Raw genomic sequence first — 72,089 nt, 5'->3', positions numbered from 1 at the left:
GTTCAAGTTCTCCTTCATCGCTGCTTTATGTCTGAACCCCATGGAAATGAGGATGGGCTGCTGGCTGACAGCCCACTCATTCTCTAGTTTACACTCATTCCTTACAGGACAGAAATAGCAAAATAACTTAGAGCTTTCTGACACCACCTCATGGTGGCTGCTGAGATCGAGGGTGTGTTGAGGGAAGGAAACTGTCTTCAAACCTCAAAGGTTAGACCCTAGAGATCTTGCCTTCTTTAATAGAGACAAATTAAAAACTAATTCAAACAGCAATTCAGATGTCATTTCTTTCCTATAATGAGCAATGGTTCACTATTTTAGTCAAAAAATTTTCAATAATAAACCTAATTATTTCTTAAGACGAAATACTAAAAAGAATGTGGAGTAGTTGTCCCTCAGATTGCTGTATTTCCAAAGGTTTGTGCTATATCACTTCCTGGGAAAACAGTCATTCTCTCTAAATGGTACTTCCTCTTTGTTTCTCTGTCCTAGAGGAGAGATAAGTTTGAGTGCAATTAATCACAAGAATTTAGCAGGTCTCCAATTTTGTTATAAATATTCCCTTATACCTGCCTTGTCAAAGTCACCAGCCGGGTGTCAGACCTGTGCCATTTGTTTCTCCTACGTTTCAGTTACCACCTCTTGCCTGCATTTGATTCTAGTTTTGTTTCACACCTATTAGCAAATCTACTGGTCTAGATATGGCATCTCTCTTTTCCCAATGCCACATCCCACAGCCGCCTCTGAATGTTTCCTCTTCGATGCTAGCAATGACTACCATCTTGGAGCTTTTATCTATCAGCAATTAGCATCTTTAAGCCCTAAAACTACTCTGGAGTAATGACTACTCACCCCTTTAACTGAGGCTCAGAGAAGTTAATGACTTAATTAAAAGTCACATCACTTGCAAAAGAATCAAACTGAAAAAAGAAAACAAATATTTCAGATGCTAAAACCTATGCTCTTTACAACACATTAGACTATCTCAAGGGCATGAAAAAGTTACCACATTAGAAGCTGAACTCACCCTGCCTGCCCCCAACTTCTCTGCTGCCATTAGTAGGATCCCCATTTTCCTTTAGTAATGCTGCTTGCTGACTTGCACAGCATATTTCACTGTATAGTAAATACTGAACAACTGTGATCTGCAGTGCCTCCCAGATCCAGGGGTCCCCAGCCACCATCACCCTGGTACAAGCCTTCTGCACTTGCTATACATATTCTGAGAACAATATCTTAATAATCTTTTTACCTCCAGTCTTTATGCAATGTGCCTAAGGAATGTATAGTACCTAACTTGATATTTCATCGGTCAATTAGTGAGTAGTATTACCACTCTAGTATCTTTCCATGCCTTATATTTCCAAGTTATTGGAAATCCCCCTACAGTGGAGATGATCGGTCATCAATAAAAGCTTGGGAAGATGCAGACAACAAAGGGATGTAGGTGAGTGACAGTCGGGAAGGATCTTAGAATCCAAGGGCCTCCACCTAGTGGACATTTAGGTCTCCAATGGCTATCCACATGAAAACCTCTTTCTCTTTACAGAAAAGAAGAAGCCAAACAGGTTCTAAAACCTTTCCCTGAAGAGATATTTGACACTTTAGGAAAAGAAAAGGGCCACAGCTCTTTCTCTAAATAGAAAGATGGATTGCTAGGTGTCTTCATCTGGGTTCCTCTGGAAGCAAAGCCTGAGACAAGAACTTGACTGTAAGTCTTGAATTGGGGGGTGGTGTGAGGGAGTAGGGAGTAGAGAGGGAGTAGAGAGAGTGACACGGAGGAAGAGGAAAAGCCAATAGAAGGGTATGTGACCAAGGTGCTGCTGTGGGCAAAGGGGCTTGCTTCCACAGGACTGCAGGGAAGCATACAGAGTGCCCCCCGCGTTCTCCATCTGAGGACAGGAGGCTGAGCATTTGTCCTTTGGCTTCCATTCCCCACTGGTCAAGGGTTGCCCAGAGGGCATTAAGTCCTGGGCACTACCAAGCCAAACCTGCTAGGAGCCAGGCTGTCTCCCTTAGGTTGGAGAAAGGTCTGAGGCAGAAACAGGGCATCTGGACTAACTTGTTTATATCAAACATGTTATAAAACAGCTCACATAAAACATAACAGTGTGCCTTAAAATGTAAAAATAAATAAAATTATAATTTTCTTTTTGAAATTACTATCAATTTTGATATTGCCATTTTTGTTTCATATTTTTAATTGATTTTCTTTTTAAAATCCTAATTTTTTTTTTTAAATATATCTTTATTGATTTTGGAGAGAGGAAAGGAGAGGGAGAGAGAGACATAGAAACATCAATGATGAGACAGTCATTGATCAAACCCGCAACCCGGGCATGTGCCCTGACTGGGAATCGAACCCCTATCGCCTGGATCCTAGGTCGACGCTCAACCGTTGAGCCACGCCCGGCTGGGCAAAACCCTAAATATTTTTAAGGTTTTAAATATTTTAGCCAAATGGATAAAAGTGCCTTGAAATTCCCTCAAAAACTGTTCAATAGAAACAAGTAGCTACAATTCTACTCCAAACCCAACCCTTTAAACAGTTGTAAATGGGCAGTGAGAATTCATATTCTCTGAAATTGGTATTATAAGCCCTAACACCAGGCAGCAACCATTCCCAGCGCAGACACGAGTGAAAGAAGAACAGAGCAGATCTAGAAGAAAATGGTCGGACAAATAGAATAATAAAAGCAGAACAGAATAGAGAGCAGACCAGGGGAGAGAGTTCTGTCCATTTCACCTGGGAAAGACTCAATAGTTTCCCAGGATAATGAAATTATAAATGAATATTGGAATCACAGAAGATTGGCATGATCACCATAACCCATTTAGCTGTTTCTTTAACTGCTCACAATTCTGATTAAAATGTGGGTTTATACTTTCAAATTAATGTTTTCGGATTATGAAATCCAAGTCAGGAGCCATTTCGGGCATTGATAAAGAAAACTGACAACTGTAAAGGGGGGTTCATCTACAAAATACTGAGCAAGGCTTTTTGGTCTTAATTTCTAAATATACTCAGACTGAGGACCTTGTACTAACTGTCTTTCTTCCATTCTCCAGTTCACAGGTCTCCCCAGTAGTTCTCACGCTCCACCACTCCCAGAACTTGAGAGAATCATTAACCATCTTTAAATAAATAAATCATCAGTAGTACACAACCATGACTCTGCTACACAGAGAAGTCGAGGTGAAAAAAAGCACAGTTGCAAAAACATGTCTGATTCAGAGATTTTCCCTGGAGATTCTGAGTAAAGTCTATATTTGAAACCGCTCTTTATTTCACCTGTCTTGGGCCCTTAACCATTACAGAGATAGCCTCTCATCCAAAACAATATAAGTCTGTTAAAGCAGAAAATCATTTTTAAAAAACACTGCCCTAAATCTTTAGAAAACCCTGATGTGTAAAAGGGTCAGATTTTTAGCCAAGAACCAGAGGTATTAGCCAACATGCTATGTGATTAGCATCATGTCAGGCTACACAATGAAATTCAGTTAGACAAACTACACTTTCCATCAGGTTTTAATTTTATTTTTTTGACAAATGAAAATTGGATATATTTAAGGTGTATACTTGATGTTTTGATATATTTAAACATTGTAAAATAATTACCACCATCAAACTAATTAACATATCTATTACCTAGTTTAATTACTATTTTCTTCTTTGTATGTGTTGGGGGGGAGGATAAGAGCAGTAAGATTTACCTTCTTGGAGAATTAAAAGCATGCAATAGTGTTGTTAACTACAGTCATATTTCTGTACCTTAGATCTCCAGAGCTTAGTTATCTTGCATAATTGAAACTTTGTACCCTTTGACCAACTTCTACCCTTTTCGCCCTTCCCCCAGATCCTGCCAACCACCATTCTACTCTCTGCTTCTATGAATTTGACTATTTTAGATTCCACATATGTGAAACCAAGCAGTATTCTCTTCCTGTGTCTGGCTTATTTTGCTTAGCATAATGTTCTCCAGGTTCATCCAAGTTGTTGCAAGTGTCAGGATTTCATTGCTTTTAAGGCTGAATAATATTCCATTATATTATTTTCTTTACCCACTTATCCATCTACAGACAGGTTGTTTCCATGTCTTGACTATTGTTTATAATGCTGCAGTGAACATGGGGTGCAGATATCTCTCCAAGATCCTGATTTCATTTCCTTTGCATATATACCTAGAAGGGGATAGCTGGATTCTCTGGTAGTTTTATCTTGTAGCCTCTTATCTTTTTTATAATAGCCATTCTAACAGGTATGAGGTGATATTTCATTGTGGTTTTAATTTCCCTGTTGATGAGTAACACTGAGCACCTTTTCATGCACTTGTTGACCATTTCTATGTGTTTTTTGGAAAAGTGTTTATTCAGGTCCTTTGCCCATATTTCAATTTTTTTGTTGTTATTGAGTTATATTAGTTCCTTATATTGTTTTTGGATATTAACCTCTTACCATATATATGGTTTGAAAATATTTTTTCCCATTCCATAGGTTACTTTTTCACTTTGTTGATTGTTTCCTTTGCTGTGTAGAAGCTTATAAATTCGATGCAATTCCATTTGTTTATTTTTGCTTTTGTTGCCTGTGCCTTTGTTGTCATATCCAAAAATATTGCCCAGACCATTGTCAAGAAGCTTATATTTCAAGGAGGAGAGAATCAAGAAGTGATAAATATAACAAATTTTAAAAATTATACCACATATTAGAAGATAATAACTTGAAAATGAAAAGAAAAGCTAAGTAAGAGTGATTAGGAGGGCCAGGGAGGAGAGCATGTACAATTTTAAATAGTATGGCCAGAGTAATAATTATTGAAACAGAGACATTTGAGAAGAGACTTGGAAAAAAGAGAAAACATTTTTTAACTTTTTCATTTTTCATTTTTCAAAACATTCAATTGTCTCAAATAAAAAGATAGAGATGGTATATTCTTTTTGATATGATGGCCAGATGACTAAAGAATAAATAATTTAGAACAAGTATAAATTTTCCTTTTGAAATTTGAGTCCATCCTAAGGGAAATATATCTAAGAAGAGAGAAAATAAATACAACAGAGGTACATATTACTCAGATCATTTTGATTGCAAAATACTTTCTATGGATTTCTTTTTATCTTTAAATGCTTGATCGAATGGAAAAGAATATCAAGTTTAAGAATCTCAGCTAATAAGAGCCCCTGAAAATATACAAAATATACAAAAGTGGTTTCAGGTTGTGCGTTTGAAATATGAATTGTTATGATTTTTCTTATACAAATTAAAATGTTATTGGCCCCGATGGCTCAATTCAAGCCTCAGTGTCCCAGGAGATATGTTGCTTATAATAGCATTTAACTCATTGAATCCTTGGTTAGATGCTATGTGCCTACTGAAATGCTGTTTTACTAATATTTTCAGGATGTCTTGGGTTAATAAATTTTTGAGAGCATGGACCATAACTTTTAATGCTTAATATTATATACTCTATAGTTCTTTGACCATAGTATGCCCTCAGTAAATATTTGTTGACTGATATTTACAAAATATAGAGAGGTAAATGTGCATGTCATTTACTTTTTTTATTTCATTTGGGAAGTTGCAGATGTATCAGAAAGACCTATTTAAACAGAGTTAATCATTATAAGTTTTTACATTGAAGCAAAATCTCCCTGTAAATTCTATCCATTGACTTAATTCTGCCCTCCATTGTGAATAAAAGCAATAAATGCAACTATTTTATCTTTTATTGAGAGTTCTCCATGTTCTAAGAGAAGACTTTACATGTGTTATTTTATTCAAACACCACATCTCATATTAATCCTCATTTAAGAATTAAGTTGAGCATCAAAAAGGATGTAATTCTTTTGAAATTTTACGGTAAGAATATAACAGTAGCAGTGGGCCTTTTGAAATCCCTTTGCTTTCCTTATCTTACTACCTGATGCAACAGCAGCAGCATCTCTGTGCTTCCTGTGCCAGCTGAGGGCACCCTTCCCTCCTGAGCGGAGCCTGGCACTGTGGCTGCAGCGCCAGCGCGGCCCGCGGTTTGCTCAGGACACCGTGTACCAGTTAGTCATCACCTGCCTGGAAAACAACGGCACGGCGGCCACAAAGCGTCCTTTCTGCAGTTCTCATCTTGATTCAAGATGTCAAATGTACAAAAACCAAAGAGCAATTTCAAATGAAGTTAATATACAGGGAAGTGGGGAACATGACAAGAAAAAAATCCCTTTCAAATAAATTATAACTTCCTCCTAACTGCTAGCCATTACCTTGGCTCTGGTACAATTAGTCCCTCTAATGATGTCTTAAAATTAAAATAAAGTTTTGTCCATAAAAAGTCCCAGACAGAACATTCTGCAATATATTCAAATCCTGAATAATTATGCTGTATCCAAAAATTACACTTGAAATCAATATAATGTTATGGCAATTTTTTTAAAGCCCCATACATAACATTGTAATGGTTCAAATGCTGCAGAGCCTCATTTTATCTGGTAAGCCTTTACAGTTAAATAGTTCTTTACAAATTATAAAGCACTTTTTAGATATATGGTATATGGTATAGATTCTGAGAGCTGCAAAGGCATCTTAAAAATTACTTAAATCAATCTCATTATTCTTACAACAGTCCTATGTGCCCTGGCCAGCTTGCTCAGTGGTTAGAGCATCAGCCCTCGGACTGAAGGGTCCTGGGTTTGACTCCAGCCAAGGGCACGCACCTTGGCTGCAGGCTGGATCCCAGTTCCAGTCAGGAACTGGGGTGATAATGATGGAAATTAAACACATTCGAGAAACAACCCAGGATGAGAGGAGTTATAGCCAAAGTTTACAATGGACCAGGCATTATTCTGACTGCTTTATATGCATTAACTCTATCCCCAAAACAAACGCTATAAGATTTATCATCACTGATAACATCATTCCCATTTTATAGTTGTGGAAACTGAAGTACAAACGGCTTAAATAAATATCTCAGCATAAAGAACTAAAAGTGGAAGACCAGAATTTAAAATGACATTTGAGCGTAATAGCCAATATTTTTAACCACCAGCCTACTGGCCCTCTATGGAAGTCTTTAAAATATTAGTTCAGGCCTAATTTATTACATTTTCCTTCATTTTGCAAAACAATCTAACTGCATCCAGTTTAATTAAAATGATACTACCTGAAAATTTCAACATATTAGATATTTCTGAGATCAATGAATCATCCATTTACCTTAAAATTCATTGAAGCTTCCTCAAATTTATTATATTTGAATTGCACAAGATGAAATACCTAATCACCCAAAACCAAAGGATCACCAACCACAAAAAGAACTGAAATTCAGTGTTATAGCCAAGAAATGGAAGCAATACAAGTGCCCATCAATAGACAAGTGGATAAAAAGGCTGTGGTACATATACACAATGGAATATTATTTGCCCATAAAAAAAAAATGAAATCTTACCTTTTGTGATAGCATAGATGGACCTAGAGGGTATTATGCTAAGTGAAATAAATCAGAGAGAGAAAGACAAATACCACATGATTTCACCTCTATGTGAAATCTAAATAACAAAACAAACAAACAAAATAGCAATAGGCTCATAGATAGGAAGAACAGACTGATGGTTGACAGAAGGGAGGGGGATTGGGAAGCTCAGTGAAAAAGGTGAAGGGATTAACTACAAGTTGGTGGTTACAAAATAGTTATGGGGATGTAAAGTACAGCTCAGAGAATATAGTCAATAATATTGTAATGACTATGTAGGGAGTCAGGTGGGTTCTTGAAATATTGGGAGGGACCTCTCCGTAAAGTACATAGTCTAACCACTATGCTGTACACCTGAAACTGATACAGAATAATATTAAATTTAAACTGTAATTTAAAAACAAAAAAATATTATAATAACTATGTATGGTGTCAGGTGGGTACTAGATTTATCAGAGGATCACTTTGAAAGTTATATAAATGTCTAACTACTATGATTATACCTGAAAATAATATAATATTAAATGTCAACTGTAATTAAAAAATTTTTAAGAATTTTAAATAACAAAAATTTTAAAAGATATTAAATATTATAAAACTAAACTTAATAACCCAAAGATAGTCTGCTTAAGCAGTATACCAATGAATTCTTGGTTGAATCCTGATAGCAGTCTCAATATAGGATTTTTAGAGAAAAGAACAGTTGATATTTAAAAATCCAATAAGTGAAATGGAAAGGAAATCTCATAAACAATATTTTCTGAGACAAACTAGAACAGATGTTTTTCCCCAAATAATTACAATTCCCCTGATTTTCTACAAGCTATTTTCTTAACTGCTTTTGTAACGTTAGCTACTTCAAACTTACGTGCACCATTTAAGAAGGAGGGGGAAAGTATTTAACTTGTTTTATGTCTGCCTTATCCAAATGGTGAAGTTTCCATTCTCCAGCTCCGAATCTAACTTTATAAGATAGGGATGAGAATACTTCTATCTCTTGCTCTTAAAATGAGTTCCTTCAATAAAACAGACATGACTCAATCTTCCAAGTACTTGCTGAGTATCAGAGGGGGCATGCTAGCTACTGAAGTTTACCAGGTGCAAGGATTCTGCTCATCTAGCCAACCTTTGTACAAGTGCTTGGTGAGTACAATCAAGAACACACTACTTACGAGAGCTGTCAGGATGCAGTGATAGTTCCTGCTTCCAAGATGTTATAATATGCTATGCTTATGTGCTCTCTCTTAGCAGCTGTATTTATGGTGCCAGAGACTTTGAAGATATTGGCAAAGAGTTTCAGTGGAGGTTTACAAGTATAAAAACATGAAAGCTAAATATAATAGGCCTCAAAGTAGACTTTGACTTGGGAAAATTCCTAATAGTTTTGCCATCTGACTACTGGGCCTAAAAAGAATCCTAACCTAATGACAAATTCCTAAATCTAGAAACTAAGCCACATTTAATGCCCAATGGCAAGTACACTCAAAACAGTCACTTCCTAGGTGCACTTTCAGTTTATTATCATAATTATGACCTTTTTGGTCCCATTTTAGGTATAGAGATTTTTTTAAAAGGAGGGAAAATAGAGTAGGCTACGCTAAGGAAAAATTAGAATAAAATCCTAAAAATCATCAGTAACATCATTTTCTAGAACAGCTGCCCATATTAGTTGACTTGATGAACAAAAGTTATGCTAACAGTGACTGAAAAGCCAGACAGGTCTCCTGCCTTCTGGCCTACTCTCGATCCTTTAAGTCAGAACAGAAGCTGAACAGTGAATTATACAAGGAAATGATAAGTCACATTAGGATCTGTAACACCAACCCCAGCACCGGAGTGAAGCTGGTGACAGTGGCATGCAATGATAGCTGAGAGAGTGCTGATAACTGCAATGGATGTGCCATTAGGGGTAAAAGGTATGTTGCCCCAAATCAAAGAGAGTGAGCTCTAAAAGGTAATTCTTGTTAATGGACACATTATTTCCTACTAAACAAAATACAGAGAATTAATGGGAAAGGCTAGCACTAATGGATGAGTCATTTGGCCATTTCTTGTGGCCTTAGATTTGAGGTGATGTTGTAACAGGTCATCTTTTATAAACAACAAAATACTTCCACTTCTAACAGAATTTAGCATATTACGAACTTTTATCACACTCTCAGAGAAGCAGTATTCATTTCAGAGTCTGCTTCTACAATCATCTGTATCAGAATGATGATAGTAAGTTTATTGAAATGATAGATTCTGCCCTGGTGGGTGTGGCTCAGTTGATTGGAGCATCACCCTGTACGCCAAAAGGTGGCAGGTTCAATTCCGGTCAGGGCACATACTCAGGTTTCGGGTTTGATCCCTAGTCGGGGTGCATGCAGGAGGCAACCAATTGATGTTTCTCTCTGACATTGATGCTTCTCTCTCTCCCCTCTTTTTCTCCCCCCATCTCTCTAAAACCAATTAAAAACAAAAGAGAATTAGAAGATCATTAAAAAAAAAAAAAAAAAAAAAGACAGATTCCTAGGTCTACTGAATTAAGATTTCTAAATCACTTGATTCAGTGCAGCAGCATAAAATCTGAGAGCCACTGAGGAACCTCTTAGCTCTTAACTTACCTTTAAATTCTGCCTCACCCACTGTGAATTTCTTTTGAGTCAGTAAACAAACGTTTAAAATGCTGCAAAAATCACTTAAATCCTCCTACGTTTTATCCTGAACAGTTTTTTTTTGTTGTGTGTTTTTTTAATCCTCACCAGAAGATATTTTTCCCATTGTTTTTCAGAGAGAATGGGAGGGAGAGAGAGAGAAACATCGATGTGAGAGAGACACATTGATTGGCTGCCTCCAGGGTACGTGCCCTTGGCTGGATCTAACCGGGGACCTTTCAGTCTGTGGGCTGACACTCTAACCACTAAGCTAAATTTGCTAGGGCTATCCTGAACAGTTTTTAAAGCTTGCTTTCTAGTTCTCAGACCCTAATATCTCCTGGAACTCTCCAGCACTTTCAGCCAACCATCTTCTTTCACATTCCTTCAAATTACTTTTGACTTTCATCTAAAAGGCATATTGACCTATCATTGATTTGAATTTTCAGGGACAATCTGTTACTCCAGAAATCTAGATATCTCACTTTAACTAAAAAACAGTTCACTCCTAACTATTATCCATTCTGTGGAAATGCACAGAAATAGCAAAATGACACTGGAAAGAAATCACCAGGCTCTAGTAGACTCAGCTACAGTAGGTAACTCAACTTCTTCCCTTTAAAGCTTGGAGTTAGCTGTGAAAAAGACAGAAGAAGAGGAAAGCAGCAGAAAATGAGATGGCAATAGCAAAATGAGAGCTGAAATGCAGCAACTGAGTCAATGTTTTCAGAGATAAAAATCTTATTAACAACAATAACGCTTGGGTTTTGCAGTACAGTGCTGAACCCAAGACTAGGAGGCTTTCTCTGAATGACTCTGGAAGTCATGGGTTGTTTCGCGTGTCCCTGAATTCTGTTCAGAGATTTAGCTGACATTTTTGGAGTACCCAATATATTTCTCATCTATCTATACTGTTTTCTTAATTCAATTAAATGCCTATTGAGTCTTCAATTGGGAGTTTGTTAAATTCTGATGCGTAGTGAGCCATCTGATCCTGGCTGAGATCCAGCAATGCCAGAAACGCATTTCACAAAGAAAACTACTTGATGTGAATGTCCCCAGGATAGTTCTCAAAATTATGGCTCTAAATGCACCTCTCAGCTTTGGATCATACTAGACAATGCCAAATTCTCAGAAAACAAAATAATTAGGATAGAATGGATATTGAGAGAGTTCATTTAAAATATGTATTTTACAAAGACAGAAGGTAGAAGGCTCACGTCACATTTCCAGGAAAACCTTCTACTCACATGTACTGTCAGAAAGATCAGAACTTCTGTACCTTACCCAGAAAACAAGGAACCAATATGGAGATCAATGACAGGGAAATTTAGCAAAATAAAAGTCTAAGAAAGAGTATGACCTTGGACAAGGACATGTATTCCCTGGGCCTCTGTTTTTCATTGTTAAAATAAGATAGACATGAGACTTTTTCTGCTCCAAGAGAAATTATCCACTGTCTCCCTTCTTCATTCCTTCCACAACAGTGATTTTTTTAAAACTCTTAGACACATCTTGGTTTATATTTAACAATTAATCCCATCCATGCAAAAAATTTAAGTCTTAAGTTCTTTGCTCACTTAGGATTTAAGTAGAGGAGATATTTTATAGCAATAAAAATATTAGAAGTTAAAATATATACAACACATGTTCAAAAAAATACATGCAATAATAGCATTTTTTTTTTTTAATTCAAGGCTTTTTTTCCCTGTAAAAAAGCCCAGAAGAAGATAAGCAAAATATTAAAGGTGTCTCACTATGTATAGTGAGATTGTGGGTACTTCATATGTTTTCTTTATTCTGTTTTCTAAATTACCTCCAGTGTCCTTGTATAGCTTCTATTATCAGAAAAAGAAAATAAATTTGTTTATTAAAAAAGAGGGAGTGGGAAAATAACCTATTTTGGATATCAGCTATGAAGTGTTCTTTTTCATATAGAATATGTTAACTGATATGCTACTTGCATAACTGTTCTGGTTGTTTCCCATTCTGAGACATTTTCTGTTTTTTAAAACAATTGTCTCTGTTCTAAGAAAAATTGAGGTTAATCATGCTTCAATTTAGACTGAAATTAAGGATTGAAGGATGTTTCCAACCTGAAAATAACTTGGTACCTTGAGTTGTAAGCATCACTAGCCAGGACAAGCCTTCTTTGACTTAGTTGGCCTGCACAAGCAGAGGATCCATCCAAACTAAAGGGGTCTCGGGATCCATACAGGGAGAGCCAAAGGGTCAAGGGCTTGGGGTTGGGGGCTTGGTAAAGACCACACCTCATAAACATGTCAGTCACAGCAAGAACAACTGCGACTTTCAGGCAAGTCCTGAACCATGACATCAATGGAATGAGCTTTGGACCACTCTTCCTCAGACAAAGGTGGGGATGTGACAGCAGAAGACACAGAGGCAAAAAAGAGGAATGGGGAAGTGAGGTCCTTTCCAAAGGCAGGGGCCTCTGGGTTCCTGAAGGGCTCTCCTTTCTCCCACCAGGCAGTTAATTCTCTAATGCCAAGTGTTCTCTCTAACCCATATCTGTGGCCCTCAGAATGCCTTGGATAGAATCAAACTAACTGCTAGCCATTAATAACTATTGACTGATATTTATGAGCAATTATGGTGTACCAGACACTATTCTACATGCTGTACATGCACCACTTATTGAATCCTCACAACAGCACTGTGAAGCAAATGTTTTCACAGATATGGAAACCAAAGCAGAGAACAATTTAGTGACTAGCTCTGAAGTCCAGAGCTAGTAGTGTGCGGAGCAGCATTCAACCTTGGCAGTTAGTCCCCAAAGGTGGCATTCTTAGTAACTTCACTCTCCTGCATGGAAGAAAGGAAGGAGGTAAAATATAACGAAGAGAAGTATCATTCCAAGTATAAGGCACAGTAAAGAAAATGAGCAAAATGTAATCCTAATAATCCAAGGAGGCAGAGAGAAGGCTCTGACTTCAAGGTGTGGGTTCCTGTTGTCTTTGATGGAAGCCACTTCATCAGTTTCCTAGATCCCTCCCTCACCCAGGATGACTCAACTCCAGGACAAATGAACAGTACCAACTCTCTTCCATGCCAATCATGGGTTGTCGTTGTCTCCGTGGGTCTCTGTTACAGACCCCTGGCATCTTTCTTATTCCAACCTTGCAATCCCTGGGAGCATGCAACCCTCCCTCCAGCAAAGCCAGGCACCTCTTAGGGCTGCAGTTCTCTAGCAGAGATCCACACTCCCTTCATCCTGCAGGCCTGCAGGCCCCCTCTCACCCAGGCGGGTAGACACATGCTACATGATGGGGTTTCTCTCCAGGATGCCTTAACCTGGCCTGTTGCTCCTGGGCACTCCCTGTAGACATCTCTACCCTCTTTCTGGGGTTCCAGGAGCTCTGGATGGGGCTGACCATCTCTTGGATCTCCAGGCAGAAAGCAGGACACATGTTGTTCTACACTGTTTCCCAAAATCAAGCTGATGAAGCCCCATCAAGCAGCTGTTACTAAGGTCTGATTCCTGTGCCCTGTGCATTTCTCCCTCTCGCCTTAGAGGGCTCTCCTCTAGTCTTGGCTGAAAGGAGGATCATGCTCAGTCAGTAAATACTTTTTTCTAAATATGTTTGATACCTAGGCTGCAACTTTTAACACCTGAAAACTAAGAACACAGTATCTTTGTATTCCACTGCCAACTCTTAGAACCCTTCCGATAGAAATGCAGGTTTACTTATCAGAACTAAATAAAGGAAGATAATGGACTTAGAAAGGTAAAATATATCATCAATGAATGTTTCAGCACATCTGACTGAGAGAAACTGATGTGTCATCTCCACAACAAGGATCAATCTGCCTCAGGCTGAGTGCTGATTTAGGGAAAAGGAAATATCCAAATATTAAACCCATCAGACAGGGCCCCTGAATGAAGGGAAGCCAGGCGTAGGAACTGGATGGCACCAGTCCTCACGTAGGGCACTCCCTTCCCACTGAACTCTGTGGGCGATTTTTAAAAACACATCTACAAAAATTGACAGAAATTTGACAACCTAATGGTTGACAACAAATAAAAATAGAAATGGAGAAAACACTTTGTTTTTATGTGATGTTCTAAAGCAACAGCTCTGAAAGCCATTTACAAAGAAAAACAGGTAGAAAATTATCTAAATGAAAGCAGAATTTTAATGAATCTAAATGAAAGTTTCATTTTACAGTGAAACTATCCATTTTCTATAATGTAACCATGACCTTCCTAAGCAAGAAATCAAACATTTGGACCATGGGGAAACTTGTGCTCCACCAACCTGGGTTCACTCCCCAAGTCTGGAATAGAGCTGGAATAGTGGAGAGATATTTTGAACCAACTCTGGCTTATATCCTTTGAGTCCAAATCAGTGAAGTGTTTTGTTCCCTATGCCATTAAGAACAAGGTTAGCTGATGGGCACTGTGGTTACTAGAACTAATGGGGCCCTGTATTTTAAAACATATTGAAAAATAAGAGGATGTGGATGTTGAATGGCCACTGGCTCTTAAGATTAGTTCTAATTTAGAAATTATAGTGTGGTGGATTTTCTTGTTTTTAAACAAAATTCTTTAAGATAATATCCATCAAGTAGTAAATACTGGAATAAACATTTTTATAATCTCCTACACATGATTTTCCATTTAAAAATATAAATTTATTATTTTCAGTCACACAGTATTTTTTTCACATGATTTAGAAACTCAATCAAGGCTACAATTTTAAAAATCTGACACAGAAAGTCCTTGAAGCACCCTCACTTGTGTCTGCCACCCGCGGGAGCCATGGACACATGGAGCAGATGCTCAAGTGCACAGTCATGGCAAACCACAGTAACAGAAAAACCACCCAATAAACCCAACTTCACATGAAAACAGTAATTTTATAGGGAATAAGTGCTATAGAGCATCTTCTTCAAAAAAAGATATTGTTTGTTCTTAGGCTTGGTGCCTCCCAAACAAGCTTTGTAGCCTGTCTTGGAGGAAAATAGAAGGCTGTAGAAATAGCAATGGAATCAGATCTTATCTCCCTGCTCATTTGCAGCAAGAGTGCCATTTTTTGACAGCCTCAGCTGCAATATCTACAGGATCCACCCTAAGCTAGGGAGCCTCAGGCCACAGTGAAGAGCTAGTTAAATCCAGAGAGCCTACCAGGGACCTTTGAAGCAAAAATTACTCATTAGAGGAGACTCATGTTGAGTAGAAGTGGCCAAGCCTCGTACCCCACAAAAGGTTCAATTAATGGTGGCAGCTCCTCAGCAGAGTCTGGTCTTGGCTGGTTTCATCCCAATACCTGCTTTCCAGAGGACCTACCCACTTGCCATGTGTTTCCTTTGGCTGTTGGCCCTAGTGACTGCCTCTCTCTGGGCAAGGGCTGTTGGCGCTTAGTGGTTCAAGATGGGAAACTCAACTGTGTTAAAGCATTTTCTACTTTCACTTTGGCTATCTATCAACTAGGAGCATTTTTCCATCCTGAACCTCTGGACCCCAATGATATCTGTCTAGAATCTCTATTCTCTCTTTTTCCAGAGTAAGACTTTTAAAAATAGCATCAACAATGACAATATTCACCTGCATATAGGATGTTATAACTTTCAACATACTTTCATAAGCAATGAAGTCACTGTACTTTTAATCTAAGCATTTTCAATTAGGCACATTAATCAGCAAAATGAGTGAGAACAATTCTGATTGCCTGGTAATTCTGTCTGCCATTCCACAAAATAAATTGGTATCTATGAGTATTTGATACAGTCAAGCCTGAAACAGTAACTACATGTTTCATAAAACTGCAGAAAGAATTATGAATAATTTTAGGAGTTTCCTGACCCCTGGCAAAGAAGTGGAAGGCCTTGTCTAGGTTTCCAGGAGAGTGGGTGGGGACAATTTCACTCAAGGAAAAAATTGAAGAATTAATGCAAAACTATGAGACATAATAAAAATCATAGGCAACGAAGAGAAACACAAAGGGCCAACAAGTTAGAAATTACATAAAGTAAAACTCTTGACTGATTTAATTCATGAGTATGATTCTGTTATGGAATTGTATGCTACATATCACATTATACTATTTACATTTCTAGATACATTTTATGGTACAGAGTGGTATACATAAAAACATAAATATTGTCCTTTATGGGTGAATTAATAGGTTTTCAAGATTAAAAGGGAGAAAGAAAGGAAACTTTACTAAGCATCTACTTAACCTAAAAAATCTCACACATGTTATCTTAGTTAATCCTCATCAAAACCCTTATGAGACAGACATTATTATCCCCATTATTTGGTCAAGAAACAGATTCAGAAAAGTTGCATAACTTTCTCAAAGTTGCACTACTAATGATTGATACAAACACAAACTTCACCATATCTTTTTCAGTGCATGTAATGATTATCTCCTTCATGGGCCTAAGAACTCTCAATCCCAAGTTTGGACAGGAGATCTATGATTTATGGACTCCCTGAGGGGTGCTTGAGGGTTAACTGAAGACAGATCAAGGGAGGGCTCTTTTCTTAAGTTTTATGGAGATAATAGTCTCATCTTTTCCTCAACCACAAAAAAACAACAACAAAAAAAACCTCAGGAAAATTAAAACTTTTTTCCACTGTAATCTCGGTATACTGTTGTTCATAAATTCACAGAATGCACTGACAAATTTACCAGATTTGATCTCAGGCAAAAAAAATATATATATATGTCATTCATGAAAACTTTAAAATACTATGGACACATATACTAATCTCGGTGCATTTTTTGAAATAAAGTTCTGCTGCTTTTTGTGTCAAAGAACTCATGGATGATTAAGTTGTTCACGTTTTCCAGTTAGCACACCAAGGGACCATTAGAAATTAGCAAGGGAAATGATGAGTCTTGACTCTCTCAAAAGAATCTAAAGTAACAGTTTCATTCTATCACACTTGAATGTTCTTTCACTTTATGAAGAATGCATCCCTAAACATTAATCCAAATCTGAATTTGGTATATAAAGTACTTCCAGGAAGGGAGATTAATGTACTGATATAAAGATGCAAATATTTGAAGCAAAAAATAGGAAGAGGCCATCGGATAACAAGAGCTTTCAACCCTGCTAACTTCTTGTAGCTGCCTGGAAAATTTACAATCAGAGCTGAAGCAGAACATATCAGAAGTAAAAGGAAAAGAGCTTTTGGAAAGTGGTATTACTAACAACAGCATTAAAATGGTGTCATAGGTGTCCTGAGCAGAGTCCGTGGAAAGATTAGCAATAGCTAATGTCTCAGAGGACTTGGAATCCTGGCCTCCAGAGGAATTCACACAGGTTATCAGCAACATAAATAAGCATTAAAGTATGTAAAATGCAACAAGAAAGGGCAATGGATTAATAGGCTGGTCATCCCCAGATCACTAAACTTGACAAGGGACTGAAACAGGATTTATATAACAGAAGAACCAGAGCAATCTGCTTTTATCACTTCTCTGAAATGCATTTAACATAATTAAGGAAAGACGGGTTCTGCAATTATTTCTTCACTCATTCATTTCTTTGATCAATATACATTTTTAGAGCATGTGCCATATTCAGAGTATGACAGACATATTCTAATGTTCACTTGACCTTTTTTGTCATTAGTTTTAGTACTCATACCTCCTTTCCAGAAAGCAGAGTCCAATTTGATGAATTACCACTGCAGTCCACAGTCTCAGTGGTACATTCCATCTCACCTCTAGGAATCTTTCCCTAGACAGAAAAGAACCAAAGATAAAGATACAAGTACAAGAAAAACGGACAGCAGCCTTGTTTATAGGGCAAAACCTGAACACAAAAGGAATAATGATCAGTAAGAAAATAAAAGGACAGATTGTGGTTTATCCACGACATGAAATAGTATGCAACCTTTTAAAAGGGCAAATTCAATACCAGTTAACTCACAACTTACTGTGGACTGACAAAAGCAATGTGGAGAGATGCACATATAATGAATTCTACTTTTGTAAAGCACTGACTTAAAAAGGGGCCCTGTAATGTGTATTCATATATCATTACATGCACTGAGATATGGTAAGATGTACACCTGGTGGTTAAAATGACAAGGGGGAAGGAGGACACAGAAACAAAGATTTAAGGTGTCATGTTAAAAAAAACCACCACCAGTAGCCCTGGCTGGTGCGCCTCAGTGGTTAGGGCATCGGCCCATGAACCAGGAGGTCACAGGTTCGATTTCTGGTCAAGGGCATATACCTGGGTTGCAAGTTCGATCCCACCCTGATAGGGACACCTGCAGAGCAAGGTGGTAGAAAGTTCCATTTATTTTGTTCTAACAGAAATAATAAAACATAATGATGGCAAAATCTTTTCATAAATGTTAAATGGGAATTTTAGCTTTTTCTAAACATGATATAGGGCAGAGTGAAGAGTTTAAAAGTTCACTCAAACTCTTTATATTGGGTATAAACCAAGTGATCCAAATAAATTCCCATTGGTGAGGCTCTGGAGGTAGGTTTCCAGGGGTTTGTAATGCCCATGAATATCCAGCAGTGCACCAGAAATAGGAAGAAGTCTAGCAATCAGACATGACTGTCCTTCTTCCCAGGGTAAATAGCATAAAAGTCATAGGCCAAATAGCCTCCAAAGTGGTCCAACCCATGAACATCTACAAATCGAGTTACCTATCTTGCTTTTTAGTTTTCATAGCATTTTTCATACATTATCCTCTGATTTCAACACGTGTTGAGTATTTAACTGTATTCTAAGTATTTTATTTTCACAGCAGCCCTATTTTATAGATGAGGAAACTAAGGCAGGCAGATTTAAAAATGTATCTAAGTCAAACAGCTGATAAGGTATATTAAAATTTGTTGTCAGCCGCGCCCGGCTAGCTTAGTCAGTAGAGCATGAGACTCTTAAAATTTGTTGTCTGTGTGACCTTGGCAGAATATACAGAATGTATTATCCATGAAGGCAGGGACATTTTTTATCAGGTTTATTGCTGTATCTCTAGTGCCTAAAACACTCACCAGCACCTGGAGGCTTTCAGTAATATCTGTTGGGTAGATGAATGATTCAACCACTGAAAGACTCAATCCACAGTACTGTCCTTTACGTTCTATTAAAAAATTGAAGAAAGACTATCAATAAGAGTTGTCCAGAGTCTGCAGGAAGAAATACAGAATAGAGTAAATCAAGTATTTTTCATTTCAAATGCTTAAAATGCAAACATTTCCCACTGATTAGAAGACAGAATTGTTTAAAAATGTAATTACACATTCATTTTGATGACACCTTTTATTTGACCTCCTTGTGCATGTATCTTTATAAGTCTTATAATGGAAAACTGCAGGGAATCCCATGGCAACAGGGCCTGAGCTTTGTCAAGAAGAGACACAGGTTCCATCATTTGGTGATTCAATTTACCGGTGAAACAGAGAAAAGGAGCTACAGGAAAAGGTTAAAAAAGAAAACAGACGAAGACAAGAAAACTCATTATCTCAGTGAATTACTGACTTTTTTCCAGGTGGATGCATCCATAGAGTTAATAAATCAGTAGGCAGGTCTGATGTATCACCATCTCTCTCACTGCCTCCCACAGTTTAATCACTGTCCTCCCTTTTTGCTCTGCAAACACACTGAGTCACTCCCCTCAGCCCTGGTAACTCCCATTGCTGCCCACAACATCAGTGCCTCACTGAGCAGTCACAGTGTCCTTTGGCTTCTCTCTCTAAGCTCCCCAGTTCCCTTCCTATCTTCTGATCACTGCTACCCTGCCCATCTGTCTCCCTGTCTTCTAAATGCCATCATCTTCCAAGATGCCACCACACCTCTCTGCATCTGCACCCCAGCACCCTGCCCAGGGATGTTACCCCTTGCCACGGCATCAACACTTCTTTTCCAAACCTGGATCCCTAGCCCTCTCTTCAGGGCCCAAGGCCTTCATTTCCACCTTTGTGAATGGCATCTTCCAAGAGGGAAGGTAAATCACAGGTCAAATGCTGCAGAAAGGTGGACAAAGGAAAAATTGAGATAATGTCACTGGTTTGGGGGATCTAGGAGGTCACTGATGTGTAGAAGAGCATTTTTGTAAAGTGTTAAGAGAAGCCATATTAGGAAGCTATGTATTGTCCACCCAATCAAAAAGAAACACTTTGTCTAACTTCTCTTTTCCCCCAATTTTATTAAACTTATTGGGATGACATTGGTTAATAAAATCATATAGGTTCCAAGTGTACAATTCTATATCATCAGTACATTGCATTGTGTGTTCACCACCCAAAGTCGTCTACTCCCATCACCATATATTTGACCCCCTTTACTCTTTTCTGTCTCCCCTGCCTCGCTCCCCTCTGGTAACCACCATACTGTTTTCTGTGTCAATGAGTTTTTGTCTCTTTGTTTTTCTTGTTTGTTCATTTGTTGCTTTTAGTTTTATATCCAACAGATGAGTAAAATCATATGGTTCTTCACTTTTTCCATCTGACTTATTTTGCTTAGCATGACATTCTCAAGATCCATCCATGTTGTCACAAATGGCAGTATTACATTTTCCCTTATATACCTAACTTCTAATCTCTCCATATTCCAACAATGCCCACTATCCAACCTTCTTATTCCCACTCCTCGTTAACTCAGACTCTCAGTCACTCTCACACTTGCCTTCCTATCTTTACTACTGCTGTTGCCTATGTTTCATCCATTCTCAGAGACTCGGGTCTCACCCTCTCTGCTCGTGTCTCCTTAGATCCTTCTGAATTACTGGATTCAGTGGTTCATGCTGAAGCACTGCTCCTTGATATACCCTAGTCTGTCCTCCTCTTGCTGTGAACCCAACCTAATTCAATTTGGCTATACACAATTCTCAGCATAGATGTTTTTTGTAGATAATCCTAGTCTCTAAAAATTTTATATGGGTGAGAGCTTCTCCCTCACAACCTGTCTACTGGGCTATAATAAAAGCAAGTCTCAGACCAAATTCTGTCACATAGATATATTTATTACACTAATATTCATTAGCAAGTAGGCACACAAATGTTCATACATTCTGTTTGCAAGCTCCATGAATTCCAGTTCTTTATGTTTTCAGTGTTTAAATTACCACCATATTTTAAGGGTTTAATCAAAACAAAATAACAATATTCCAGAGGCAGCCTTCTGTTTCCCTTACAGTTTGCATCAAGAGACCAGAATCCTCTGACTCAATTGCTGGACCCAGAATAATAAAGTTTCAAATCTTGGCTGTCAACCCTACTGGCCTTCTTCAACCCTTATATTCTGTTCATACAAGGGTCCAATGAGAGAATGCCTCTAGGTTATGTTAATCAATCTACACATTTGAATACCTTTTTAATTTCATCAGTGGGAACACATTTCTGACATTTAGCATATCATTCAGCAAAGCAACTTATTTCAATTGATTTTATTTCTTTAACACAATATAGCACTAACGATGTGGCAGATACTATTTTAAACATTATTACACACATTGACTCATTTAATCCTCTTAGCAGCCTATGAGGTAGTCACTACTCTTATCCCCATTTTACAGTTTCAAAAACTGAAGTGCAGATAGGTTAAATTCCTGAACTGTTATAACTAGCAAATAACAGAGACAGGATTCAAACCGAGGCAGTCTGGTTCCATAGTTCATGGTCTTCATAAGTCCTCTGCCTTTCTGGATAACAGAAATGTTTATAGAAGTTACCTCTGGAGTAGGGGCTTCCTGATTAGAATACTAGCGGAATCAATTAGAATACCAGGAATACTTGGGTTGTAGCTTAACCTGACTAATAATGACAGCCGTAATGTCCAACTCTGTACATGAAAGTATTTTAAAGTAAATAACAAGGCCCAGCCGGGCGTGGCTCAGCGGTTAAGAGTTGACCTAGGATCCAGGCGATCAGGGTTCAATTCCCGGTCAGGGCACATGCCCGGGTTGCCCGATCAATGACTCTCTCATCATCGATGTTTCTAGCTCTCTCTCTCCCTCTCCTTTCCTCTCTCTGAAATCAATAAAGATATATTTAAAAAACATAATAATAATAATAAAAATAAAGTAAATAACAAACACAACACTATAGTTATCTTTATGCTTTATTAGTAAGTCAGTGGAGAATACTGATTTTTACAAGAGTTAATCCACTGATTATTTAGACTTGTAGATCTTGTTTCTCCAACTCCAATTCCTTGTGCTGGTAACCATTTGGAGTACTTCTTTGGTATGTATAGAATTATAGAACCTATATATAAAGGGACTTGGAGTTCAACTAGTTTAACTCCAAACTTTTCAGTTCTCTATCTACATCATCAGTGTCAGATAACTGTGTAGCTTTTGCTTGAACAAAACCCATTTGGAGGATACTCACTCTCTTGGAGTAGCCATCCAGTTTGGTAGATATTTATGCCCATAAGGAGTTTATGTTAAGCAGGAATTTTTCTTCCCAAAACTTCCATTGACTTGTTCATTGTTCTATGTGGCCATTAAGAGGCAGAACTTATAGAAACAAGATATGCCCCCCACAATATAGTAACAAAAATATATTTCTCAGAGCTGCACACTGCCCTCATGAAGGATGTGGGTCACTGGAGCAGAGTTCATTGTGATGAGGGAACAGCTCAGCAAGCCCACAAATGCAAACTCACAGAAGAGAGATCAGCAAGGACCGGTGTAGTCAGAGCGGAGTTTGGCAGAGGTGGTACCAGAATGGCCACGTTCATAGTAAGCAAATGATAAATTTTGTTGATGGATGAATTGAGCTGGTATTAGGCAACCTGATATCTAAGCAGGGTTCCTTTATCATTATCCCTGACTTCTGCTTTTGATTGATCTTAACTCAAGGCCCAGCTGTGAACTGCCCCAAAGGTAGCTAATTACTAATTTCTTGCAATTTGAGGCAGAAACAGAAATCAGCAAGCCTTGGATGATTGTTTCATACTTCTGAGTCTGCTCCCAGCCAGCTGCTGATTTAGAATTCCAAGTTGCTGATTGTTAAGTGGTTCACATGAAGTAAGGCTGCTATGCATTCCTGGACAACATGTGAATAACAAATTACAGATTTGTCCAAGTTAGAAAATCCCGGTCTTTGTATTGGTAAGAATAATGAAAAAAATATTACTAACAAGAATGCTTGGGCAGTATTTTTGTAAACACTCCATGCTTTTAACTCAGATTCACACAGCGTCCTTTGTATAAATAAAGAGAATCACAGATGTTGTAAGGCTTCTAAAATCAAACATTTAGTAAATATCAGATCTGACACCAGAAGTCAGATATTCAGACATGCAATTCAAAAAGTAAATCTAGAACCAACAATGAAAAAATATTGATCTGTTCACTTAAGCCTTATCCATTTTACTGAAAACTGCAACTCAATAAAAATATAAAAATATCAGAGCCAGAAAGAGATGACTGAGCCTGGAATGAAAGTGAATAGTAAACGTAGAAAGAAAATTAATCTATGGAGCATTTCCTCTGAGCTCCACCCCTTGGCCATTGGGTTCTGAGAATCATGTAACTCTCACCCCTTGGAAGTCAGGGATCTGTCTTTTACAGATAAAGAATCAGTCTCAGAGAAGTAATTTGCCCTTCTGGAAAATCTAAGATATGAAACCAAGTGTAGGTAACTCCAAAATCCATGCTCTTCCTATGTTATCAGTTTTTCCCAAAGTGTGCCTGGGATGCCACTAGTATAGTAGTACATAAGATGATGTTTGGTGTAGGTGTATATAGATGGACTTTTTTTATGTGTTCATCTACTGTGAACTTGTAAGAATAAAACGGTTTTGTATTTAAGGGCATGATTCAAAATGTCTTTAAAAATAAATTTATGTTTTTAAAAGTTGCTTAAATGTGAAAAACCTAGAGGTACATCATGCTGCTTTCCCACAGGCAGCATGATGTACCTCTAGGTTTTTCACACTTTAGACATCCCATGGTAGCCTTATGATTTTTGCCATGTCACCATGTGGTAACACATCTGCAAACCAATTGTATGATTATTTGTAGTAGTTAATATTTTTCTTTAAATTAAGCAACTTTTAAAAACATTAAACTTATTTTTAAAAGAGCATATGTACCTTTTAGAAATATCTGCAACCAACTCTTGGTTACTTGCAAACCAATTATGCCAAAGATGACTAGTACCATTAAAAAGCAATCCAGGAGAGGAAACAAGAAGGCAGCGTAGGTAACAGCTGCACCTGCCGCCTCCCACAACCACATCAAAATCACAGCTAAAATACAGAACCACCACCACTCAGAGCCTCCTGAGATCTGGCTGCACAGAAGCCCCACAACCAGGGAGCTGAAGCAGCACGGAGACGGTAGGAGGGGCAGAGACGCGGGCGGATCGGGGCTGAATCACAGAGACCCGGCAGCGGGGCCACCCCCGGTGACGCAGTTTAAAAACTCGGGAGGAACATCTCGGCCACGAAGGTTTCCTGGAGGAGTGAGGGGTCCCAGCCCCACATCAGGCCCCCAGCCCAGGGCTCCAGGGCTGGGAAGAGACATCCCCACACCTTGGGGCTGTGAAACCAGCGAGGACTGTCGCTAAGCGTCCCCGAGGCTGCGGGAGCCCCAGCAGCTCCTCCTAAAGGGCCCCCGCACAGACTCACTGGGACGCGCTCCCTCTGAGCCCAGCGCCGGGCAGCAGCCTGAAAGGACCCGGGACACTCGGGGAGGAACTAACCTGCCTGAGATCCGGACGAGAACTGGAGGGGCGGCTTCCTCCCAGGCAGAAGGGCTGGCGGAGGCCATGGCTCCTTTGGCGAGTCCTCCCCGCACACAGCCGGCAGGCAGGCGCCATGTTTGAATCGCCAGCACCTGACTCACACTGTTGGCCCCGCCCCGTGATTCCCCGAGGCCCCGCCCCTCCCCACCTGCAGCTCATCCAGGCCATTTCCAGGGGCTTTTCTGTGCAAGCGGCCTCTCAAGTCTTGTGCTTAGGACTTTCCTAAAATCTCTCAAGCAAGCAGCATCATGCCCCAGATGGCTTGATAAGTGGCCCCAAGCCTGGCACTAGCGGCAGCCTGCATTGGCTCATAGCCTGGCCTCTCCTGGACAACGCCAAGCCCAGCACAAGTAGCAGCCAACTACGGTTTGCTGAGTAGCTCATGCTGGGTGGCCCTGGGCAAGGCACTGGCAGAGGGTGACCTTGCACCTCCAGGGAGGCCCCAGAGACAGTGCACCCGGTGGTCAAACTCTACCACGCTGGATTACAACCCTACCACATCCACGAGTGACACACTCAAGGGGAGCACTTGGTGAACACCAAATCCCCACAGCTCTTTGGCCGTAGTTGCAGTGGGTCCTCACACCTAATTTGTCTGGGAGTGAATTCCTCCCAGTGATGCCAACAGCAACCAAGGCTCAAATACACAGGACAGTGCACACTGCCCACACAGGGAAGCACCTAGAAGAGCCAGTTCAAGTGACTAGGGAGGCTGAGCCACTGAACCCTACAGGACACCTACTACACAAAGCCACTCTACAAATTCCAGGAGACATAGCAGCTCTACCTAATACATAGAAACAAACACCTGGAAGCAGCCAAAATGTGGAGGCAAAGAAACATGTCACAAAGGAAAGAACAGAAGAAATCTCTAGAAGAGGAACTAAATGAAATAGATCCAAGCAAGCTAACAGATACAGAGTTCAGAATTTTGTTTATAAGGATGCTCAACCATATGAGTAAGAGTATGATGAAAATAACAGAAAATTGATGACATAATAAAGTACCAATTTGAAATGAAGGCTGCACGAACTGAAATGAAGAATAATTTACAGGGAATCAACAGTAGAGTAGAGGATGCTGAGAATCAAATCAGCAATTTGGAACATGAGGAAACAAAAAACACCCAACCAGAAGAGCAAAAAGAAAAAAGAATGCAGAAATATGAAGATAGTATAAGGAGCCTCTGGGACAACTTCAAGAGGCCCAACATTTGTATTATTGGGGTGCCAGAGGAAAAGAAAGAGAGCAAGAAATTGAAAACCTACTTGAAAAAATAATTACAGAAAACTTCCCCTACCTGGGGAAAGAAATAGACTTACAAGTCCAGGAAGCACAGAGGGTCCCAAACAAGAGGAACCCAAAGAGGCCCACAGCAAGACACATCATAATTAAAATGCCAAAGGTTAAAGACAAAGAGAGAATCCTAAAAGCAGCAAGAGAAAAGGAGTTAGTTACCTACAAGGTAGCACTCATACGTCTGTCAGCTGATTTCTCAACAGAAACTTTGCAGGCCAGAGAAGAGTGGCAAGAAATATTCAAAGTGATAAAAAACATGGAACTACAACCAAGATTGCTTTAGCCAGCAAAGCTATCATTTAGAACTGAAGGTCAGATAAAGAGCTTCACAGATAAGAAAAAGCTAAAGGTGTTCATCACCACTAGACCAGCACTACAGGAAATGTTGAAGGGTCTTCTTTAAGAAGCTAAAGAATGAAAGAATCTGATGAACTAAATATATCCAGAGACATTGACGCATGCAACAGACGATCATATTTCAGAAGAAAGAGGGAAGGAGGGTGGAGGGTGAGAAGAGATTAACCAAAGAAGTTATATGCATATATGCATAACCGATGGACACAGTCAATAACATGGTGAAGGCCTGGGGAGGGGGTGGGAGTGAGGTGGAGGGGGTCAATTGGGGGGAAAATAGGACATCTGTAATACTTTCAACAATAAAGATTTAAAAAAATAAAAAAACAATCCACTCCAGGTGGAGAATTGAAAACACATGTCCACAAACACTTGTACATGATGTTTATAGCAACATTATTTTTAACAGCCAAAAAAGTAGAAAAAACTCAAATGTCTATCAACTGACAAATGAGTAAGCCAAATGTGATATATCCATACATGGAATATTATTTTGTTATAAAAACAAAAGTTCTTACACATGCTACATCAATAAACCTTGAAAACATATGCTAAGTGAAAGAAGCCAGACACAGATGTTCACATATACTATAATTCCCATTTATATAAAGTATTCAGAACAGGCAAAAATATAAAGACAGAAAGCAGGTTAGCAGTTGCCAGGGGCTGGAGGGAGGGAGGAATGGGGAATGACTGGTAATAGGTACAGGATTTCTTTTTGGTGTGATGAGAATGTGAGAATGTTCTAGAGTTAGATGGTGATGATGGATGTGCAACTTTGTGAATACACTAAAATCCCTGAATTGCACACTCAAAAAAGTGACTTTTATTTCAATAAACCTGTTATTTAAAAAATAATAGTCTATTGTGCTTACCCTTTTTAGAGATAGTATGCATTTAGAAACTTTTAAATAAAGAAAGAGTTTGGGTAGGAAAAAGGGATTCAGAACATAAATCTCCCACCTAAACTTCTATAAAGTATTTCTAAAGATATTAAGGTATCTAAGGTATGGTGTGGGGGAATTAAAATGTCTGTTTTGTTTAATGCTCTCATTCTTAAAGGAGAATTCTTAATAGAATTCAAAGATGTCACGGTCAGACTGACATGAATTCCATTTTTAAAATTTCAATCTTTGTTCATTGGAAGAAAAATAGTAGGTTTGTCACAGAAAACGTGGCACATGGTGGTAAAGAGCCCCACGGCTTCCGAACCACTTCTGGAAAGCAGAAGTGAATGGAAAACTTATCTACTACCCCAGGGGCCATGATTGTGCTACTTGGCAGGAGGAAACAGCACTGGACACTTTGTTAGAAAAGTTGTCCTTTCTAAGACTTCAGTACAATTTCTGAGGTGGAACTATTAACTGCTGAACAACTCTCCATTTGAACCAAAATGCCTAATTTTTGGAGAATTGCCCATTATCCTCAGTCTGGGTAGAACAATGAAGGAGACTGCAGAAACAGCACTCATCTCTGATCAAGAACATGTGGTACCAGTCCACCCACAGAAGCAAAAGGAATTATATCTTTTTAAGGTTCTTTTCACTGTTAGAACTTTGAAAAATCCCATTTTTCTATGAAATAACCAAATCTATAGGTTTTTCACTAAAAACATATACCCTTTATTTCTCTCTCTGATAGGGAGGGTTACGTGAAAGGCATACACTACTGCCCTCCTCTTCCACATTTGTACAACGGTCTTCATTTTAATGATGTAATTAATGCCTCAAAAATAAGAGTAAGCATATTGCATGTGATTTCTTGCTTTGTGGGAATATTTTTTTTTCCATTACGAAATAACAAAAAGCCCAATATAAAATGGACCACTGCTCTGGTGTATACCATTTATTCCTTTTGATTATCATTATTGCTATACATATTTTATCCTCAGGTCAAGATGAGGCTGATTTTTTTATGTTGTTTCTCTCCTCCTCTGTCCCACAACTTCCCCCTGGGAAAGTCCCTGCTGTAGAGGAACTCAGCATCGCAAAAGTATGTGAGATCAGAGCTGCTTAAGTTTCTTTAGTACACCACCTGAGTTCTAAATATGAAAACATTTAATAATGTACACTATTAAATCATGAAATGTAAGTAAAAACATCACTTCCTAAAATTGGAAAGAACTTTCTAAGTTTTTAAATTGCTGATAGATATCTAATCACTGAATCTTATTTTCTTTGATTGATGTTAAGTTGACCTAGTATTTGGTAAATGTAACATTGGTCTACAGAACCTGCAACACAACTTTGATCAAATAAATCAAGGTTTATTTGATGTTATTTATCTTCTTCTGTTCCCTTAGCTAGAATATTCTTAAAAATATGTTTCAATCCTGTGCTTCCAACACCATTAGGTTTGTGTGGGAGTTTTAACATGATGATTTATAGCCCTCTGAAGAAAAAGGAAAGGTCAATAACAGTGGATCCATAAATTACTACTTTGCTAGAAAAAAATCTATGATGTTTTTCATATTAATCAGCTAATTTATACATGAGTAATCCAGAGTGATTGCTTAAATATTTAATTATTTTAAAAAAATAAGAGATCGAAGATGGTGGTGGATTAGGTAGAAAATATATTCACCTCCTCCCAGGATCAAACTGGAATTACAATTAAAGTATAGAAAAATCATCCTGAATAACCAACTGAAGACTAGCTGGAGAGAGGCCTTATAACCCAAGGAGTTATAGGGGAGGCCACACTGAGACTGGTAGGAGATGTGGAGACCCAAGAGGGCTGGCCAGGCACTCAAAGGCACCAGCTGAAGTTCCAGAATGATATATCAGCTGCTGAGGATTTCCTCTGAAAAGTGCAAGGTCTAAACCCCAAACTAGGCTCCCCAGCCCAGAGCACCAGACCTGGGAAAGGTGCCCACATAAAATCTGGCTGTGAAAAGCAGCAGGTTTCTGTCCTCCAGGGAGAGGCTGCTAGAAATGCATGTAGGCACCCTCTTAAAAAGCAAACACACAAAATTTCCTTTGCAGTCACTCACCCTGGGCTCTGGCAGAAAGAGTGCAGAGCTAACTGGTGCAGCATAAAGAGAGTCTGGGGTTGGTGGCTCTGGGGAGAGAGCTGAGAGGTCAGTTGCCAGGATCCCTGTGCTGACTCATTCCCCCATACTGCAGAAGGCATCTTTCTCCTCCTCTCCTATCTCTCCTCATTGTCTCGTTTCTCCCTTCTCTCTGTTCCCTCATTCTGTTTAATGTGTTCCCTCCACTCTCTTCTCTCATAACCTTTGTTTTCTGTAATCTCTCCGTTTTCTGCATTCTCTCTGTTGTCTCCTGATTAGTTCCCTTTTTTACGTTCTCAGTCTTCTCTCCTGGTTCTCTACCTTTCTGCGATCTCTCCATTCTTTCCATTTTCTGCGATCACTCCATTTTCTCCCCATCCTCTCCTTCTTCTACAATCTCTCTGTTCTTTCCTTGTTCTCTCCATTTTGTACATTTTCTCTATTCTTTCCATTTTCTGTGATCACTCCATTCTCTCCCTATCCTCTCCATTTTGTGCATTCTCTCCATTTTCTGCCATCTCTTCTCTTCTGTATTCTCTCCATCTTCTGTATTCTCTCCATTCTCTCTTTCTACTTTCTGTGTTCTCTCCTCATTTTCAGCCAGAGCATTCCCTTTAGTGTAGCATCAGTTTGGGGGAAGCAATAGTCTCACCTATTTGTGCCCTAGCCGGTTTTGCCCAGTGGTTAGAGCTTCAGTCTTCAGATTGAAGGGTCTTGGGGCTCAGTTCCAGTCAAGGGCATGTACCTTTGTTGCAGGCTCATCCCCAGTCCCAGTGTGAGAATGTGCGGGAGGCAACCAATCACGAGGCACATGGATGTCTCTCTCTTTCTCTCTGTCCCTCTCTCTCTTTCCTTTCCACTCTCTCTGAAAGGCAATGGAAAAAATATCTTCAGGTGAGAATTAGAAGAAAAAAAAGTCTCACCCATTGGAATTCCCTCTCGCCCCACCCTGCAGAGCTCAAAAGCTGCTGAGGAGTACAGCTGTCGTCTCTTTTAGTGACTGCGCTTAACAGACAACCTGTAGGCAGAGGTGGATCTTTGGGTGCTTTGAGACTTTTGCTGACCTGCCCTGGGCCCAGTGCTAGTAAAAGTAGGCCTTGTTTCACAGCTTGGTCCTTTCCCCATGCACCCAGGCCCAGAAGAGGGAGTCACAAACTGTGGATCACTGATAGGTCCAAACAGGTTGCCGAGGTCTAGTCATAAACAGCATCTGACATTGGCCTACATCAGAGTCGAGTCCCTCTGAAGAGACTCAGAACCAATACACCCAGTGGGCAGCCTCATATTACAATAGAGCAATATCCAATAAGGTTCACGAGCAACATATCCACAGGGAGATCTTGGCATGCACCAAACCCTGCTGAGGTGAATTCTACTTCATGTGATCAGCACATGCCAAGCAGCTTGCACACTGTGTTGGGGGTTGAGCCTCGCTGTGGTTGTCCTTTCATTATGCTTCGTCCCTGCCCAGGTCACTGAACTCAGCCACAGTTCCTACTAACCCCTCCTGCATGAATGCTCACTGTATCTCTTTGCATCTCCCAGCTGAAAGGAGTGCCAGCAGAAACCTGATTCCTCCCCTTTCCATGCTGAGACCTACAGTGAGCTCTGGGCTGCACGTCTCTATGCACCATCTCAGCTCTTCTCCTGTCCCACCTCCCATTTGCTCCCACTTGCTCACCTTCAGATGTTTTAATACACAATCTCTCAGATGTGTTTGTGCATTGAGTAGGGAATCCTTTGTTGAATTATACCTGTTCAAACTGGTTAAATTTCAAGGGAAGAAACCAAGGGGATCTCTTCTGCCACCATTCCTCTGATGTCACTTCCACTGTTCTTAAAGTTACTATTTCCTCTGTACTTTTCCAATACCTGACACTCGGCCACCAACTAGTGTATCCATTTTCACTGGCATGCCATTCCATTTCACCACTAGTATAAGTTTTAACAACCAGAGCACCAACAAGAGCTATCTGCACTCCACCTACTGGAGATGAGGTCTTTGTTTTTGGCTCGACAGTGGGTGATCCATCTCCAAAACTCCACCTTGTCACTTGCTTATTCTGTAAAATCTTGGCACTAATTGTCAGAATTCTGTGGAAAACAGACTTTGAGGTAGTATTTCATGTTGAGGTAGTGTGCCCTTGGGATGGATACCTATGAAAGGGAGGAAAGGGGAGCAGAGAGAAGTTGATCTGTGATGCAGGCCTGCTATCCTCAGCCAACCCCATAGCAAGTTCTGATGCTAAAATGGCCCCTCAGTATTATCCTTCATTGGGTTGAAATGGCTGTGCCTTTATATTCCTGCTTGATCAGACACTGGATCTCAGTACTACCTAATTCAATTATCTTCTCAAATGTCCTCCCCCCTATATAAAGTGACCTTTCAGTAGCTTTCCCTTATCCCTTTCACTTTAGATAATACATAATCATTTAAAGTCCTCTTTATTTTTATTTATTTATTTAAATATGCTTTTATTGATTTTAGAGGGAGAGAGAGGGAGATAGAAACATCAATGATGAGAGAAAGTCATTGACTGGCTGCCTCCTGCACATCCCCCACCAGGGATTGAGCCTGCAACCCGGGCATGTGCCCTGACTGGGAATCAAACCGTGATCTCCTGGATCCTAGGTCGATGCTCAACCATTCAGACACACTGGCTGGGCAAAGTCCTTTTTATTTAAAAAAAAATAAAAATTGAGGATAGAATTATCTTTCATGTCTCAAAAAAAAAAAAAAAAAGGAATCAAGCAGACACATTTGCAACTTTTATTTTTAAAAATAACACAATCTTTCCTAAGCCAAATTGCTAATTATTGCAGGTTTTAATTTTTTTCTTCATAAACTAGAAGACATTTCCCCTGAAGAAAAACTCAGGTAAATCCAGAAACTGTTATAGAAAGATACAATTGGAACAGTCATTATTTTTGTTGGAGAGAGAACACTGACCCCACCTGAAAGGGGATTCTGAAAGAAGTGGCCACTGCATACATACCCCTACACAAATTTTGACAAATCTAGGTAAAGAGGACATGCTCATTGTTTTCTCCTTCCCAAATGCCTCAAACAAAAAGAAGCACAAAGCATAAAATTTTCTCCTGGTCTTATCTGTTCGAAGAAATAATGGCAGAAAACCTCCCTAGCCTGGTCAAGGAAAAGGTCACACAAGTTCAGGAGGCACAGAGTCCCAATCAAGAAGAACCCAAAGAGGCCCATGCCCACACACATCATAATTAAAATGCTAAAAATTCAAGACAAAGAGAGAATCTTAAAGGCAGCAAGAGAAAAGCAACCTGTTACCTACAAAGGAGTCCCCATTAAGCTGTCAGCTGACTTCTCAACAGAAACTCTACAGGCCAGAGGGGAAAAGCATGAAGTATTCAAGGTAATGCAAAACAAGGATCTGAAACCAAGAATACTCTATCCAGCAAGGCTGTCATTCAAAATAGATGGTGAAATAAAGAGCAAAAAAAGACCAAAAAAAAGCTAAAGGAGTTTATCACCACCAAACCAGCATTGCAGGAAATTTTAAAGGGACTGCTGTAATTAGAAGCAGAAATAGAAGCATAGCATTGCAAAAAATCTTAAAGGGACTGCTGTAATAAGTAAGGATAGAGAGAGAAACAGGCATAAAGAATTAAAATGGCAATAAATAAGGGCCTATCAGTAATAACCTTAACTTTAAGGACTTTAAGGGTGAGATCAACAGCAATACAGTCATAGTTGTGGACTTTAACACCCCACTGACTTCACTGGATAGATCTTCCAGACAAAAATTCAACACAGAAACAGTGACTAAATGGCACACTAAATCAGGTGGATTTGATATTTACAGAACATTTCACCCCAAAGCTGAAGAATATACATTCCTCTCAAGTGCACATGGGTCATTCTCAAAGATAGACCACATGTTAGAACACAAAACAAGTCTCTACAAGTTCAAGAAGATTGAAATCATATCAAGCATTTCAGATCACAAGGGCATGAAATTAGAAATCAACTACAGTAAAAACACTCAAAAATATTCAAACACATGGAGGCTAAGTAACATGTTATTAAATAAATGAATGGGTTACCAATGAGATCAAGAAAGAAATCAAAAACTTCCTGGAAACAAATGAAAATGAACACACAGCCACCCCAAATCTACGGGACACGGTAAAAGCAATCCTAAGAGGGAAGTTCATAGCACTGCAGGCCTACCTCAAAGAGCAAGAAAAATTTTTAGTAAACTAACCTTACAATTTAAAGAATTAGAAAGCTCCCCTGTGAAGCCATCTCGACCAGGGCTTGTGTGTGCTGGGAGGTTTTTTTTTTATTACTGCTTTGATTTCATCAGTTGTCATTAGCCTATTCGGGTTTTCTGATTCTTCCTGATTCAGTTTTACATGATCTCATTCACAGGTGGAATCTAATAAACAAAATAGACTGAGAAACAAAATAGATCCAGAGACACAGATGCATGGAACAGACTGATGAATCTCAATGGGAAGGCGGGGGTTGGGGGAGAAGGTGGGAAGAGATTAATCAAAGAACTTACATGCATAAATAAGTGAACACAGACAATAGTGTGGTGAAGGCCTGGCCGGGGGCAGATGCTGGGTGGAGGGGGTCAATGGAGGAAAAAAGGGGGAATATCTGTAATACTTTCAACAATAAAGATAAATTTAAAAATTAAAAAATAAGGTGTGATTTCAGCCACTTTCTTCATAATCACTGAGTTTTTTGTATATCCTTCCAGTTTTGTTTGCAAAGAACATACAAATGTTTTCTCCCTCTTCATCCAAAATACAGCATAGTATATTACACACATATTTCTGAACTTTGCTCTTTTTCACTTAACATTAGCTCTATTTTAGAAATAAAGGGTGCTCTTATTCTCTTTTGTACAACTTCATAGTATGCACCAATAAATGTATTTATTTAATTAGTCCCCAAATGATGGGTAGAGTTACAAACATGTTTTAATGAATGGCCTTTTACATGTATCATTTCATACACACACATACAAATATATCCCAGTAGAATTTTTGGGTCAAAAGATTTAAGTATTTGTAATTTTGGGTGAGGGGTGACAAATTGTTCTCTATATTATACCACCTTGTAATCCCACTGGCAATGTATGAGAATGTATTTCCTTAAAGGCTTTTTTTTTTCCTGTCAAACTTTTTAATTTCTGCATATCTAAACTTTTAATTTGCATTTCCATTGAGATAAATTTATTTAGTATTTATCTTTATTGTTCAAAGTATTACAGATGTCTCCCTTTTAAAATCATTTTTATATATTTAAGGGCCATCTGTCATATTCCTACTCATACATTTTATCCATTTTCCTCTTGAGTGAATGGCCTTTCTTATTGATATCTGGAAATATTAGAGATTAGCCCTTTGTAATATGATTTCCAATTATTTTTCACATTTATCACTTGCCTTTTGACATAACCTTTGGTACTTCTTAGCCATTCAGGCTATTTTATTTTAATTGAACCTACCAACCTTTTCTATTATGGCTTCTAAAATCTGCGTCATAGAGAAATCTTTTCTACTCTAACATTGTAAAAGAAAACAGGACAGAGATAAAATTAAGCTTTCTGTACAAAATTGCACAAAGAATTTTTATGATAAAGGGGTTTTCAGAAAAGACACCAGTAATTGCTTATGATCAACTGGCTAGGGAAGCCCTCATTTGAATCAAAGGCCTTTTATACATCCTAGGCTATAAGAATTAGAGCAGCAAGTAAGTAGTAGTTATATTCACAAGCCAAATGAAATTTCAAATGCAGTATGACAAAAATTGCTCAACCATAACATCATAGAAAGGGACAGTTTTTGACATGAATATAGTATTTTTTATATTTCTGGTTGAAAGGAACAGAAAAGATGAAAAAACTAGTATAATTAAAATACTACTACATTCTTTATACAGGGGGGAGGCAAAAGTAGGTTATAGTTGTGAGTACTCTATAGTTTATTCTTGTATTATTTAATTACTGTATTGCTTTCCATACACACAACTATAAACCTACCTTTGCCCCACCCTGTGTAACTGTACCAAAACAGTACCAGGTACCAGTTGAGTACCTTCTATCTGGCAGGTGTTTTACCTTTAACATTATAAAGTGTATATTACCATTTCACAGATATAAAATTATGGCTCAGAGAGATTAAAAACTGTGTTCAAGTTCAAAGAGCTGTTACTAGGCAGAAGTGGTAATCAAATCTGATATCCATTATAGTAATATAATGGATCTCCAAATACATAGTATGACTGGTAAGCTCTCTTAATTGTGTGTTATTTTTCAAGATGAAAATGTGGGAAGTTTTAATCATTGTGATTTGGGACATTCCAAACATTTCTACAAAAAATTAAATTGATGTGTCTTTTTCTTTCAATCTGGAATCTCAGTCACCTCTGTATCGTAAGGGTATTACCACAGTAACTGACAGTCATAGTATGTTTGCTAAAGGGGTGATATGAACCTGAATCGTGATAAATTGTAAAATTCATGCAATTCACACAGGAAAAAAATTAATGCTGATTAAGTATAGTATCTATGTTAAGTACTGCATATGGTTATATGAAATAGACCTTCTTTAGAGGATGAAAAAAATGAGACTAATTTACTCTCCATGTAATTTCTGCTAGAAACTTAATAGGAGAAATATTTGTAACTATTTAATATTCTATGTATGCAAATTCTATGTCACATAGCTACACAATGAGTTGATCGACAAAGTTAACATCAGTATCAAAGAGTGGATTTTTGTCTCTATTGATTATGCAAACCATCATTAGAAATTCATTAGAAATGTACACTAAAATATTAAACAATCCAAATGACCTGAATTTGTTAATTACTCGTAAGTAAAAGGGGGAAACTTCACTGGGCTCATCAACAAAATATTTATAATGGCTTTTGAAAAGGATTTTTATTACTATGATTCATGAAACTAATATTTACAGTATCTAATGCTTTGGTCCCATAAAGGCAGGGAGCCTATGACTGTATACTCAAAAAGGGAAACTGTTCTCGAGAAAAAGTCAAGCTGATTGTGAGAGCTAATTTTTGTGTGCATACTAATAAAAAAATAAAACACATACATATTTAAACATCACATATTTAATGTCAAAGAATTTGAATTCAAGTACAAAAATTAAACAACACATGATTTCAACATTAAAAAACCATAACACTTATTATTCTAACTATACAATGAATATCAAAAACACAAATGAAGCATAACTATAAAAACCTTAAATACATTAACAGCAAAATTACAATTTATTTCTATAACAGATAATTATTAACTAAAATATTTACAGTTATTTTCAAGGACCACAATGGTAGACTGCTTTTTCCTTTAGTAACGAGTAAAATTTGCATCTTAATCTTTTTGCCCTTCATTTCTTTCTACATAATAGTTAGATGCTTCTGGTTATACAACTATTCTCATTTCTAAGATAGTGATCCTTGGTAATCATATCCAGTGTAACCGTTGTCTGCAAGTGCTTTCATATTGTGAAATGCTATGTAGCAAAGTTATCATACAAAAATTTAACAAACTAATGGGTTCTACTGCTCGCTCAGGAATTAGATGTAAAGTCCAAGAGTTTAAAAAGAATAGTAGTTTGTTCTTTATGAAGAAAAACCACTGAGTAACTTTTTAAACTTATCATTTTTATAAGTTCTACAACTGTGGGTTATTCTGAATTATGGCTGTTTGTTGAAATAAATATATTTATCATTTTAAAACCAAATGTGCAAACCCAATTCTAAAATAAAAGTATTTTAATTAGCATGCTTTACAAAGAAACTTTCATACTCATGTTTACAGTATTTTCTTCAGAAGAATGAGGCCTGATTGGAGATATACAGTCGCTGTCCAACATGGCTGCCATTAGCAAGTGATACTGTTGGTGACAAGGGATAGCTTGGATAAGAATAAGGCCTTGAAGTATAAGGAAGCACGCTGGGAGTCCCAGAAGAGAGGGTAGCACTAACAGGGGAAAGACTACTTATTGAGCTGCGACGGAAATTGTAGTCTGTAAATAAATACATGAACAATTATGCTGCACATCTTTATGGATACAAATTTAATTCAAAGAGACAAAGCATTAAAACTATAATCACAATTTAACATAATGTTCTAACACTCAAAATCCTGGTAATACTATACTGCTGGTAAAGATTGTGTCAGTATTCACTGCATGGCAAATCCTGACTGTTTTATCAGTCAGTATTATGTTTCTTTCACTGACAAGGCTTCAGAGATCTTAACTAAAACGCATTCTTGGATATCTATTTATTGTTTTGTGTCTTTATCACAAAAAATGCTCTGATTTCTCTTGCTCCACAATGAAGCTGCTTTTAAATTTGGTTCTGATGCTAAGGGGTAGTTCATGAAGAAAAAATAAAGACAGCAAATTCATATTTGCTTCTTTTTTAGAAACTGGATTAGGTATCAAACCAGCAGAAACAGTCACCCCTGGACTACAAAAACCAACTGTCCAATATTTCATTATTTAAATACTAATGTAAACATTTATATAACTCAACACATCAATTTAATATTAGCATCCTACTAGTACCATAAAACAGTAAAATGAATCATCTTTATAAAATAAACTTCAAAAAACCATTATCAACTTACAGTATAGAAAAATCCAAAAATTTAACCAAATTAAAAAAAAAACCCAACAATTATATTTGAAGTATTACTACTTCACAATAAATATTCATCTTACGCAGAAATAATTTCCTGCTTCATTAATTGTAATGTTTATAGATGTGTGTGAATATTAGACCAAATTTGTAAATCCCATACTTTCCAAAAACTCAACTATGTTCTTTAGTATAGAATAAGCCATAGGTCTGACAATAACTATAAAATGATTACTTATAGAAGTTAAGGTGTTTTTAAGAATGAACGAAAAGGAATTAGATCATCTAATGTACAGGTAAGGCTTGTATCTCTATTTTCCTGGAACTATAAATGAGGCCTAAAACAAATGAGCATTAGCTTAATGCTGTCATGGGACTTAATATTTAGCCAACAGGAATGAGATCAACTGCAGAAGAATAAGCTCAAGCAACATCAGAAAGGACCTAGTTAAGAAAAAAAATGGAAAACATAAAAATCAATTAAACATAGGCTTAATTTCCAGCATTGTAGAACTCTAATTAGAATAATTTTTAAACTTTTGTATTTTAATGATAACACAAGAATAAAAGCAGTTTGTTCCAAGAAGACATAAATACATTAAAAGCATCCAGTTCAAAATATTTTCAGTATTTTAAAATTGGATAAGGAATTACTTTGATACCAAAGTAGGATAACTCCAGGTATCAGAGAATTCTTCTCTTAAAGGATACACTCTGCCTGAAGGGTCATGGTATTAAGTATAAACAGAAAGTTAGTGCTCCTATAATTCAAGTGATTGCTTTAGAAAAAGTTCTGGTTCTCTCCTCCTAAAGATGATTAGACCAATACAGCCAATTCCTTTTAAGCCATGTATCTATGATACAACTAGCTCATTCAAATTTCAATAGACAAGACTTAGAAGAGCAGATCTTTAGTTACACTTCTGTAGGAGGGGAAATGTTTTGCAGAGAAATCACTTTCACTTTGGGTTTATATCCATTCAAGAGCTAATGCAGCCTAGCCTATTCATGAAATGTGGACAGAAGAGCTATCTTCAGGGGAAGATTTCACAAAGATAGCCAGAAAACTGGCTAATGGTATAGTACTTAGGTCTGAAAATGTGAGTTTCTGATAGTACCATATAGTAAGCCTTTAATCAAAAATATATACTACTCAACTGTTGTATTCTCACATTTTCAAAAAGACTAAATCAAAACAAAATTAGAAACTGACTTTATTCATACAGGATAAATCAAGAAAATCTTCCCCAAATACTACGAAGATTAGAAAACAAAAAGCTTCAGATGTTTATAAGATTTGTAAGTATTTCATAAAGTTGTGCAACCAGCACCACTATCCAGAATACTTTCATCACTCTAAACAAAAACTTGGTACCTATTTGCAGTCACTCCCCATTCCCCAGCAACCACTAATTTTTCTGTTTCTATAGATTTGCCTACTCTAGATTTTCCATATAAAGTGAATCATACAATTTGTCATCTTTTTTTTTTTTTAATGTATCTTTATTGATTTTAGAGAGAGGAAAAGGAGAGAGAGAAACATCAATGATGAGAGTCATTGATAGGTTGCCTCCTGCATGGCCCCGACTGGGGATCAAGCCCGCAACCCGGGCATGTGCCCTGACCGGGAATTGAACCCTGATCGCCTGCATCCTAGGTCGAGGCTCAACCACTGAGCCATGCCTGGCCAGGCTATGTCATGTTTTTTAACTGGCTTCTTAGCATAATGATTTCAAGGTTCACCCATGTTGTTGTATGTACAAGAACTCCATTCCTTTTTATATTCATTGCATGCAGGATACATTTTATTTATCCATTAATCAGTCGATGGTCATTTAGGTTGTTTCTACCTTTTGGCTATTATAAATAACGCTGCTAAGAAATAATGTGTACAAGATTTTGCATGGACATATGTTTTCAATTCTCTTGAGTAAATACTTAGGAATGGAATTGCTGATACATACAGTAACACTACATTTAGCTTTTTTAAGGTACTACCCAAATTATTTCCCAAGGCAGTTTATACCATTTTTTCACTCCCAAAACCAATCTATGAGAGTGAAGCACCTGATATTTTCTTCTATGCAATACATTTCCCATACCTTTAATACATATTTTAAGCATTTTATATTTTTATGGGATATTAAATTTTTTTTTTAATGTCATTTCACCATTTTTTATTTCCATTGCTAACATTCAAATAGCCATGACTGAAATACTTCAATAGCTTTCCTTCACTGGGACACTGAATTTCATCTGCAAAACAGTTTTTTTTAAATAGCACTGTACATACCCAGAATATAAAATACAGCTGGGTTCAAGCATAGAGTTTAAAAAAATTCACCTACATTAAAATATAAATAACATTTATCATTTATTACTTTGTACTTGCCATCCTAGTACAGAAAACCAAAAACTAAGTGTAAAGTTGAAGGAAGATTTTTTCAGAATTGCTAGTTATTAAGCAACTTAAAGCCTATGAAATATTTAAAAATCATTAACTAACCATTTTAAGTGATATTTTTGGCTGAAATACATTAGCATTATCACATTCACTGGTTTTTATCTAATTTACTTTCCCTGTTACAATTGTACTTTGACATAATTTTAAAAGATATTTTTATCCTCTACTTAGTTTTTCCCATTAGGCAACTGACAGCAGAGCAAGAAGTAGATATAAAGTAGCCAATGTTTTTTTTCTAAGACTAGGCCCACAGAGTAGCTTAGGTCAGTCTGTTTTAAGATGATTTATAGGAGGCTGTATGTTAATCTTAGTAATGGATGGCTGGATAAGAAAGTTATTGTCTCTAACTGCTTCCTTATAAAGTTCTAGCTGGTTAATTCTCTATTTTTACTAGAGTAATGATATTTTTCAGATTCAAATTCAGGAAAAATGTCATCTCCTTTTGATTTTAACTAAATGGATTTTTTAAATAATATATCATCCCATATAATTTTGAAAGAGTGATTTGGGTTTTAAATTTTTACTATGAAATTTTGATTGTATAACAATGACCATAAACATAAAATCTGTGAGATATCTGGTTTTATTTTTAAGACACTGTTTCATTTTAAATTATCTGAAGATTCTAATTTAAATCTTCAAAAACAAGGGTTGGAAATTCTAGAAAATGCAAACCAATCTATAGTGACAGCAAACAGATCAGTGGTTGCCTGAGAAAGAGAGTAGGAGGAATGCATTACATTAGGGATGATGGAAATGTTTTTTTCTTGATTGTCGTGTCGTTTAACAGATGACTATATAAATCAAAATTGACCAAAGTGTAGACTTTATCTTTTTTTAAGATTTTTTTTATTGATTTTTAGAAAGAGAAGAAGAGAGGGAGAGAGAGAGAAATATCGATGTGAGAGCAAAATAGTGACTGGCTGCCTCCTGCATGCCCTCTACCGGGAACTGAATCCACACTGGGAATTGAACCAGCCACCTTTCGGTGCACAGGATAATGCCCAAACAGCTGAGCCACACCGGCTAGGGCAAGTGTGGACTTCAAATAGGTGCATTTTATTATACCTCAATAAAGTTATAAACAAACCCAAGTGTTTCTCTGAGTTAGTTTCAGTGATTCCCAAACTATATCCCATACAATTGAAGTACCTCAAAACAAGAATCCCTTAGCCAAAAAAAATAAATCTTGGGAAAAATTTAGGAACGATAAGTTTAACAGTTAAACAGAGTTGCTACTACAATTATTCAGTATGCTAATATGCGTTATGATTTCCGAAAGGGAATATACAATACAGCTTTTCCTAAACTTGTTTGACCTTCAGTTATTTCACTGAAGAACTTTATAAATAAATTTGGAAGGACTTTTAATAGGAATAATATGTAATATGAAAACTCTAAAAGCAAAACAGAAAAAGTTCTTGAAATATGTTAAACAGAACGATTACAAACTCAAATGCCTTCAGAGGCCAAGATGTAACAAAAAAATAAACAAAAAAACTCAAAAAGAACCAAATGGAAAACAATAGGTGTCTAGCTATTTGTACTGAAATTAAGCCCAGTTGCTTTCCTTTCAAAATGCTGAAGAGACCAAACAAACCATATCTAGAACTTCCAGTTTGCTACTCTGTATTAAGAGATTAATTATGTCAAATTTATTTTAATGCTAGTTTCTAAACCACTTGGAAATAAGAGTATTAGAACAGTAGGCTATAAGAGAAAAAATTATAACCTGAACTGCAACAATCTAGGCTTCAGTACAGCTCAAAAATTATAGCTCACTAGAAATACTATCTGGGCAAAAGTGAATAGAACATAAAAGCTTTAAAAATGATAATTCTAATTCTTTTCAAGTTTCATTTCTGTCAGTAAAATTAGTCCTCATAATTCAAAATTTCAAATATAAAAATTTATAGGAAAGGTAGTTCTAAGAATATCACATATTTGAATTTTTATGGTAAGATCTATAAAAATAGTTATGTCTCAAGAATAACAAATATATGCCTTTGTATCTGCAATATGAGTTATAGTAATAAAAGCTAATATTGATTGAACACTTACTATGTGCTAAAAATAACTATACACAATCAGCACTATTTAATCCTGACGAGATAAGTATTATTATTTTCCTCTTTAACAGCAAGTTAACTGAGGCACAGAAAGGTAAAGTAACCTACTTAAGAACACAGATCTAGTATATGGTTTGCTACCCCTTAAGACCACAACATCCTTTTTGCCTCTACATGTAAAAAGGAGTTTAGATAGTAATAATCTTTACTAAAACTACAAACTACCTTCAATTTCCTATTAAAACTTATCCTTCTCAGTACCATGTTGAAAACTATACAGTGAAATCTCATAAACATAACTTTTATTCCAAATTCTATCAACAATTTTAGATTGATAAATTTGAAAAAATTTAAAGTTCTATTTTCAGATAAATTTGAGAAATGCCAGATAGTCCATATACATATAAATACCCACTCCAACTACACTGACCTTAAAATACAGTTTACCATCTTGGTGGTTTACAATGTACACTAGCAGTTAAAAGTTTTGAAAAGACCTGAACTACAGAAACCAGTTTAACTTTTTAAAACTTTGCTTAATGAGTCTATAATTAATAAAACTATAATAATCAAAATACTTCACCAGATTTTATGGGAAATTTTAAATTATTTCCCCTTAAAACTGACTATAATAATAATTATAACTGGCTTTCTGAAAACTAAATATATCACTTAATATTCCTAAGAGACTTTCTCTTACCTGTTTATTTTCTCCAAATTCTTCTACATAGGTCCAGGCTGAAGAGATTGTGTTCCCTGTCTGTAAGCAGTGAAGACAGAAGAGAATTGAGTCTTTAGATTGATTTTATCCCTATCTTGGGAGTGCATGGAATCCTTGATAACTTTAGTTAAAAAACTTTTGATCAGTAAATAGGAAAACAAATTTAGAGAAAAGAGAACAAGTGACAAATAGTTATCATTTCTGAAGTTCTGCGAAGATGAACAAAGACAACAATATTTTACTATTTGAGTGAAAATTATAAGTTAATACATTATCAGGAAAAAAAAAAAGCATCTTTCTATACAAATTAAGTCCTTTTTTGTTAGTTTTTCTAAGGAATGCTCTACTAGTAAAATAAAGGATTTTAAAATCAAATGAAATTACCCAGCTTCTGATAAGCAGATAGCCAAAGAATCTAAGTGAATTTGATAAATATCACTATATTTTTCTTCTGTCCTAAAAAGAGATAAATGGCCAAAAAAACACTAAGCTTAAAAAACATTTTGCTTATTAACAGCTAAACTTTATGTGCTTGAAGCCTAAGTTAACTATATATAGTACAACTCTGGAAAGCCACCCATTTTAGTCATTCATCTCTTTAAGTGCCTCAAAGCTTTCTAGTAGAAATGTATATCCAACTCTATGCTAAGAAACTACATAGACGTATGAACAAATAAAAAATGTTTGATGATCCATATAAAACTGTAGATTTTTAAATAGCCATCTTAAAATAACTCAGTAGAAAAAATGGTCAAAATACTTTTTGATTTTTACATGATCAAATAGGTAACTAACTAATCAACCCTCCCAGTGAGAACTTGAAAATGTAGACAATTATTATAAAAGCAAAAATATCTATCTGAAAGCACTGAGAATGACCAAGGCAGTGAAGAATTATGGGATCGAGATCCTAGAAAAAGAAGGAAACTCAAAAAAGTGTGAGCATCTTTTGGAGGAGAGTTTGCCTTAGAAGGACTGGCAGATTCTGAAGAGGGATCTTAGAGGCAAGAAAAGATGACAACAGACAGAAAAATTTCTGAGGATAGGAGCAAAAAACTGAAGATGAGAAGCTATGGATGAGGCCTGTCTGGAACTCTAAGTAAAACTGAACTAGACCAACTCTAACTGAATAAATTCAACTTAAAATTTTCTCAATTCCTGCCTGAATCAAGGCAATCAGGGATGTCCAGTTACTTGGGTCACCTTTCTGAAGCAAAAATAAATCCTCTCTGAATAAAAATAAGCATGCTAGCTTTCAAATTATCTTTAATTTTTTTTCATATGCAGTATCAATAAAAATAAAAAATTCAATAAAAAATAACCATACAAAGACAGAAAACAATGTGACCTAAAACCAACAATAAAATAAAAGTGAACAGTAGCAGATCTACAAAAAAATTAAAGTTTTCAGATCTTTATATTAAAATAACTATGTCTAATATGTTCAAGGAAATAAAAGACAAGACAGAAAGTTTTGAAGAAAAAATAGAAATCATTTAAAAAGAGTCAAATAAAATGCTAGAACAGAAATAAATCTAAATGAATGGTTTTATCAGTATGTTAGACACAGATGAAAAAAGAATTCATGAACCAAAAGACAGGTCTGAAGAAAATATGCAGACCAAACACACAAACAAATAAAAAGTACAGAAGGAATATAATAGATATATAAGATACAGTAAAAATGTTTAACATATGTATAATTGGGAGTACTATAAAGAAAGGAGAGATATTGGGACAAAAGCAATATGCGAAAACAGAATAACTTAGAACTTTCTAAAACAGATGAAAAACATCAATCCGTAGACTTTAGAAGTAGTGAAATGTCCTGATTAAGATAAAAACTAAGAAAGTACACGTAAGTCCATCATAGTAACACTTTTGAAAATCACAGACAAAAAGAAAATATTAAAAGTAGCAGAGGGCAAAAAAAAGTTTATGTTCAAAGAAGCAATAAGTAAATTACAGCTCATTACTCAACAGAAACAATGGAAGCCAGAAGACAGTAAGTGGATTTATAACCTCAATGGGCTAAAGGAAAATAACTGCTTATCGAGTAAACGTACCATATCAGAAGGCAGGTGAATTAAAGAAATATTCAGGCAAATTAAACTGAAGTAATTTTTCATAAGCATATCCAAAGGAAAATACAAATGAGTGTTCTCTGGCCAGACTAAAGAAATAATCACAGTGGAAGCTTAGAGGTATAGGAGGAATAAAGAGCAAAGGAAATCATAAATATGTAAATGTAAATGAGTATGTGTATAATAACTAAAAACTATTATTATTAGATATATGGGATTAAAATATATTGGTTTAAAACATATGGAAATACCAAGACACTCTATATAATTGGAAGAAGAAATAAGAGAAGCTAAAGTGTACTAAGGCCCTTTCATTGTCTGGAATATAATAAAAGCACTAATTAATATTGGGCTTCAATAAGTTAAGAATGTATACTGGAGCCTACGGTGTAATCACTAAAAGAATAGTAAAGACTTTATGACTAATACAGCTAAAAGAAGGAGAGAGAAAAGGGCAAAGAAGCAATCTATCAAAAGAAGACAAGAAAGAAGAAAAAGGAAATAGAGCATGAAACTAGAACAAGGAATAAAGGCTAAGGCAAGATGAAAGAGTTAATTCCAATTATATCAATACATACACTAAATGCAAGCTGACCAAGCACTCAAAGGACAGACTTTCAACAAAAGCAAAGAACAGCAACAAAAACAGCAGCAAAAATTATATATTGGGCTCATCTTAAGGCTAAGATACAGAAAAAGTAAAGTTAAAAAATGGAAAAATGTTTAACAGGCAAACTCTAATTAAAAGAAACTTTATATTTTAACATAAGGCAGGAATGCGTGCTATAGAACAACACAATATAATGATAAAAGGTATACTTCACCAGAAAAATGTAACAATTCTAATATCTATGCACCTAATTCATAACCTCAAAATATATAAAGCAAAATTTGACAAACTGAGAGGAAAATACAAATCTATAATCATAGTGGGTGATTTTCATAACCATCTCAGTAATAAAATAAGCAGACCAAAAATCATGAAAGAAATTTAAATATGATTAACAAACTTGGCCTGAGATATATGTGTATATACATATATAAACATAATACACATATATGTTCATAAATATTTACATATACTTACATACATAGGTTATGAGTTGAATTATGTGCCCAAAAAGATATGTTGAAGTCCTAACCCCTAGTACTTCAATAGGGTCATTGCAAATGTCATTAGTTAAAGTTAGGTCTTACTGGAGAAGGGTGGAACCTTAATCTAATTTGACTGTTATCCTTGTAAGTGCAGAAAAACAAAGTGTGCCATGTGAAGACACAGAAACACACAGGGAGAAGATGAACATGTTACAACAGAGGCAGAGACTGGAGTAATGAGTAATGCGTCTACATGCCAAGGAACTCAAGGACTGCGGCGGGCAGCATCAGAAGCTAAATAAAAGAGGCAAGGAAATGATCCCCTACCAACTTCAGAAAGAATATGGCCCTGCCAACACCTTGATTTTTGACTTCTAGCCCTGAGAACTGTAGGAGAATAAATTTCTGTTGCTTAAACCACCTAGATTGTGTTATTTTGCCACAGCAACCCTAGCAAATTACTACACTTCAATTAACAACTACAAATTCTTTTTAAGCAGGTGTGGAATATTTATTTACTTGGTCGTTAAAAAACAAAAGGGAGCCCAGCTGGCATGACTCAGCAGTTGAGCATTTACCTATGATCCAGGAGACAGAAATTCGATTTGGGTCAGGGCACATGCTTGATCCCTGGTGGGGGGTGTGCAGGAGGCAGCCAATCAATGATTCTCTCCCATCATTGATGTTTCTATCTCTCTCTCCCTCCCTTTCCCCTCTCTGAAATCAATAAAGATATATTTTTTTAAAAAAAGCCAAGTACTAAAATGATACAAATACACTTTTTGACCATAGTAAAATAAAAACCAAAACTACAGAAATCTATGTTCAAGAAGAAATAAAAACAAAGTATTTTTAAAATAATAACAAAATACATTAAATGTATTAAATGTATGTAACACATCTATAACCACATGTAAGAGGAAAATTTGTAGCCTGAAAATGCATATACTGTAATAAAAGGCTGAAAACTCTAAATTAAGATGGCTTCTTAAACGATCTTCCACATAGTCAAAAAATATATATCAATCATACAAAAACTCTCCCATAAAACACTAAAAGAGAAAAAACTGTCCAACTGTTGTTATAAGGAAAAGTATGCACCAATCTCTTTAATGAACACAGATGTAAAAATCCTAAAGAAAAAGCAAATTTAGCAATACATAAAAAAAGATAATGTAGCATGACCAAATTGAGTTTAATTCAGAAATACAAGGTTGATGTGATATTCAAACATCAATGCAATTCACATTAAAATAGACAAAAATGATATAATTATATAGATGTAGAAAAGCATTTGATAAAATTCACCACCCATTCCTGATAAAAACTCTTAGCAAACTAGGAACAGAAAGGAATATCCTTAATGTGATAAAGGGTTTCTATAATAAAAGCTACAACAAGCATCATACATTAATGGAGAAATACTGAAAGTTTACAATGATGCCTTCTATCATCATTTGTATTCAAATGCTAGCAAAGCAGTTGCAGCAAAGTGCAATAAAGCAACAGAAAAAAGAAAAGTATAAAGACAGAAAAGAAGAAAAAAGCTCATTATATGCAGTTGACATGACTGAGTATGTAGAAAATTTAAAATAGTCAAGCCATTAGAATCAAATAATTTTATTCAATATACAAAAAATAAATTATATTTGTACAAACAGGAACAATTAGAAATTGAGATTAAAAGGCACCTTTTGCAATGGCATTGGAAAATATTATATACCAACAAATAAATCTAATGAAAGATGCAAGAGATATTTACACAGTAAACTACCGAATGTTTAGAGAAATTATAAAACACCTAAATAAATGTAGAGATCTATGTTCATGGATCTGAAGGCTCCGTATTATAAAAATGTTAGTTCTCTGCAAACTGATCTACAGATTCAATTCAATTCCAATCAAATTCCCAACAGGATTGCTTTGCTATCAATTTACAATCTGATTGTAAAATTCATATGTAAATATAAGGGCTGGGAAGAGCCAAGATAATTGTAAATACAAAAAAAGGTATTAAGACACTCTCTACCAAACATTAAGACTTTTCTTAAAGTTATGTAATTAAGACAGTGTAATTAAGATGAATGCAATAGAGAATCCAGAATAAAGTGTGTGTGTGTATAGGTGTACATGTGTGTACATACACACATATACATAAATACTTGATTTATGCTAAAGGTGGCACTGCAGAGCCATGGGAAAAGGGCAGTCCTTTCAATAAATGGTGCTAGATACAGGATTTGGAAGCAGCCCAGGTGTCCATGAGTAGATGAGTGGATAAAAATGCTGTGGTACATTTACACAGTGGAATACTACCACTCTACTATAAAAAGGAAGAAAACTTTACCCTTTGTGACAGTATGGATGGACTGGAGAACATTATGCTAAGTGAAACAAGAGTGTCAGAGAAAGATAAGTACCGTGAGATTTCAGTCATATGTGGAATTTAATGAACAAACTGAACTATGAAGCAAAATACAGACAGACTCATAGATAGCAGGCAGACAGCTCTTGGGGGGAGGGGGAGAAGTAGAAGCATTGAGCAAAAAATAAAAAGAGAGAGAGAGAACTCATGGACATGGACAACAGTAGGGTGATTGTGATGGAGAGGTTAAATGGTGATGGAAAAATTAAATTAAATAAATAAATAGTGCTAGGTAAATAATTATCCACACTGGGGGTAAAAACAAATAAACCTGGATACACCCTCACAAAATTGAAAAGATTTTTAAAATGTGTTTAAAAGTTAATACAGAAGAAGGTGAGCAGAAAATCTTTAAGCAGGAAACAAACAGTACTAACTTTAAAAGACAGATAAATTGAACCATATTAAAATTAAGAACTTCCATTTCTTTCAAAGTGTAACATGAAAAGAGTAAAAAAGTAAGCCATGTACAGGGGAAGAGGATCCTTGTAAACTATATTGCCAATAAATAGTTTGTATCTTAATAAAAGAAAATCCCAACTCAAAAAAGGGACAAGAGATTTAGAACAAGGAAGACACTTCATTAAGAGGATATCTTAATGCCATATAATCCTATTAAAAACTGCTCAATATCATTAGTAAACAGTGATATAAAAATTATAATCTCAATGAGATCGAAAAATATACTAACCAGAGAAGTTCAAAATGTTAAAAAACTGATAGCACCCAAGTGCTAGCAGGAATGCGTAACAATGGAAACCCATATATTATTGATAGTAAAGTTTAAATTGGTATAATCACTTTGGAAAATTGTGTGGCATTATCTACTAAGTTTTAAAAATATGACTTGCCGCATATTACTCCAATGTATTAAAAAAAAATGCATGCAAATGAACACCAAAAAATGTACAAGAAACTTCACAGCATCATTATTCTAACAGCCCAAACTGAAAGCACCTCATATCTTTACCAATAGAAACAACAAATAAATTATATCATTTCAATATAATACATTGCAGGGAAGGAATGAAGAGTACTGCTATGTGCAGCAACATGGACCAATCTCATAGCGTTAAAAGTATATAAAATGTTGTATAAATTTTGAAACACAGAAGTCAGAGGTTTCCTTTGGGAAGAGAAAGGGGAATATCTTGGTGGAAGGTAAAAAAGAGCCTTATGGTGTGTAGATATTTTATGTCTTCATATGGTGGTAATACACAAAGCTTACAGTCATGATTTATGTACTTTTCTGTTTCAATGTAATGTAACATCTTAAGAACAAAAAATGAAAGAATTATCATATCGACCATACTGATATATAATTATGATAAAAATAAAACTACTATTTTTAAAGTTCCTATCAAAAAAGAGTAAGAATAATGATTCAGAGTAATTTAAGAACTATAATATTGATTTTCAATAGAGATTTAAATTATCAATCTAGGACAATTACATTTCTGTTAACATACAGAATGGATGATGATCCTCAAAGCAAAAGTGAAAACTAAAAAAAATCACTAATTGTTAAACATATTCCAAGAAATTATCTCAAAAGTGATTATTCAGTAGTCAAGACACAATAAAGCCCAGCTGGTGTGGCTCAGTGGTTGAACATTGACACAGGAACCAAGAGGTCACTGGTTCAATTCCAAGCTCGGGTTGCAGGCTTGATCCCAAGTAGGGGGGCGTGCAGGAGGCAGCAGATCAATGACATTTCTCTCTCACTGATGTTTGTATCCCTCTATCCCTCTCCCTTCTTCTCAAAAAAAAAAAAAAAATCAAAACATTTTTTAATTCTTAAAAGATACAAGAAAGACACTAGGATAAACAAAAAGCATGTCGAAAAGTCAAGAATAAGAATCTTCTAAACTTCAAAGATCAGAGACAGAACCTTGGTTTTCTATGAAACTGGAATTATTGCATGTGTTATTTTTAGTCTTCTGTAATAATAAGATCCAAAAGAAAAATAAACTGGAGATCCAAGATGGTGATGGATTGAGTGGAAGCTACACTGACACTCTCCCAGGACCAAACTGTAATTACAACTACAATATAGAAAAACCACCCTGTATAATCAACTGCAACTGAAGACTAGCTGGAGAGCATCCTCATAACCAAGGATGAAAAGTGGAGACCACATAGAGACTGCTTTTGCCTGGGGACAAAGCAATTGCCCCACCCTGCAGGAAAACCTTTTGGCCTCACCTTGTGGAATTTCTCTAGCCTGAGGCTCATTAGGAGACTGAATAACACACAGCCTCTGGGCGCTTTGAGTCTTTGCCTGATTTGCTTCTGGACCCAGGGCTTAGAAAGGCAGACCGCGGTGTACATCTTGGTCCTGTCCAAACACACCCAGCCCCAGCAGAGGAAACCAGAACCTGTGGAGTATGGGAAACTTCAAACAGGGTACTCAAGGCCAGTCACAAACAGCATCTGACATTGGCCTGGACGAGAAACCATCCAAAAGACTGGGAGTCCTAGCAGATCAACCTAATACATAGAAACAAACCCAAAATGGGGAGACCAAAAAAAAGACCCAAATGAAAGAACAAAAAAATTATCCAGGAGAAGAGCTAAATGAAAGGGAGATAAGCAATCTATCATATATTGAGTTCAGAATACTGATTATAAGGATGCTCAACAGCATGAAAAAAGATATGGAAACTACGAAGGAAATTAAGAACGACATAGTAGAAATAAAAAAAACACTGGAAGGAATGAGCAGCAGATTAGGGAAAGCTGAGGATTGAATCAGTGCATAAGAAGACAGGGTAGAAAAAAATCACTCAATCAGACATCCAAAAAAGAAAAAACAATTAAAAAACAGGAGGACAGTCTAAGGAAGCTGTGGGACAACACGAAATGTAACAATATTCACATCATAGGAATGCCAGAGGAAGTTGAAAATAAGCAAGGGTTAGAGAACCTGTTTGAAGAAAAAATGGCAGAAAACCTCCCTAACCTGGTCAAGAAAAAAGTCACACAAGTTCAGGAGGCACAGAGTCCCAAGCAAGAAGAACCCAAAGAGGCCCATGCCCACACACATCATAATTAAAATGCTAAAAATTCAAGACAAAGAGAGAATCTTAAAGGCAGCAAGAGAAAAGCAACCTGTTACCTACAAAGGAGTCCCCATTAAGCTGTCAGCTGACTTCTCAACAGAAACTCTACAGGCCAGAGGGGAAAAGCATGAAGTATTCAAGGTAATGCAAAACAAGGATCTGAAACCAAGAATACTCTATCCAGCAAGGCTATCATTCAAAATAGATGATGAAATAAAGAGCAAAAAAAGACCCAAAAAAAGCTAAAGGAGTTTATCACCACCAAACCAGCATTGCAGGAAATGTTAAAGGGACTGCTGTAAAATAAGTTGAAATAGAATGAGAAACATAGGCATAAAAAAAAAAAATGGCAATAGGTAAGTACCTATCAATAATAACCTTAAATATAAATGGATTAAATGTCCCAATCAAAAGACATAGGGTAGCTGAATGGGTAAGAAAACAAGACCCAAATATTTGCTGTCTACAAGAAACCCACCTCAGAACAAAAGACTCACACAGGCTGGAGGGGAAAAAACAACAACAAAAACTTCTCGAGGACTTTAAAGGAGAGTTCGACAGCAATACAGTCATAGTAGGGGACTTCAACACCACACTGACTTTACTGTATAGATCTTACATACCAAAAATCAACAAAGGAAACAGTGACTATAAATGACACACTAGATCAGACAGATTTAATTGATATTTACAGGACATTCCACTGCAAAGCTGCAAAATAGGCTTTCTCCTCAAGTGCACCTGGGACAGTCTCAAAGATAGACCACATGTTAGTAAACAAAACAAGTCTCTACATATTCAAGAAGACTGACATCATATCAAGCACGTTCTTGGACATTTACACAATGGAATACTATGCAGCTGTAAAAACGAAGGATCCCTTACCCTTTGAGATAGCATGGTGGGACCTGGAGAGTATTATGCTAAGCAAAATAAGCCAGTCAGAAAAAGACAAGTGTCACATGATCTTACTTATGTGGAATCTAATGAACAAAATTAACTGATGAGCAAAATAGATCCAGAGACATAGAAGCATGGAACAGACTGACAAATCCGGGGGGGGGGAGGTAACCGAAGTATTTATATTCATATATGCATAACCCATGGACACAGATGACAGTGCAGTGAAGGCCCAGGGGGAAGGGGTACAGGGTGGAGGGGATCAATGGGGAAAAAGGGGGGCATTTGTAATACTTTCAACAATAAAGATAAATTTTTTAAAAAAGAACGTTAGCCCGGCCAGGCGTGGCTCAACGGTTGAGTGTAGACCTAGGATAAAGGCGATCGGGGTTCGACTCTCGGTCAGGGCACATGCCTGGGTTGCGGGCTCGATCCCCAGTTGGGGGCGTGCAGGAGGCAGCCGATCAGTGACTCTCTCATCATTGATGTTTCCCTCTCTCTCCTTTCCTCTCTCTGAAATCAATAAAGATACATTTAAAAAAAAAAAAAAAAAGGTTAAACTAGGTAAAATTACCACTAATTTGGATACTAATTTTTATTATTTCATTAAGACATAACATTGTAGATACATGACTTGGTCTATAAAGAGTGATGAAAAGTTTTTAAAGTTACTTTAAAACTAATTGTACATATAAGCATATTCTATATCCTTGAAGATTTTATTGGCTTTCAGTTTGAAGAACAATTCCATATGAATTTTAAAGTAATTGGTATGAAAAATGAAAAACTTTCAGACTCTCAGATATGTCATACTGCTATTTCTTCTTTTGAAAACAGAAAATAACAATGCACAGAAGTCCAGTATATTCTAAATAAGACTGTTATCTTAGCATCCTGAATTTGTAGGGCTTTTCCTGTCTTTAGGAAACTAAACTGAAAGGAAGAACACCACCTTTTCAGTCTATACCTGTGTAGAAGAATGAAGAAATGCAATGCTGCTGTAAACTGTTTAGAAATAACACAAGAAGCAATTGCCAATTATTTTCCATTTGTGAAGTCTTAACAAATGTTATACATGGCACTAAACTGTGGCTCATGTAATGAACTTAAGAAGCTATCATAATGGTCAATAAAATTATAAAATTGTACTTATATAATCCATTATATTTTAAATTTCATTTCTATATATACATATCTAATACATATTCAGTATAAAGTAATCCATATGACTAAGTCTGTATTTCAATGTTTTCACTATTTTGAAACACTTGTTTCACTATTGTTTTAAGTTATATACGTATTTCTACTTCAGTAAAATATAAATACACATATATCATCCTGTTAACCATAATCAGTAATCGTTCTGTGTCTGTACCTACCAACTACATATCTCAGATATCCTTTTCCAACCCCTTCCTCTTTCTGCTCAAAGCACAGCCAAAATTTATTTTTCCTCAAAATATTTATCTTTGAAACTTATAGCACGTAGGTCACTTTAATTATTTGAAAAGCACTACATGCTGTGTACTAACGGAGGAGACAGTACTGATCTACAGGCATAATAAAGGAAACTAACAATAAAAATATGTATAAAGTCAATATGTTGACTTTATAAACCTGATGGATCAAAAATTTTATAATAGTAAACAGTAGCATACAAATTACTAAACTGTTTAGTAGTATAAGGAAAAGGTCATTCTCAGTTACTATGTCTGAGAAAAGCTTAATATAAGAGATTAAGTAGATGAGAGTAAGTAGAACAGTATTCCAAGTGGACTGAGAAGCGCGAGGAAGAGTCTGGAGGTACCAACCAACAGCGCAAGTTCTTCAGATAATCAAAGCAAGAGATATTTATCTATGGTTAGGTTAAGATGAGGCCAAATAATAAAACATGAACAGAAGAATGTGGAGTTCAGAGGACTTGATTATACTATAATAGAAGGCCGCTGTAGGTTCCTGATCAAGGAAATAACAATGAAAAATCATAGTTAGACATAATTGGAATAATAAATTACATGGTTGGTTCAATCATGTATTGAGATGTTTTGAGTATGATTAAAGAGCAAAATGAGAGTACCAAGCAACAAGAAACAATGAAATAGATATAACAAACTTTTTGAAATTCTGTCTAGCTTTTGATGGTGAAAAACGTGGATCACCTGCCACGTTGACACATGTGCCTTCCAGTGACAACGCTTATCCAAGCATCAAACCCAAAAATCCCAAAGCTACCTTGTTAACAAGATATGTGCATAAGATCTTTGTAACTTAAAATGATTCATTTAGAATTTGATCAAACGTCCTAGGTCCATATTATACAGGAGTGGTCTGGTTTATAAGTTTTTAGGACTGGTGAGGACAAAACTGTTTCAGAAAAGGAGGTAAAACATGGAACAAAAGCCCATCTCATTTTATTTTAATTTTTAGAAGAATAACTTGCCAAAAATGCCCCAGACGTTCACAGTGTGTTATCAAATGTTTAATATAAGACAAAGATCAGTTTTTCATTGGAATCATGTGAAGTTAGAAAGAACAGTAGTTAAGAGCACAGCCTCTTGGCTAACTGGGGTTCTTGGGCAAATTAATCTACTGAAGCCTCAGTTTCTTTATTTGTTAAAAAAAAAAAGTATAGACATTAAAATAATATCCACCTCAGGATGTATTATATAAAGGCATTTAGCACAATACCTTATATATTAGTGCTCAAAGAATCTTATCTATTATTAGTAATAATATTTATTATTATTATTGGAAACGCCAATATCTTGACTTTGTCTTCTGAATACTATTCTCCAATATTTATATGGCACATTTTAAAATAAAAAAGACACTGTTGTGGGTCTTTTACAAAATTTTAACTCATCAAATACATATAATTACCCTATGAAATAAATACTGTTAACATTCTCATTTTACAAGTGAAGAAACTGAATTACAGGGAGGTAAAAGTAACTTTTCAAAGTAACAAAGCTGGGATGTGAATCCAGGAATTCTGAGTCCAAATGTCATACTCTTTATTCTATGCTGCCTATGTGCTGTACTAAATTTAAAGTACTAAATAAATCTCCTTTTGCTGAAATTCTAAAATGCAATATACTATTTCCTGACCCTCTCATCTCAAATTAGGTCATATCATCCAATTATACATTCTCCTAACACCCTGTACTTCTTCAGTGTCTATCAGAACTATTACTGAATAACTATCTCCCTGAATAGAATGTATACTCTATGAAAGCAGCAACTGTGTCTGATTCACTACAGTGATCCTCAGGACTGTATACAAAGCAATGTTCAGTATTTGTTAAATTAACTTATATATAGGGTGGGACAAAAGAAGGTTTACAGTTGTTTGTATGGAAAATAATACAACAATTAATAATATAAGAATAAATTCTGTGTTTCATATACTATAAACCTACTTTTGTCCCACCCGGTATGAATGATCAGCCAGCTGCCAGTTAATAAATTGACAGTGAGAACAGAAAGGCTAGAGGAGTAAAAATAATAAACAAAAGTGTTATGAAAATAAGAATGCCAAAAACAAACTTCCTTAAATCAAAGTTTTCAAAAAGCAATTTTTCAGAGGACTTCAAAATAGACTAGTATACTCTAAGAGGTGTAAGAAAGATGATTCTGAATTTTAATAGTCTAATACAGAATCTTTTCTTCTCCCATGCATTTATTTAACAACATAAACAGATTTAAAATAAATCGTAAAAAATTAAAGTTTTTTCTTAGTTTAGAAACTTACATTGTCTGGGTTACATAAAATTATAACCTTCCTCCCTGAAACTTTCCTCTATTAGACTTAATTCCAACCCCTGGAGCTTCATAAGTCTTTTTACCATGTGCCAACTCTTCAAACATCTGATGATAGCAATCATATTCACCCTGTAAATATTAGTATTTACAGATAAAAAATCCCTAAATACTTCAGTTGTTCACTGTCCTACTTCATAATAGTTTCCATGTCCTCCATAGTTGTCAAGGTTAATTAAACTCTGGTGCCCAAAGCAAACTAAACATTCCACATAGCCCTGGCCCAGTAGTTCAGTTGGTTGGAGCATTATCCCTCACACCAAAAAAGGCTGCAGATTCAATTCCCAGTCAGGGCACATAACTAGGCTGTGAATCCAATCCCCAGTTGGGACTCGTATGAGAGGCAACCAATCAATGTTTCTCTCTCTCCTCCTCCCTCCCTTCCTCTCTAAAAATCAATAAAAACATATCCTCAGGGGAGGATTAAAAACAAACAAACATTCCTGTACACCAAAAGGTTTCGGGTTCGATTCTCGTCAGGGCACACACCTAGGTTGCAGGTTCAATCCTGGTTGGGGTGTATAGGGAGGCAACCAATTAATGTTTTTCTCTCTCTCCTTCCCTTTCTCTCTAAAGTCAATAAAAACATATCGAGGGGAGGGGAGGGGAGGGGAGGGGAGGGGAGGGGAGGGGAGGGGAGGGGAGGGGAGGGGAGGGGAGGGGAGGGGAGGGGAGGGGAGGGGAGGGGAGGGGAGGGGAGGGGAGGGGAGGGGGAAAAGAGAAAAGAGAAAAGAGAAAAGAGAAAAGAAAAAGTGAAGCTCAACATAGATATCTATTAAAGAAGCTGGATTTATACATCCCAGTTTACATTTTTTACTTATTCAAGTGTCAAAGTGTCAATCCTTGAATTAATTTGTGTATAAAAATCAAGCTATCCTGTTTAAACACACAACAACAGAGAAATTTCAGAGTACATTCACCAAAATATCAGACATTACACTTATAACAGACTGATGTTTCCAATGATTGCATTCTTATATGCTTTTTAACCAAAGTTATAGATAACAATTATAGCTGAAATCATTATCAGTGTGGTATATAGATTATATTTACTACATCAAAGCAATGCAGGAAGGTATATAGCTAGCCAAATAAATCATTTTCATAAAATATGAACCACTGTATATAAAAAAATCCATAGGCCATTTTTATAGTTCAAATGTCACTCGCCATGAGATAAATAATGCACACAAGTAACTAATATATCTTGAACCAAATACTACAAATATAAGGAGCAAGAAAAACCAAGTAGTTATTAACATTTTGGTGATTTAAAGCTTCTAATTAGTTAGGGAGACTAAAGTTTTTTATTTTGTTTTCTTTTGTTTTAAACATCCAAGGGAAGTTCACCATTCTTGGAGGGACTGCACTGCCAGGTCTTAGATAGATGATATATTACTCTAGGATAGATGATATATCTAAAATTAATAAAGAGTGGATTCTATATTTAATCTTAACCAAAAAGCCCAGAAGCAACTGACACTGAATAATTTTAAAGTGGTTAAAAGTACAGATAATCACTTGAATAAATTCACTGCAGTAAAACCAATTTTCCAAAACACCTGTCTCCATTTACTAGTTCATTCAGTAAATTACACTGCTATAGTATAAATAATCACCGTCTATTAATATCACTGAATATGAAATAGGAAGCAAAAATAAAGGTGCAATAGGCTGAAGGCTATCTGCAGCTTCTCACATAGACTTTAATGATTCTAAACACAAAACATAAGTAAGCCACAGGAAAGAAAAATCAATGTAACACTGAAATTCCTTTTATAGCCAGGATAAAAAATATATTTAGGTGACACCATGTGGCAAAATTATGAATTGCTACTGACATCTAAGAATGGAAAATAGAGGCAAATTTTATTGTGGCATTGACTCAAGGGGGGAAATTTTACAAAGCATTATTTTCTAAAATATTAAATGACAAAATCAGATGTTAAATTTATAAATTAATAAAGCTACTGTTAAAACTACTGTATTATTATAACAAGTATTTTAGGAAAGTATTAGCTAAAGATAATGAGAAATTATAGAATAGAGGATCAAGCATGATTAAACAAAAGTATAAAAGTAAATGAAATCACATGATCACGTTAGCCAGTTAATAGCATAATTATGGAAAAATACTGGTCAAATGATGTATTTTAATACACATCATTTGCCTAGATTCTCTGTTACAAAAAGAAAATTTCAAAACTTTTAAGTAACTGTGTTATAAAATCTTGGTTTTGATTATAATTAGCAAATTCAGATAAGGAAATGAGCAAAAAGCAATCACTTGTTCATACAAATGAAACAGGTGACTGCTGAGCCTTTCATTTTTTAATCCAGTTGTTCTGCTGTGAAGTAGGCAGATACAAGTTTTGAATTGTATAAAGGAAGGAATATTAAACTGATAAAGAATTAATTCATGCAAAAGTAACTCTTAATTTTCAACTATTTGAACTCAAGTATGTATCTTGGTAGACAAAGAAATTCAAGTATTATTTTTGGTCCTTCATAAGATTTTTAAGCGTATTTTAAACAAAATCATTAATTATGGGGATAAAAAAGTTCTTAAGAGGTCACCAAATAAAATCCTATTTTAGAGGTGAAGGCACTGAGGTCCACAAAGAGTAAATGATTCATTTGCCATTCATTCCAAGGTCACAATTTGTTGGTGGCTGAGACTGTAGGTTCTTATAGTTCTACTTGGTAACTCACTACTATATTAAATAAGCTGCTTCTCTCACAGTACTAACTTCATAATAACTATGGTAAGTTAATACAAGTGTTAGTAAGATAAAAATTATGAGGAATTCCACATAATGGCCTTTCAGAAAAAATATTTAAGTTTCAAGAGGAACAGAAATATATTTTCACGAATACTGGGCCCTCATGGAGGGTCAAAGACACATAGTTGAGTTAATGGAATTTTCATCTCACCACTTGATCATATGAAAACAAATTAAAGCATAAAATGTTGACGCTGATCCTTTCTTATTTAAGTAAATTTTAAAGCAAACTTAGCAAATTTTGTTTTTTAATATACGTTTAAAATACCATCATAAAAGTCAAATCTGTAATTAAAACTAGAAAGGAAAGAATAACTTTCTAAAACTATCATTTTTCTTCTAATTATTTATAATTAATTTTTTCCCTATAATATAGTACCACTATATCATATCTAGTGTAAGAGTCTCCTAAAATTATTTCTTAAATAAAAAATTAAAAAACTGAAGGTTTCTCTGTTTCAAAGCAATTTATTGGCAAATTTTTAAATCAAAATTTGATTTTTTTGTATTTCTGCCCATCAATCTGGAAATAATGACAGCTCATAAGAAAAAAGCACCTTATTTTTCACATTAAGACTTCTTAAAATAGTATTCCTTTATCCTGTTGTCTTCTATTTTATAACTTTCAACCAAGTTATAAGTGATAACAGAAATTAAAATCTAATTTAAATATTAAATAGAAAGCATAGGAGTTATCATGCTTGGAATGTACATTAATATTTTACTACTCAATGTCCAGAAAAATTCTAATAATGTATGTAATTACAAAGTCAATATGAGAAGCAATATGCAAGTTAGGCACAAAATATTGAAAAAAAGAATGTACAGCCTTAGCCAGTTTGGCTCCGTGGTTAGAGGACTGAAGGCTCTCGGGTTCAACTCTGGCCAAGGGCACATACTTCAGTTCCAGACTCCACTCCCAGTCCTGATTTGGGGGGGGGGGGGGGGTATGGGAAGCAACCAATAGATGTCTCTCTCTCTCACATCGATCTTTCTCTCTTTCTCTCTCCCCCCTGCCCCCTTCCACTCTCTCTCTGAAAATCAATGGAAAAAATATCCTCGGGTGAGGATTTAAAAAAAACATAAGCATAAAAGATATTAAAAAGATGAATATTCATACATAAAACGGTCCACACAAATAAGAATATTCATCTAGGAAATAATTACTTGCTCAGAGGAAACGCAAGTAATATCAACATGGTTGTACTATGTTAAAAAGCAAAACTGCTGAAATTTCAATTAACTAAAGTCCACTTTCAATTTCCAATTCTTAAAATCTGACAGAAATCACCAATGCAAACATTATACAGAACTGTTTGCCATTAATGGGTCACCAAGCTGTTTTCCTAAGTGTGTGATTATGTGGTGTCCCTCTCTGGCCATAAACTCTTCTCCCCATTTACAGCTCACATCAGGTGTGAGGTGTGCCCTTCCTTTGCACTACCCAAAATAACCTATGCTTAGAGTTTGTGCTTGCCTTCTTCAGTAGACTGTGAGTCCTTAAGAGCAAAAAACAATGTTTTATGTATCTTTCACTCCAGACTGCTCAGGAAGCACACAGCACAGGAGAGGCATTCAAAAAAGATTTGTTCTTTAGTTAAACTTCATCAGTCATGGACAAAACAATGGCACATTCAGATGAAATTAAATCAATGGCACAAGCTGGTTTGTGACAGAGGCTCTTCATCCCTGTCTGAAAGCTTCAGGTAAAAAAAAAAAAAAAATCCTACTTAATCAGTATTACAAACATAATAGAAAAGAAAGGCCTTACCTACAATTATTGTTAATAAATTATTTAACAAGGTGAATTATGAACACACACTGAGGCGACTTCCCTCCTTCCAGTAAGTATTCTACAGGACTTTCTTCTTCAAAACTATTACTCTCCAGAGCTTTTCTGTACCTCCTTGATTTCACTTATTCCACTCCTGAATGGCAAAGAATCCTCCAGGAGAAAGCAGTGGCAGAATTGGAAGGCTCCAATTCAAAACAGAGGCAAAGTTTTAAGAAAAGAGGGATTATTCACGCTCATAGTCTCATCTATTACTAAAGATACAAAATTTTGAAGTAGAAAAGTCTTATTTAAAAAGGTGATACTGGGGAGAAAAAGAGGAATCTGTAATATTTTAAACAAAAATAAAATTTTAAAAAAACAGAAATGAAAATTAAAAAAAAAAAAAGATGATACTAAATGATCCAAGATGTCGCCATACATCAAATATTTGGTATAGAGCTATCCCTTACACCCAACTCTGTATTCCACCCATTAAACCAACTGAGTGTCCCACTTATTACAAGTTCCTAAATATAACCAGGTAACACATAATTCCTATCCTATTCGTTGAGGTTAGGGAGGTTATTCTCTGACATTATGAAGATGAAGATAGTCTCTAACTATGAAGCAAAAAAAAAAAAAAAGAGGGTTCAATTTTGTCCTTAATCCCAGCTTTCCTTCTATTTAGGGGCACTCTGCTTAAAATAGAGTTCACTTTAAATGGGAAACAAAAAAAAAACAAACCCCAAAATATTTTAAAACTGATTTTAAGGGGCTATACGCCAAGTACTTCTGGAATTCTGGTAAGAGCACTAAATGGTCACTAGAAGTAAATTCTCTGATTTCTAGTACTCATTTGGATGCCTGTTACCCCTTTAAAAACTTTCTATTTTCCTCATAACACCAATAACAGTCATTTAACTAAATAAAGTCTAATTTTTTACTTTATTTTTCAAGCTTGAAAAATGGGCATGGTAATGCCAAAACAATGTGGACATTAAAAGTACATTCTTAAAAGAGCTCTGAAATAAAAGCTAAATGAAGAAGTCAAAGATCATCAAGGTAAGACTGGATAATAATGCTCAAAATAGCACCAAACTGAAAGGATTAACATAAGTGCATTAAAACAATTAAAAAAAAATACTACATCCACAGAGATCATCTTAAATAGTAAATTCACTATCTCGAAAATCATATTCAAATTCTTTAAGAAAATAGAGCCAAAAGATTATCTAATCCTTAATGACCTCCATTTGAGGGACTCCAGGAACAAGTCAATAACCACCTTTCAAGATACTAGAAAAATCCAAGGCTTGAAACATGTATAAATATTTAGCAGAATATCAATAATAAACAAAACACCCTTCCCCTCTAAGAACACATCACTACCACCATGACCTCAACCCTGAACCATCCAATGAAACCCTGCCAACTTTATCTAAAGGAAACTCCACGTAAAAACAGATCAACTTTTTAAAGCCCAGAGGCTCCAGTATTAATAGAGGGAAAAAGCAAGTCAGATCAATACCACAATGATACTAACTCTATCCTTAACCTTCCATGTAGCATCATATAATCTGGCTGTCTACAGCACCTGTCATGACTTAAATGACATCTGAAAGTCTGACTTTTGTTTTTCAATCAAAAATTCCTAGACCCCTGATCTCTGACTCTTGAATATCCTGAATTCTTTCTCTCCTTCTCCTCAGTTGCCTCTAACTCAACCTTCACTCATATTTCTAGACAATTACAATAAGGATTTTTCTGTTACTGTCTGTAGACAAGGCCTCAGGCCTTGTGTACTGCACCCAAGCAAGCCCTAGTATTTACTTGAAAATTTTGACTTATATTTGAATCTTAGCTTTTTTCTCTGATGGTGAATAGAAACTGAGAAAAATATATATTGTCCAATTTTTTGTTAGAAGCAGCTTTAATATAAGGTTAATAAAATGTGAAATAGATGACTATAAAGCAAACTGCCTGTGCTCTCCAAGGATTCCACTTATTGAAGTTAACTGTATTCCTAATTAACATAATCAACTTGGGAATACTGTAACTGAAAACACGGGTTTTCTTTGGGAACTAAAAGTTAAGACGAGTGCCCAGCACGGCGTGACTCAGCGGTTGAGCATCGACCTAGGATCCAGGCAATCGGGGTTCTATTCCTGGTCGGGGCACATGCCTGGGTTGTGGGCTCGATCCCCAGTCGGGGGAGTGCAGGAGGCAGCCAATCAATGACTCTCTCATCATTGATGTTTCTACCTCTCTCCCTCTCCTTTCCTCTCTCTGAAATCAATAAAGATATATTTTTAAAAAATAAAAGTTACAACGAGTTAACTATTGACCTAGTACCCAAGTAAAAAAAAATTTTTAATATTAAATTAAAAGCTGATTCTGGTTTCATAGAACATCTGATCTCCTTTATGGGATAACCAGATGGGGATACCATGTCTAAATAGAAAATCTGACATAAAATAAACTAAGAAGACTATGTTTTAAGACTCTTCAAATCTAAGCTAAATTTGTAACAGAAATGAGTGAGGATAGAAATAAATCTATTTCAGCATTACAGTGTTGGATCAGACACAGGTGTCCTGGGAAACACTTGCTCAGCAACTACTTACCTATTTTCTACTCCAAAAGAAGAGCTTGATCCATTTTTCTCTAGGAGCCCTAATTTGAGTTATTTACTACTCACCTAACTTTAGATTTAACTCTGAGTGTCTTTATTAAAAGAAAAATGGAAAGCTTCTATTATGTACATTAACGGAAACCATACCCAATAATTTATTAACTTAAGTGACTAAAATTACCAAATATTTCCAAAGTAATAACTAAGGACACTATTGAAAAGTTTCTCTGAAGGGAACCCTACCTTCAGTCCTATAGTTATGACGAGATCTCTGAATCAGAATCTCCTAAAAATATTCATAATACCATGGGAGTGGCTGTAATGAATAGCAAACCTATACAATATGTAAAAGTTACTTTCCCTTTTGGTAATGTTTTACCTTTTTTACTGTCTTAACAAATTTGAGGATATCAATTTTAAATAGATATAAGATTCATGAGTACTGGATATAGCTTCAGTATGTAGCTCCAGAACCATGTAACAAATCAATTTTAAGCTAAGAGTTTGACAATTGCAGTAAAAACCACACAATTACAATCCTTTAGTAGGTGACCTTTCTCCTTTTTATAGTTGATTTTCAAGAAACCACTATTCTAATAAACATTATTTGGAGCACAAAGTCATCACCAACTGAAATATATAGCTGCACTTAAAAAATGAGACAGCCCAGCCGGGCGTGGCTCAGGGATTGAGCGTCGACCTAGGATCCAGGCGATCGGGGTTCGATTCCCAGTCAGGGCACATGCCCGAGTTGTGGGCTGCAACCGATCAATGACTCTCTCATCATTGATGTGTCTATCTCTCTCTCTTCCTCTCCTTTCCTCTCTCTGAAATCAATATATATATATATTTTTAATACAATAAATAAATAAAAAATAAATTAAAAATGAGCCAAACTGGTGAGAAGGTGATAGCTAACAAAACAGTAAAAAACAGAAAGGACGAAAATACCACAATGATACTATATCTCTTCCTTCAAAATGCCAAATATTTAGTTAGCAGATATCCCAGAGCCTTTCTTTTTTTTTTTCCCCCACGTCAGATGGGTAATATGCTAAAGTCATAACAAGGTTTGTGGGAGGCACATTTCACTCAAGAGTATGAACACCCAATCATCAGGCTTATGAACTACAAAAGGATCCAAAGCCTTTCTTAATTATCCCTCAAATGATTTAGAGAAACTTTTTTTAAAGCATGATGTTAAAGAGGAGAATGGTCATAAACATCTTTTAATGATGCTTTTTGTCTTTCATGAGTACTACTGAAAAATTTCCAGATTGGTGAGCATATAGCTGTGTCTACAAATGATCCATATGAAATGCCTCTGACTTTACCAACTTCCCAACCCCTACCTCCTCAAAAAAGATTATTGGATAGGCTTCACCAAAGATGCAGGGACACTTATAAATTGGTTTAAGTAGTAAATCCTGTAACTTATATAGAAATTACTTCAAGTGAAGATGAGTCATTACTGAGGATGTCATTATAAAACAATAAAGTAATGAAACAGGATCATGAACTCTAAAGTAAACAAGTAATGCTTAAAAAAAGCTATAGCCCTGGCCAGTGTGGCTCGTTTGGTGTCAGTGCACGCACCTGGGTTGCTGGTTTGATTCCCACTAGGGGGTGTGCAGGAGGCAGCAGATGGATGTTTCCCTCTCCCTCTCCCTTCCTCTATTTAAAATCAATAAAAACATATTTTTAAAAATAAAAATAAATAAACAAGCTAAACATAGGAAATCTCTATAGGAGAAAAGTCTCAACAAAATTTACCACAAATTCATAAAACTGAGCCAAAATTTATGTTAAGTACTCACCACCAATGTTGAATTCAAAATAAATGAATTTATAAATAATCTATAATAATACTTCATATTCTACAATATTACAGTATCTTTAAACTTACCCAAATGAAGTAATGTAAACTGGGCTGCCAATTCCTTTGCATCTTCTAACGTAGTACAGAGTTTGTCTGGCATGAAGTAACTCTGGGATCCATTGGCAATAGCAGGAATAACAATTTTATATACCAAGAGTACTTTCCCATCTTGACTTGTTGTTGAATATAAATAATATTCTGGTGGTGCCCAATTATTTTTGTTGCAGTAATAATCCAAATGCATTACTGCAGAATTGAAATGATTTGATTTTAAAGAATACATACTAATTGGAGTAAGCTTTGTTCCAGGAAAAAATGGGTAAGTGCATCTATCGATTTCAGAAGGGCCTGGACTATGCTGACCATTGAGACGAGCTGGAAGAGCTGGTGGCTTGCCTAGAGTTTTTGGATGGCTCTCTTCTTTGTTAGCAAACACAATCAAGTTTTCAGAATTGGGGCTAATCTGACCATTAAGATGCTGTCTCCAGGTATTTTCTTTATTTACTGGTTTTGCCAGTGTTACCTCAATACTTGCTCCATCAATGCACTTTCCATTCATAACAGACATAGCAGCCACTGCATCTTCTCGGTTGAAAAAGTGAACAAAAGCATAATCTCTAAGTTTCTTTACTCTTTCAACTGCACCAGGTTTGAATTTATTGAATTCTGCTTTAATTGTTTCCTCTGCAGTTGAGATCATTAAATTTCTAACATAGAGAACTTTAACTCTCTGCATGGTTTCCTCATCAACCTCTTTCTCTGGGTCAGCCCAATCTACTTGAATGGTATGGCCCCATAGTTGGAATGTTCCTGTAAAAAAGAATAAATCAATCTGAAGACAACTGAAAAACAAAAGTCAAATACTGTTAAGCAAAACTGTTTCTCCAAAGAAGCAGAAACTCAAATATGTATCAATACATATGGTTAAGCATTAGTTTCCCACTCACATGAAAATTTACTAAGGCAAATCTAATCAGAACTCACGGTGAAATTAATTTTAAGAGTCAATAGAACAAATGTACTTCAAAGACATCTTTATTAGAAAAATTACAGTCTTTTGGATTTTTATCAAGCAACAATTAACAACTTATTAAATGTATATCATTCAGTAACCAGTAAGTTATAAATAATGACTCTTATAGAAACAACTTGATTTACTTTACTTACTTACTCCTTATTCCTCTTTAAGGGCATTATGTATTTTCATAATATTGATATATGAGGTACTGTCATTTTTTCATATTTATAATAAAGGGAATATGGAAAAATAACCTTTAAAAGGACAGGCTTACCTGGAATTAGTTTTCTCCGGGCCATAGCAGCAGCTCTGTGAGATTCATATTCAACAAATGCAAAACCACGATTTTTAGTCTTATCAGTTGCACTTGGATAAACAATGACATCTACAACTCCTTCTGTAACTTTCTTCATTTCATCCAAAATTTCTTCTTTCTTCTTTTCCTTGGGAATAGCACCAATAAATAATCTGCAATTATCCAAACTTACACACACACCAATAAACTTCCCAGGTCGAATCTCATAATTATTTAGAATTCTGATGGCTAACTGGGCTTCTTCTTTTGTAGTGTACATTACAAAAGCATAACCTCGATTTTCACCACTAAATTCCATCATAAGTCGAAATTCATATATCTTCCCAGCTCTTTCAAATACAGGGACTAACTCATCTTCATACATATCACGAGGTATTTTTCCTACAAAAACTTCACAGCCTCTAGGTGGAGGTGGACCTTCCCAACCTAAAAGACAAAAATAAATAGATATATTCTAATAAGATATTTATATTCACTATTCATTCATTCATTGCACAAATGCACTGTGAGCCTTCTTTGTATCATGCACTATTCTAGGTATGGGGAGATACAATAGAGAACAAAACAGAATCCCCTTCCTTCGTGAAGCATATATTCAATACAGAAAGGAGACAATGAGTAGTAAGAGCTATAAAAATACAGCCATAGATGGGTAGTCAGGTAAATCTTGTCTGAGAACATGAAGTTTAAGCAGACACCTGAATAAAATGAGGGAATGAGCCTTGAGGATATATCAGGAAGAAGAAAAAGTGCTTTAGATGTCAGAACAACTCAGAGAACACAGGCCTGTATGGCTAACATGTACTTGAGGGAGGAGTAAAGTGGTAGGTAATGTGGCGACCAATGTAACTAGAGACTAAGATTTCATTTTAAGTCTGATAGAAAGTTTACTGGAGGGTTTTGAGCAAAAAAAATTACATTAGCTATTGGTAGAAAAACATTATATCTAATTATCTGTTTGCATCTGATTTAAATCTAGTATAGACACCGTTCCTCTACTTACTGCTCTTTCAAATTCCTCCCAAAAGACCTCTCCTTTAATATCTAGAGTACCCTTTTCCCCACTGACCCAATTCTGACTTCTTTCTAAACCAATCCAATTTATTTCTCAACTGCTTCTTAATAGAAGAACAGAACTGAAAAATGTAATGGTAAAACACGCATAACGTGATAAAACCTACCTCTTTTAGTAACATTAAAAATTATTGCTAAGGTATTAAAGCAGTTACAAAGAATAGTGCTACTGTTTGGGATACTTGTGGAGATATACAGAACATAAATGACTACATTAAAGCTTCAATTTTTTTTTAACATAAACAAATCCACACCTGGAGGAGGACCACCAAATTTCCTTTGCCCATTTTCTTGAACCATGTTGTAACCAGTCTTTTCCATCAGAGCAAGTAATGCTGCTTCATTCTGCGTACCAGTTCGGACTTTACTGCATCCATTTGTTCCATCTATGTTTTCTTCATTCATGGTTGCAGTTCCTAAAACAAAGTATAAAAAAACAGTGATTATGACATGGAGCATCAGGAATCTATGAAGCATATCTTTGGGTTGCAAGAAATCAAGGATAGTTGTGGCTGCTACATTTGGTGATCACTGCAGTCCTGCCCCCAAAGTTCTCTACAATGGAAGCTGGAAACTTCTTTTAATGTCAATTAAGCACTGCCTTTATAAGGCCTAAGCTACAAGAGAGAGAGGTGAAAATAAAAAAGAGAACAATAGAAGGAACAACAAAAACAAGAGTGGGGAAACAGAAATAAGTGAAAAAAGAAAGCAGTAACAAAATAAAAATACTGCTATCGATGAATACATGATTGTTGTCAATCTATACAGCCAAGGTTTAAATTATTTTGCCATAGCCCGACCAGGCATGGCTCAGTGGTTGAGCATCGACCTAGGATCCAGGAGATCAAGGTTCGATTCCCTGTCAGGGCACATGCCCATGTTGTGGGCTCCATCCCCAGTTTGGGGCATAAAGAAGCAGCCAATCAATGACTCTCTCATCATTGATGTGTCTCTCTCTCTCCCTTCCTCTCTCTGAAATCAATAAAGATATATTTAAAAAATAGTTTTATCATATAGGCCTACTGGATTTTTCTGTGCCTTAAAGTTGTCAGATAAATGTAGCCTATGCCAACACTGCTCATGTTTTTAGCAATCCTCAAGATCTCCACCAGTTATCAGAAATTGAACAGATGCTTGCAATAAGTAAACAGAGCTTCAAATTGAGCCCTGTTCCTATCTATTGGAACAAGCTACTAGAGAGCGCAGGAATCACAATCACTTGTCCTCTGAGCAGAAAAAGGAGCTACTGTGATTTGCAACTAGCCACAGCTTAAAAAACTTACATCAATAGATGGGCAGGAACTATAGAAGAGAAGCCGAGATCTATGTTGACCACTGTTTATAAAAATGCTTTTTATTTTTTTAAATAAACTTAATTACCATATCCTTAGGCTGTCAAAAACATCCTAAAGATAATACTTTATTTTGTTTCTTAATTTTATGTCTTTCTCATTTAGTGCTACCATGAGCAAAGATAAAAATTAAACCCCACAATATAGAAAATGCACTAAAAAAGCTATCTTGGTTTTCAATAGAAATTTCCTAATTATAAATGGAAATGAAGTCATTGCAGCACAGCATTTTAAAAAATGAAATTTTCAGCCACAGCACCTCAATTTCAGACTTAGTTCTGCCATTTCCTAGCTGTGCAATCTTGGGAAACTTAATTTCTTTTACACCTAGTCCTTTCATAGGTACAATGGGAATACCAATACATGTTACCACAAGGCAGCTGTTAGCATTAAATATATGTAAAAGGCTTGCTGACCTTACATAAGGCTAAATCAAGGTTAGTTTTGATAAATACTAGAGAACAGTGAATCTTAATTTTTCATGTACCCACAATGTTGGCACTGACAGTACATTTTGGTGGATTTTTGCTTTGCTTTGAAAAACATTCATTTCACAAAGCTGGAGGGGTGAGTATGATGTGGTAGACACACACATAAGGAAGAGTATCAACATCTCTATGGTGGATAGAAAGTGGGAGTAGAGAGGACATCACCAAAGATTTACTGCTCTAAAGTGAGTGCAATGGTCGCTGCAGTTATACTCACTTGTACTTACCACACAGCACAGTGGCTCTGGAGCCAGACTGCCTAGATTGCAATCCTTTCTTTTTACTTACTAGCTATATAATTTTGGGTAAGTTATATAGCCCCTCTGTACCTCAACTTCCTCATTAGTAAAATATAGATAATCATGCTGCCTATCTCACAATCTTTATGAATATTAAATCAGTTAACTGTTGTTAAAAAAACAAAACCTCTCTAGGATCCTTTTTTTTGGCCCTGAACACCAATACTAATTTTTATGCATATATTGGAATCTTTCAAATGATTAAACATCTGAAAATAACTATAGCTTAGAATTCAGGTACTCAATTTATCTTTATAGTAATTGATTTCCGAAAATAACTGTGGCATCAGATAGAAATAGGCTGAGAATACTAACATAAAAGGTTCTATAATAAATGCCAGGGAATTTCTACACATTATCTCCAGTCTCTACGATGATTAGAAGGGAGTCTTAACCTTGCTAAAAGAAAACTACTATTTCCACAGATGAAAAAAGTGAGACTAAGGTAAATTATCCAAAATCACAGAGCCAGAAAGTAGCACAAATTGAATTCAAACCCAGGTCTACTTGATCTTAAACATTCCCTCCTGCCAAGAAAATGATTCTGACATACCTTTTGCCACAACTTTACCTTTAAAAGTCCCTCAAGGAACAAAGAAGCCCCCAAATTGACTTGTATGCAAATGGTATACTCAGAAATTATAAACTCATATAGCCAAAATTGGGTGACTTCTAAACTCTTTCCTAGTTTTAAAAATCTGAATTTTTCTGAGTGGTGGTGAATATAACTACAAACATGCATATCATACATACCATATACAATCTTTTTACAGTCTTAAAAGCTCCTTCCAAGCTATTAAATGTATCCAATGAAATAATTCTGAAGAAAACAAGGTAGGAGAGTAACTGGTGCACACAAGTAGTGTCTACCTGACATCTATCTCATTTCCTTAAACTTAGCATCCCAGTTTTCTTTACTAAGCTAAAATGCATCCATCAAACTGTGTTATGAATGTAAGTACTGAGAATGAGATCTTCAATAGCGTCTTGAATGCAACACACCCAAGACTGGAAGTCATTTCATCCTCCAAACCTACTCCTTCCTGTTTTACCTTATCCATCAACTCATCCAGTCACCTGCTAAACGGCACCACAACAAACATACTCCCTTCCCTCTCCTCCAAACTGCCACAACCAGAAACTTGCGAGTTAACCCAGAGTTGACTTTCAGCTAGTTAGTCACAAAGGCCTGCATATTTTACCTTCTAAATGTCTCTTGAAATCAATATTTTCTTGTCCATCCCCACAACCTGTTCTCATACAATTATTTCTTACTTGAATGAGTATTAGGTTCCAGGTTTTAGTCTTGTCCCATTATCTTAAGTTTATACTACAAATCAAAACTAAGGGGGAAAATGAGTAAACTTATTTTTTTAGTTTTTTTAGTATGTCTTTATTTATTTCAGAGAGAGGAAGGGAGAGGGAGAGAGAGAAACATCAATGATGAGAGAGTCATTGACTGGCTACCTCCTGCACGCCCCCTGCTGGGGATAGAGCCCACCACCCAGGCATGTGCCCTGACCAGGAATCAAACCATGATCTCCTATATCATAGGTTGATGCTCAACCACTGAGCCACACCAGCTGGGCAGTAAATTTATTTTTTTAAATTTTAGGATCAAGAAGACTCTTTTAAAAAATGAACAACAACAAAAAAACCTTCAAAGAAGAAATATTATTAAATTTTTATTACATAAAAATTAACTTCTGGAAGGCAA

The 72,089-nt window shown here is 36.1% G+C and overlaps 1 protein-coding gene across 2 annotated transcripts; it reads right to left on the bottom strand.

The window, feature by feature from the left end:
• Positions 1–37,299: 37,299 nt before the first annotated feature.
• On the bottom strand, positions 37,300–68,638 carry RBM46 (RNA binding motif protein 46; the record flags this gene model as incomplete). Of its 2 annotated transcripts, none has more annotated exons than XM_081135522.1 (4): positions 37,300–37,499; positions 65,853–66,635; positions 67,118–67,585; positions 68,488–68,638. In XM_081135522.1, 4 exons carry the CDS (start codon positions 68,636–68,638, stop codon positions 37,300–37,302), a joined length of 1,602 nt encoding a protein of 533 aa, XP_080991648.1. The 2 variants fall into 2 exon arrangements, with proteins under 2 accessions (XP_080991648.1, XP_080991649.1); XM_081135523.1 differs by lacking the exon at positions 37,300–37,499 and adding an exon at positions 43,356–43,411.
• Positions 68,639–72,089: the final 3,451 nt, after the last annotated feature.

This window comes from Miniopterus schreibersii, assembly GCF_964146895.1.
Source record: "Miniopterus schreibersii genome assembly, chromosome: 4".
Classification (NCBI taxonomy): domain Eukaryota; kingdom Metazoa; phylum Chordata; class Mammalia; order Chiroptera; family Miniopteridae; genus Miniopterus; species Miniopterus schreibersii.
This window is presented reverse-complemented; position numbering and strand designations above follow the sequence as displayed.